Below are 72,089 nucleotides of genomic sequence, written 5' to 3'. Positions count from 1 at the left end.
ACAAAATTCATTCGATAAGAACTATAGAAAAAATAATTTTTAAGTGTGCAAATAAAATTAGATATAAATATTATCAGGAATAAATTGAGATTAGTACGAGTAAATTTTAATTTATTTTAAACTATTTTTTTTAAAAATTAATAATGTTAATGTTCACGCGAACAATGTGAGTAAAATCAATTAATTGCACTGATTTTTCAAAAAAAAATATATAAACTTTTGGCAATGTTTTTTTTTTTTTAAAAAAGTAACAGTGCGAGTGAAATTCACCGTCTGCACTGTTGTAACAGTGGAGCCATGCCCATGTGCTGCTTTTTTCCATATGAGAGAGCAGCATTTTGCTGCTTCTCCGAAACCAGCGGTTCAGCTGGGATTTTTGGTGGGTCCCACTATCAAAAATCAAATTTTTTTTTTTTGTTTACCAAACATTATTTGGGTGAACCTCACCCGCAGCTACACTCCCGAACAACCACTTCAGAACGATCCAGTTTGGTTTTGATTATTTTTTATTTGTTTCAAAAATGGCTAGTTGTAATGAAAAAAATATCAAGTCATGTATTTTTCTTACAAGAGCCCCTAAATTAAAGGTTTATTTTTGGGCAAAAAAGATCTACGGACAAAATAAAGAGATCTTGGGAGATTGCGAAGGAAAGAAATGGTGATTAGCATAAACAAGTAAATTACCTCCTCCTCCTTCTTTTAATTTATTTTTTCTTTTAGTGTAATGTGTCCAGTTTGATCGATTCTAAAAGTTGATAATTATTTTAATTTTTAATGAATTAAAATTATTTAATAATTAACAGTCGTCCTTTAAAACCTAAAATCAATAATAAAAAAGCAAGGTTTATAATTTCTAAGTTTTTTTATCATTAATATCACCTGGCCATATGGTTAAAGTCTTCTTAATTTAAGTGAAAAGAGTCAAGCATAATAATGTTTTTTAATTACTTTGTTGGGAGCGTGACTAGAAATTAAGAAATTTAGTAATTTTTTGGCAACGAAGAAGGGCCATGTAACAAAAAGGCCACTGAGTGCGTTTGCCACAGAGACCATTAACGCATGGGGAGAGAGACGTATACGTACGGGATCCTAAGGGCGGACGCAAAGCTGAGGGCTAGGGTTGGGTTCTAGCCTAGATAAAGGATTTTATTAATATATTTTTGACTAGTTTTAATATAAAAAAAATTTTATAATTCTTAATTGAATTATCAAAAAATTTCTGAAAATTTGCGTAGAGCCCTTGTAATATAATAATATTTTTAGCTTGGGTTAAAATTTCAGAATTTTTTTTGAAGAAATTCAAAAATTTGATGGAAAAATCACAATTTTACTGGTTTTTGTGTATTGAGGACATTAATTTTTTCAATCTGACTATTAGATTGAGCTGAAATTTTAAAGAAATCTTTAAATATATCAATTAAAAATCTTGTTTAAAATTTTAGAATGGAACCGGAGCTTGGTAGTGTTAACAAAAAAAAAATGTCAAAATAAAAAAGCAAAAACAACTCATTAAGGGGTAAAAATGATTATTTGTCATTTAAAAAATAAAAAAAATCAATTCTTCCTTCCTTTTATATGTTTTTGCTTATGGACTGAGCAGAAACAGAATAGAAAAAGAAAAAAAAAAAGGCAAGAGAGAAAAGTAAGGAAATAAAACATAAAAAAATCCAAGTAAAAAGAAAAGAAAAAATGAGAGCATAACCTTGTAAACTTACAAAGTCTAACTTATAAAAAACACTAATCTAAAGAAAAATAAAGTGAAATTGGTTTGAGAGAATGGAAAAATTATAATTAACTTTGTTTTCTAGTTGACATGAAAATTGTTATTTTTTATCCTAATTGAGGGGTTGTTTATAATAACGATTTAGATTCGATTGTAGAATGAATTATATTTCATAAAATATAAAGTATGTAACTTCAAATAGTGAGTTTCTTTTTTAAATTTTTTACTTCAATTTTATGTATTTTTAAATTTATTTTTTAATATTTTTTTGAGTAATATATTTGAATTAAAATTTTAATGTTAACTTCAAAAATTTATATTTTATAAATTAATAATTAATCTTTTATATATATATATTATATATATATATATATAATATATTATATATAATATAAATAATATATAAATAGCCCAGAGCAGAAAAAAAATTCCTGGCTCCGCCTTAATCTACCCACAACTCCATTCCATCAAGATTTATTATTCTTCAGCTGATCAGAAGGAATCTTTAAAGAAAGCTTGATCTCTCCCTTTCTTCCATCCCTCTATGAATAATTCTCACAGTAATATGGTCCCCGTCTAGCTTGCTCCAATCGGTTTGATAAGAAAGTGACAAGATTAATTTTGTTTTCTAACTCGTCTCTTCAATCACTCCATGCACCTGCGTCTCGATCTCTAGCGGAGACAGAAGAGGAGAGAAGAGCTGATACACGTATTTTTTATTCTACTTCTGAATTACTGCTATATTGAAGCTTAGCCAGGATTCAGATATATATATAAAACCAGCTGAGCTTTCTGGCAACATGTTAGATTTAGCTGCTGCTGCTGCAAGTAAGGCGCTTCCGCTCTCTCCTTTTCTTTTGTTTTCTTTCTCAAAAGATCTATCCTCCTCCTCTTTCTCTCTGTATACACACACGCCTGTGTAATTAAGCAACCAGCCGGACAGCCCAAGGTGCAACATGAGCTGCTGCATCTCCTGGGTTGTTTCAGCTGCTAGCTATGATTGTTTCTATGTGAGAAATAGGAATAATATTAATTAATGGTCTTATTTTGTTGCTGGCATATAGGTTTGGAAGTTTCAGTTTGGTTAGCCTGAGGGGCTGTGGCCTCCAATATTTTCTGACTGAGTGTTTGTTTCTTTACAAAGTCTTTTTTTATTTATTAGACTAAATCATTCCCATTAACTACATTATTTCTCCATCAGCTGCTTTTGCCTGGAAACAACTCTCTGTAATTAAAAGAAAATTTTATCTACCTTTAATATGAATACAATATTTCCGATTTCTCAGTCTGCATTTCTTGCCAATTATTTATTCTACCATTGACGACTTGGTTATTTCAGTTTCGTTCACGAAACATGCATTGGTTAGGAAACCGGCGAGCTTTAGTAGAACCAAAACTAAAGTCTCTACTGGACCGAGTTTTAGATGTGCCATCACAGTTCATACTCTTACTATTGCATTTATGATTATTATTGTTTTTGGATTCCAACCCAGACGAGAGCATAAAACAGTAAAATCCAACACCTCTAAGATACTGCCACAGTTGTAGGCTAATGGCGCGCTTTTCAACAAAACAAAACAAAAGCAGAGTACTCAATTGGTCGACAGGAATCGCGGAATACTGTTTGGAATTTGTAGAAAGTAGTCACTACAAGACATTACTAAGGACAATTACAAGTTTATGGCCAGCAAGGAAACAAATTTCTCCACGTTCCTGTCCTAATTTTGACCAGTAGTGTTGACAGACAGTCAGACCACGAATTTTGTCCTGACGCAGCCTCTAGCTTTAGGCCATAGAAAACCCATATGCTATACCGTAAGCATGAAAAATTAATCACACGGAATTAAGCAAATTATAGAATGATTGGAACATGTGTAACAGGGACAGAACAGCCCTGGGGCGTCAAGAATTAATCCATTACAAATGTAGGCAATTAGTTTAAGGAAGTATGTTTTAACCCTCTACAATACGTGCAGATCTTAAGCTATTAACTCGGATGGATTGGCCGCAGCTACAGTCACCCTGTTTGCGGGAGCACATAACCATAGGTGTACAGCTTGGGTTCCTCGGGATCTTGTTACTTCATCTTCTACGGAAATGCGTAGACCTAGCATTCAATGGTGGAGCAAAGACCACCGATCAAGGCAAAGAGAATTACCACATTGGGTTGAAGTTCAGCAACTCTTACAAAGCGAGCATGGTTTGTTCGACTTCTCTGCTGGGAGTCCATATCTCAATGCTACTGGTGCTGTTAAATGGTCAAGAGACCAGTTGCAACTCCATAGTACGAGTTCTTTTTCAGCTGAGGGTCTTGCAAATAATATCATGGGCAATTACACTGATTGCGGTCTTTCGGATTTTTCCGAGTAGAAGGTATGTCAAGTTCCCCTGGATTATAAGAGCATGGTGGCTTTGCAGCTTCATGCTGTCCATTGTCTGCACATCTTTAGATATCAACTTCAAAATTACAAACCATGGCCATCTTAGGCTACGAGATTATGCAGACCTCCTTGCTCTCCTCCCATCCACATTCCTGCTAGCTATTTCGGTTCGAGGGAAGACAGGCATAGTCTTTAATGCATTTAATGGCATCACCGACCCACTTCTCCATGAAGAGAGTGATAAAGATTCAGACACCAAGAGAGAATCACCATATGGAAAAGCTACACTCCTCCAGCTGATTACCTTCTCTTGGCTCACCCCGTTGTTTGCTGTTGGTTACAAGAAACCTCTTGAACAGGATGAAATCCCAGATGTTTATATCAAGGACTCTGCTGGATTCCTCTCCTCCTCCTTTGATGAGAATCTAAATCAAGTTAAGGAGAAAGATAGAACCGCAAACCCCTCTATATACAAGGCAATCTTTTTGTTCATCAGAAAGAAAGCAGCAATTAATGCATTATTCGCAGTTACCAGTGCAGCAGCATCATATGTTGGTCCCTACCTCATTGCTGACTTCGTGAATTTCCTAACCGAGAAGAGAACCAGGAGCTTACAGAGTGGCTACCTTCTTGCATTAGGGTTTCTAGGTGCAAAGACAGTGGAAACAATAGCGCAGAGACAGTGGATATTTGGAGCCCGACAGCTCGGCCTTCGTCTTAGAGCCTCCCTGATATCTCACATTTACAAGAAGGGCCTACTCTTGTCAAGCCAATCCCGCCAAAGCCACACCAGTGGAGAGATAATCAACTACATGAGTGTAGATATCCAACGAATTACAGATTTCATCTGGTACTTGAACTATATATGGATGTTGCCTATACAAATTACCTTAGCAATCTACATTCTACATACAACTCTAGGTTTGGGGTCAATGGCAGCATTAACTGCAACTTTAGCAGTGATGGCTTGCAACATACCCATAACAAGATTCCAGAAAAGATACCAGACTAAGATCATGGAAGCCAAGGACAAAAGAATGAAAGCCACTTCAGAAGTCCTTCGGAACATGAAGATACTAAAACTCCAAGCATGGGACACTCAATTCCTACACAGGATAGAAAGCTTGAGGAAAATAGAGTATAATTGTCTATGGAAGTCTCTCAGGCTTTCAGCAATTTCAGCTTTTGTCTTCTGGGGATCACCCACGTTTATCTCTGTGGTCACGTTTGGTGCATGTATGCTAATGGGAATCCAACTCACAGCAGGAAGAGTCCTATCAGCATTGGCCACCTTCCGAATGTTGCAGGACCCCATATTCAATCTACCTGACCTGCTCTCTGTGATTGCACAGGGAAAAGTTTCAGCTGACAGAGTTGCTTCCTTCCTTCAGGAAGGTGAAATTCAGCATGATGCCACTGAGCATGTTCCAAAAGATCAAGCAGAGTATGCAATTTGTATTGAAGATGGACGATTCTGCTGGGACACCGATTCAAGCAACCCAACCCTTGATGAAATACGGTTGAAAGTGAAGAGGGGTATGAAAGTCGCAATTTGTGGGACCGTGGGATCAGGCAAGTCCAGCCTGCTTTCTTGCATTCTTGGAGAAATACAGAAGTTGTCAGGGACAGTGAAGATCAGTGGCGCAAAAGCTTACGTTCCTCAATCTCCATGGATACTGACAGGAAATATCAGGGAGAACATACTATTTGGGAATCCATATGACAGTGTCAGGTATTACAGAACAGTTAAAGCATGTGCTTTGTTGAAGGATTTTGAACTGTTCTCCAGTGGTGACTTAACTGATATTGGAGAAAGAGGGATAAACATGAGCGGTGGACAGAAGCAGAGGATACAGATAGCTCGTGCAGTTTACCAGGATGCTGATATATATCTATTTGATGACCCTTTCAGTGCTGTAGATGCTCATACAGGAACCCAACTCTTTCAGGTTAGTACTTATTTCCTGACCTTCCAACAGTGTTATGAGAATGACCTTCAAGTAAGGTGCAAGTGTAAAGTAACTCAACCATTCTTCGACATGTTCTTCACCGGATTCCCAGAAGTTTGACATTGAAGTTGCATCATATATATTTTGCAGGAATGCCTATTGGGAATTCTCAAAGATAAGACTATAATTTATGTCACCCACCAAGTGGAGTTTCTTCCTGCTGCAGACATCATTCTGGTAAGAGAAATGCTACAAAGTTTACTGCCCCTTTTTTCAGCCTTTTTAGGAAGTATAACTTTGAGGAAGGTAGAGGACATATACTAAATTAAAGAAGCTTATAAAATAATTTTAAGATAAATTCGGTTCTGAATATTGTTCAATTAGTAAATGCATGCTTAGTGTGATAACTTTGCCCTACAAATTATTTGATTACAAGTGTTAAGGATAGTGGATTTTAGGAATATGCTGAGATTATACCTGACATGAATCTGAACAGGTGATGCAAAATGGAAGAATAGCACAGGCTGGAACATTCAGTGAACTTTTGAAAGAGAATGTAGGATTTGAAGCTTTAGTCGGTGCTCATAGCCAAGCTCTAGAATCAGTCCTTACAGTTGAGAATTCAAGGAGAACACCTCAAGATCCAGGACCTGACAGTGAATCTAATACAGAATCCACTTCAAACTCAAACAGTTCTCTCTCACATTACGAATCGGACCATGACCTCTCTGTAGAAATAACAGAAAAGGGAGGAAAATTCGTGCAAGATGAAGAGAGAGAGAAAGGAAGCATTGGAAAAGAAGTTTACTGGTCATACTTGACCACTGTGAAAGGTGGTGCCCTGGTCCCATGTATAATCTTAGCACAGTCATTATTCCAAATATTACAGATAGTTAGTAACTACTGGATGGCATGGTCTTCTCCTCCTACAAGTGACACTGCTCCAGTATTTGGGATGAATTTCATATTGCTTGTTTATACACTACTTTCTATTAGTAGTTCACTATGTGTCCTGGTCCGAGCCACACTAGTAGCAATAGCAGGACTTTCAACAGCACAAAAGCTCTTCACAAACATGCTGCATAGTCTACTCCGAGCTCCAATGGCATTTTTTGATTCAACCCCAACCGGAAGAATATTAAACCGAGTGAGTAATCTACAGAGTTGCAGAATTTTTTGTCAGAGCATGATTCAACATAACGTCAATTTTTAGCATATATTTGATGTGACAACATTCTACAATCTGTGCAAAAACCATGATTTCATTTGCAGCAGAAGATTGTAATGAAAGAACATGAAAACAAGGAATTCTGAACTAGTAGTACATTATAAGCAAACTACCATATAGGAAGTGCGATTGTTAATCAAATATGCCAGGAAACAAATAAATGGGCTATGAATTCCTAATTACTTGCATCACTTAAACCTACCACAACACTTTATAAACAAAGATCATCTGAAGAACTCGTTGTTCGGTGGAAAGACTAGGTGAGAAATTGAAAACATCTTCAAGTCAGATTACAGAATTCAATGCTGGGACTAGCATACTAAATCTTAAATGACAAGTACAGGAAGAAGTTATCATTTTCAACTCTCTAGAGTTTGAAGATCAAGCTTCTATCATTTCAAGTCAAGACAGTTATAGACACATAAATAAGATTTCAAAGATGTACCTTTTACAAATTTATCAAACGTCATCACTTTTGCAGGCATCGATGGATCAAGGCGTCATAGACATGGAAATAGCACAAAGACTCGGCTGGTGTGCTTTCTCAATAATACAGATTCTAGGGACCATTGCAGTGATGTCCCAGGTCGCATGGGAAGTGTTTGTGATCTTCATTCCAGTAACTGCAGTCTGCATATGGTACCAAGTAAGAATTTATTTCACCTTCGGTATATAACGTATCCAAACGTGCTTATTTACCGCACTAAAATCACAATAAACAAAGACCAATTTAGGTTATATGGCATTTTAATTGTCTCATTTCGTCACGTCAGGAAAATTCTCACAGAAAGAGGAAAAATGGATTAAAAATAAGCATGCTTGAAACGTCACTAAGATAATAAGAATAACAATAATGAACACAAAAAAAACATTAACTTCATTATTACCTTTGGAATTGCTGTTTTGCTATGGGAGTCAATCTATAATATTGTGTCTTGTCAGCAATATTATACGCCAACAGCAAGAGAACTGGCTCGCTTAGCAGGGATACAGCAAGCCCCGATCCTCCATCATTTTTCAGAATCACTAGCAGGAGCAGCAACAATTCGTGCTTTCGATCAACAAGAACGTTTTTATTGTTCAAACCTTGATCTGATAGACAACCACTCAAGGCCATGGTTTCATAATGTATCTGCAATGGAATGGCTTTCTTTCAGGCTGAATTTGCTATCCAATTTTGTGTTTGCCTTCTCATTGGTTTTGCTGGTGAGCCTTCCTGAAGGAGTAATCAGTCCAAGTGAGTATGACGTTCAATTTAAGAAAATAAAAATAATTGCTTGCAATGACCTTAAAAGTAGTCGCCATTAAATCATTTGCTTAGACTGGTGTGTTAAAAAATCTCAAAAGGAACAATCGAAAGTGGAAGTGAAACAGCATCTCCAACACACAAACAACAGATCATAAGAGTATTGAGTTGTAATTATGATTGGAACTTTTCCCTTCTTGTAGGCATTGCTGGGTTAGCTGTAACATATGGAATAAACTTGAATGTTTTGCAAGCTTCCGTCATATGGAACATATGCAATGCAGAAAATAAAATGATCTCAATAGAAAGAGTACTTCAGTACTCCAGCATAACGAGTGAAGCGCCCCTTGTGCTTGAGGAGAGCAGGCCTCCAAACAAGTGGCCAGAAGTAGGAGCGATCTGCTTCAAAGATTTGCAGGTAATCCCCTTTGGCGAGGCTTTCATTCACTATATGAAAAGGATAACAAGTGCAGAAACTTCGACTTCTACTTGTTATCAGACAAAAACATGCTCTGCATATGTTTTATAACATACATTTTGACTGTATTGCAGATTCGCTACGCAGAGCATCTGCCATCTGTTCTGAAAAACATTAACTGTACATTTCCGGGAAGAAAAAAGGTTGGAGTTGTAGGAAGGACAGGAAGTGGGAAATCAACCCTCATACAGGCAATTTTCAGAATTGTGGAACCCAGAGAGGGAAGCATTATCATCGATGATGTGGACATTTCAAAGATAGGTCTTCAAGACTTGAGATCAAGGCTTAGCATCATCCCCCAAGACCCAACAATGTTTGAGGGAACAGTGAGGGGAAACCTTGACCCACTGGGTCAGTACTCTGACTATGAAATATGGGAGGTAAGCATTTTTCCTTGCTAGATTGATTTAAAATTATTTGAGGTTCAAAACTTTGATAGTAGTGGTAATAGAAATAACTCCCACCATGTTTCAGGCTCTAGAAAAGTGTCAACTAGGAGATTTGGTGCGCGCAAAAGATGAAAAGTTGGACTCCCCAGGTATGGATACACAATTCATGTCTGTGTGTGTGCGTGCGCGTGTGTGGAAGTAGTAGTGGTAACTAGTGAGCTGCTATATTGATGACAGTGGTGGAAAATGGAGAAAATTGGAGTGTGGGTCAAAGGCAACTATTCTGTTTGGGAAGAGCATTGCTAAAGAAAAGCAGGATTCTTGTACTGGATGAAGCAACAGCATCAGTCGATTCAGCAACTGATGGGGTGATACAAAAGATCATCAGTCAAGAATTCAAAGATCGAACAGTGGTCACAATAGCTCACAGAATCCATACAGTCATAGACAGTGATCTTGTTTTGGTCCTTAGTGATGGTAAGTACCAGGTCAAAGACAAATGAATAATACGATTATTTAGATTGTTAATCAGAGAAGAGAATGCAAATGATTTCTTCTGTTTTTTTTTTGGTGTGATCAGGGAGAGTTGCAGAGTTTGATACGCCAGCAAGGCTACTAGAAAGGGAGGAATCTTTCTTTTCAAAGCTTATAAAAGAGTATTCCATGAGATCTCAGAGCTTCAACAGCTTAACAAACGTGCATGCATAATCAAGTAGTTGGAACATTTGGTAGAGCAATGGTAGAGATGATGATGATTGGTAAAAGTAGATTGAAAAGAACCAGGCCACAGAGCATCCATTAGCCAAATAATCATATATGAAAACGAATTCAATGATTTAGGAGCCCACCAACAGTGTGTATGCAAGTGCATACAGAATGAAGCGGCCTAGCCTTTGGAGGGGGGGTAATGGAATTGCTTAGTGTCATTCTAGTGAATAAAAAGTCAAATGTTTGCTTTAGTTGAAGTAATAACTGTACAATTGCAGAATACATATATTCAGAGGGTATTACTAACTGCTGTGTGTGCTATACCTTTCCAAACAGAGGATTTCATCCTCCCAGGTGAATATTTCAAGGCAGGAGGTCCCATGTCCCATGAGGACCAAGACTCAAACAAGTGCTGCTAATATAAGGTGACATATCATAAACACATAAAATGAAAAATCAAATCTACCAAGATGAATGCTAGTAGGTCATGATTTCTGTAAACCAATTTCATTTAAAAATCAACACGTAAAAGTCACAATCTAAAATAAAATTGTCTTTCTCGACACCCAACTTCATGTTGGGCCATAACATAACCACGCCTAGATCTAGGTTAAACCATGACGCATCCACACCCAAACTTATATGGGGCCAGGGATGCGTGCGTGCCCAACTCAATGTTGGGCCAAGACGTGTTCATGCCCAATCCTGGCTCAGGGACATGACCACGCCCAACTCCATATTGAGCTATGGCGCGTCCGTCTCTAACCATTCTTGAATGTAGTCACAAGCTGAATCCAACTTCTTCTGGGCTCAGTGTGTGAGTTGAACCCAACGCCCTCTAAAAGGTAACTCCACACTGAGCCTCCCATACCTTGGGTTTGGGTTACTAATTATGATACACATCATATCCTATTAAATACGAACAAGCAGTCCATACTTATATTAATTAGATATGATGGTACGAGTAGTAAAATAATATTATCTTACTCATACAAGATTACATTTCTACCCCTTGTACGTTGCATGAAACAAGTCAAGGCATGTAATATAAAAGAGGGCAGAAATATACAAATAGGGGTTCGAAACTTTTCTCTAAGATATAAACACATTCTTTGCTTCTTCTTCCTTAATTCTATATCTTCTTCCTCTTCCTCTTCTCTATCTTTATAAAAACTCATTAATGCTTTCATTAATGTCCTTTATCACATAAAAATATCTAGTACCACCTTGATCTTTGGAGGGACACCCATTAACACCTCTAAGGACTTTATGTAGGTATGTATTCTAGAAGAGATTAACACCTTCTAAGGACATGCATTAAAGAAGAAGCCAATGCAATCTTGAAGAGAAGGTCAAAGAACATATTGTAAATGATGTACAAGGATCTTTAGGAATAATTCATCCTAGAATATCCCTAGTGATTTCTGTAACCTCATCAAAGGCCATTTGAAAAATTGACTAGTTCCAACAAAAACATTGTAATGGTAGGAGAAAAGAATTGCTATCACCTGAGATGTATCTTTTTCCAGAATCTGAGACAACATCAACCACCCCAGGATGTTATCTCATTAACATGAACAATAAAGTCGTGGTTGATAACATGGTGGCATCCTCCTCCTTGGCTTGTACCTCCTTCAAGGGCATTTCCCACTGACATAGTAAATGCCAACTCCACCAGCCGCTGCATGAACAAGTATATAATACCCAGGTAAAGAACATTTAAAAAAAACCAGCTAAAGAACATTTTTTAAAAAAACAATTTCCCAGTAGTTATTCTCGTAACAATGTGTCAGTGAACAATGTATTCCCCTAACTTCTTCTTTAATCAGAATCCTTTCCTCTGACTTGTGCAAAAGATGAGTGTACAAGGCATTTGGGAAACTTGAAAGACAAAGTCATCAATGGCGTGTCATCATAAAATCCTTGACATGCCAAACCAATGCTATATCCCATTGTATAATTGGAATAGCAACAGCATTCCCAACCTGTATGTACTTGCAAATAGAAAGAAACCTATGCTAGGGAGCTCCAAAGTCTGGAGGTGCCAACAAAAAGACTCAAAATGCTTTCATAGCAGGCTTGTGCCATTTCAACCTTAACCTTTTTTTTATAAAAACAAAGAAGATGATTTTATTAAAAACGAATCTGCCCATATGAGAATTCTGCCCTCTCCTTGACATGGCCATAAAGTTGATAGCAATCTAGGAATCTGATACAATTGTTATTTCTAAGGATCCTACTGGGATGGAATCTAGTATTTGGCAATGGTTACGTATAGAAAAAGGAAGGTGTTATAGTGGAAACAATGTTGTAAATGGCAACTCCATTTATCATGCTTTCATTTTGTTTTTCAATATCAATCTGTTACAACTGCGCTGTATATATATACACAACGTCTACTATCTTTACTGGCCCTAACCGCTTCCTTTTATTTAGGAATGAGAGCACACACAAGCCATGTGCTTTGAATTAGTTATGGGAACAATATCACTTAATGAAACGGGGCGTTTAACCATGACTATAACGACTATAACGACTTTTTAACAAATTGAAATCTACCTGCCTTTCCTTAGCTTAACCTATGCATGTAATTAAGTGGTGCATGTAACAGGTATTCCCCCTTCAAAAATGACCTTGTCCTCAAGGGAGAATTCAGGAAACTGACACCTAATTTCATCAGCAAACTCCCAAGTAGCATCAGACGGGGCAAGACCCTTCAAATGGAGTAGAACTTGAGTAGTGGCCTGGTTACCCCTCTTTACCATCCTGCGATCCAAAACTACCTGTGGAACGATCATGGGAGCTGAAGAAGTAATCGGCAATGTGGACTGTACTATCTTGTTCCCTATGTGTTTCTTCAACTGTGATACATGAAAAACTGGGTGGATAGAAGCTGTGGGTGGTAACAGTAGTTTGTAGGCCATCGAACCAATATTTTTTAAAACTAAATAAGGTCCATAGAACTTTGAAGCAAGTTTTTGAGAGGTTCTGCGTTTTATGGATTTTTGACGGTAAGGCTGTAACTTGAGGTAGATTACGTCCTCAAGAAGAAATTGTCGGTCACTGCGTTTGCGATTGGCAAGTTGTACCATTCGATGTTGAGCCTTGAGTAAGTTGTCTCTGATTTGTGAAAGCATCTCTTCCCTCTGTGTGAGCAGTTGATCAACAGCCTCCACTGTGGAATCTTTAGGGAAGTAGGGAATATGTAGAGGAGGAGGAAAACCATATAAAATATCGTAAGGAGTAGACTTAGTGGATGTGTGATAATTGATGTTATACCACCATTCAGCCAGAGGCACCCATTTTGACCATTGATGAGGACTGCCACCAGACATGCAACATAAGTAATGTTCTAAGCACATGTTCACCACTTTAGTTTGGCCATCAGACTATGGATGGTAAGCTGTAGAGTGATGTAAATTTACTCCCTGATGTTGGAATAATTGCTGCCAAAAATGACTTAAGAAAACTGGACCCCTGTCATTGACAATTGTAGCTGGGAGCCCATGCAGCTTATAAACATTGTCCATAAAAACTCTGGCCACCGAAGAAGCTGAATAAGGATGAATAAGGGCCATAAAATGTGCGTATTTGCTGAATCGGTCCACCACCACAAAAATAACTTCTTTACCTTCTGATTTAGGAAGGCCCTCAATGAAATCCATGCTGATATCAGTAAATGGAGCAAGAGGAATAGGTAAAGGTTGTAGTAATCCTGGTGTTAGCACATTCTCATGCTTATTTTGCTGGTAGATACTGCATTCCCTCACGAATTGTCTAACATGTTTTTGTTGCTTCTTCCAGTAGAACAGGCTACCAACCTTTTGAGCTGTGACCACCACCCCTGAGTGGCCCCCTGAAGCTGTGTTATGATATAAGGCAATCAGCTTGTTATGAAGTGCAGGATTGTGGCCTAACACAATTTTTCCCTTCCGGTTCAAGTGATTGTTGACCCACGTATAGTGAGGATGGGAACTTGGTTTATGCAACAAATCCTATATAATGTGCTTGAGACTATCATCCGATGCCCAAGTCATTTTGATTTCTTCCATGATAGGAGTGGAAATGGAAGTCATGACCATGGTGCATAATTGACTGCTAGGAATCCTTGACAAAGCGTCTGCAGCTACATTTTCCTTCCCTTTGCGATACTCAATCTCATAATCAAACCCAAGTAATTTAGTGAGCCAGAGGTGTTGAGAAGGATATGTTACCTTTTGATCAAGCAAATGCTTAAGGCTAACGTGGTCAGTTCTTATGCGAAAATGTCTTCCCCAAAGGTAATGTTTCCATTTAGCTACGACCTGAAGAATTACAAACATCTCCCTTTCATAAGTTGATAGAACTTGTTGCCTAGGACCAAGAGCCTTACTGAGGAAAGCTATAGGATGTCCTTCCTGTATTAGCACAACCCTCACACCAGTGCCTGAAGCGTCAGTTTCAATAACAAACAGCTTGGTCAAGTCGGGTAAGGCCAAAACTGGAGGATTTGTCATAGTTTGTTTTAACCTATCAAAAGCCACCTTGGCCTCTTCATCCCACTTGTAAGAATCCTTCTTGAGGAGCTGAGTTAAAGGTTTATAGATGGCCCCATAACCCTTTACAAACTGCCTGTAATACCCTGTGAGTCCTAGGAATCCTTGCAACTGTTTGATGTTTTTAAGGAATGGCCAGTTGATAATGGCTTGGATTTTGAGTGGATTGGTAGCTACCCCAGACTTGGTGATTACGTGGCCCAAATACTCCACTTGAGAGCTGCCAAAAACACACTTACTCTTCTTAGCAAAGAGCTTCTGATTCCTGAGTATCTCAAACACGATCTGCAACTGTTCTACATGCTTCTCCAAGTAGGGCTGTACACCAAGATGTCATCAAAGAAAACTAGAATAAATTTTCGTAAATGCCTTCTAAAGATGTCATTCATCAAGCTCTAGAAGGTTGCTGGTGCATTAGTCAAGCCGAATGGCATGACCAAGAACTCATAGTGACCATTATGGGTTCTGAAAGCTGTCTTGCGTATATCCCCTGCCAACATTCTTATTTGATGATAACCAGCCCGTAGATCAACTTTAGAGAATACCGTAGCCCTGCCCAGTTCTTCCAACAGTTCTTCTACAATTGGAATTGGAAATTTATCTTTGATGGTCATTTTGTTAAGAGCCCTGTAATCCACACACAATCGCCAAGTGTCATCCTTCTTCTTCACCAAAACCATTGGGGAGGCAAAAGGACTGGTGCTGTGTTGTATAATGCCAGAATCCAGCATTTCGGTTACTATTTTTTCCACTATATCTTTTTGTAAGCCCACATGACGATAAGGCCAAAGGTTGATTGGTTGGGATCCCTCATTGAGAGGAATAACATGGTCATGTGCTCTCAGATGAGGAAGTTCAGTTGGTTTTTTGAAGATGTCCTGGTAGGTATGTAACAATTCATCTATAGTTGTATTGCTCCCAAGGCTAGGTTGAAGTGTTGTTGTCATTGAGCTGATGAAATGATCCTTGTCACCCACTACCCTGAGACTGCATAGATGGACCTCCACGAGTTGGTTTGGGCTGTTTATCAGACTATTGAATTGTTCAAAACCAATGGTTTGAAGCTTAGCTGGGATGTCCCCTTGTAGCACTATGTCTTGCCCTTGCCATACAAAAGACATCCATAATTCATTGTAGTTGGATAAAATATTGCCCAATGTAGCCAGCCATTGTACCCCCAGCACCATGTCATAATTGTTGAGCTCCACCACAAAAACATCTGTAGAGAACTGGACTCCTTGCAATCTCCACAGAAAATCCTTACACATATGAGTGCAAATCATCTAGCCACTATTTGCTGCTTCTACTGCTAATGGCCGAATTGAAGTGAGATTGCAGCTCAACCGCCTTGCCACCTAAGTGTTTATAAAATTATGTGTGCTTCCTGAATTGATCATGATGAAGAGGGAAGTCTTGTCAACCTTACCAGTCACTCTCAGGGTCTGAAAACCTGAAGTGCCTTCTAAGGCATTGATGGATATTTGTGGTGTGAATATGTTTGGATCAACCTCACTGCCTTCTTGGACCTCTTCCTCTGAAACATCCTCATTGTCCAAGATACATAAGGAATACACCCTTTTATTTTTGCATCGATGGCCCGGTATGAATTTCTCATCACACCAAAAACACAATCCCTTTGCCCTCATTTCATCTAGCTCTTTATTTCTCAAGGTCTTTGTAGGTCGGTAAGGTGTGTTTGGAGATTTCTGGTGGTAAGGAATCGGTTTGGCAGTGTTGTTTGTGTGGTAGAGATTGGTTTTTGTGTTATTTTGTGCAGTGAAAGGCTTTGGTGGATTAACACTAGTAGTGTTGTATGTGTTTTTTGAGTAAGAATGATATGGATGTCTGTGGCTGATGGTGTTCTCTTGTAGCCTAGCTAGATTGTAGGCTTGGTATAGGGTCTTAGGTTCAAACATTTTGACCATGTTTTTAATCTCAACTTCTAAACCTCCTAGAAAGAAAACCAATGCCTGTCTCTCTGCTCTATTCCACAGAATATCAAATTCCTGTATATAAGTTTCTAAATCAGCCTTTTGCCTAAGATCCTTTAGTTCCTCTAAAGGATCATTTTGGCCTCCAAAACAACAACATAATGCATCAATATATTCACTCCACAGAACTTCAGGTCGATGCCTAACAAAATTCTGATGCCAGTATAAGGCTCTATCATCCATGTAGTAGGATGCTTGTTTGTGTTTTTTAGAATCAATCATTTTTGTAATTTGAAGTACTGGTGACACTTGAATAGCCATTTATAGACATTGTCTCCATTAAAACTAGGGAAATCACATCGAGGTTTGTATACCTGTTGAGGATGTTGATCTGCTTCTCTGGTCCAATTGTTCCTGTTGACTCTATTTGAGCATCTTGGTTGTTCATGGTTAGCAATTGGTTCACCTCTTCCCGAGCTCAGCCTATGTAGGAAGGAGTTTTGCTGAAATGTTAAGCCACTGATTAAGTCCTTGATCTCCCCAAACTTAACCTCATGGCTCTCCATTTTCTAGCCATATACTTCTAATAACTTGGTTACTTGCTCATACTTGGCCGCATGCTCCTTGTTGGCAGACTCAATCGTCTCCTCTAAGCGCCTTAGATCCTGCGTTCTGGTGTTTGGAGGCATAGCTGGTGTCCAAGGTTCGCAAGCTTCTGATACCAAGTTAATACAATTGTTATTTCTAAGTAACCTAACTGGGATGGAATCCAGTATTTGGCAATGGTTACATATAGAAAAAGGAAGGTGTTATAGTGGAAACAATGGTGTAAATGGCAACTCCATTCATCATGCTTTCATTTTGTTTTTCAATATCAATCTATTACAACTGTGTTGTGTATATATACACAGCATCTACTATCTTTACTGGCCCTAACCGCTTCCTTTTATTTAGGAATGAGAGCACACACAAGCCGTGTGCTTTGAATTAGTTATGGGAACAATATCACTTAATGAAACGGGGTGTTTAACCATGACTATAATGACTATAACGACTTTTTAACAAATTAAAATCTACCCGCCTTTCCTTAGCTTAACATGTGCATGTAATTAAGTGGTGCATGTAACAGAATCCTTGTAATGTTGCTTTTTCACAGATCGTGAGTGCTCGGTCTTGTTCTTGGTGAAGGGTAAACTACAAAAATAGCTTATACTTGAATGAAGTTCAAAGATTTATTTCTATAATTGCAGTTTTCATTAGATACAACTTACTATAAAAACCTAATTATGAGATTCGGCCCTCGTCATAACAGCGCCAGCAGTGTCCACCAACCAAAGTAGATTTTTTTTTTGAATTTACCAAAAACAATAATAACATCAAAACAAATTAGATATGTGGATAGAAGAAAAAAAAATCCTACTTCATTGACACCCCCACGAACAAACTTCATTTCAAAATCAAGTAACTATGTTCAAACTGTTATTTAAGATAAGGCTATGCATGCAACTTTTTTTTTTTTTTTAAAAAAAACAACTGCTTATGGTGGTAAAATTATTATGCACCCAGACCAACACATTGTGGACAGGAATAGTATATTACTATTTTGCTCTTTCTAAAAAAACTCATTTGAATAGTTTTTGGGGTAGAAATGTAATTACATAAAGACAAATCGATCATTATCATATTAATTAGGGTTAAGGATGTCTTCTTCTTCTTCTTCTTTTTTAATTGCACAATGTAATGTCTAGAATGCTCTTGAAATCAAAATAAATCTACCTTTAATGCAAGGGTGAATTCGTCGTTTTGTTTAAAAATGCACAATGAATTTACATGATTAAGACTTCATTCAAAAAACGTTAAACTTGGGTCTAAGGGTCTATTCGTCTTTTTATTGTGATATTTTTGTAATTATAAAGTCAAGATAGGAGTAGATTCATCTTGGGGTTTAAAAATGCATAATGAATTTACTTGATTACCCCTTGGATCAAAAACTTCTAAACCTGGGTCTAAAGGCCTATTTGTCTTTTCATTGTGGTCTTTTTGTAATTATGGAGGTTAAGACATGAGTAATTTTGTATTTTAGAAAAAATAATTAATATTGAAAAAGGAAATATTATTGGCGCGGGCAGTGCACGAGCTAGAGTGTGAGGCCTTGCTACATGCTTTAAGCAGCATGTGCAACGGTGTTAAGAGGTGGCAATTGCCCATCCATAGCGGCATTAAAAAGATCATGATCCGTCTCCTTCCAAATAAGGGGGCACAAAGTGGTAGTTCATTTGGCGATTTGGCTTCTGTGACTTTTTTCTCTCTCTCTTAGCCTCGAAAAACACACTGCCTGTGGAAGAATTTGAAAGAGGAAAACTGAAAAATAAAATTTCAAGGAATCCCATGAGGACAAGTTAAGTGGTAAGTGTGATGTTTTGAAATAAAAGAGTAGGGAAAGACAATAAAGCCCTTGGAGGGTTAAAAATGGTATAAATGAATAAGGGGTATTGTGGTAATTGAATAAAGCTTGATAAATATAAATAGGAAGGAAAAAAAAAAAAGTTGTGCTCTTGAGTGCCGGCAGGAGAAAAGGGAGAAAGAAGAAGAAGAAGAAGAGAAAAGAGGGGAAGATAAGAGAAATAGAAGGGAGTTGGAGAAAATAAGTTTAAAGGTAAGATTATGTATAAATGTGTGTTCTTTAAGCTATAAATTTCTTTTTTGATAAATGTTAGGGTTTTGAAGATTGTGTTTTGGGTTTAATTGATGAATTGATTTGAATGTTATGGGTTGATTGTTGTAGGTAATGAGTTGTTTAGTTGATTTTGGAAGATTTTAGGTAAAGATGATGATTTTGAGTTATGATTTGTGTAAATGGTGAATTTTGAGTTGGAAATCAGGAGATAACAGTAGGTATTCTGTGGATATTCTGGGTTTAAGGTTGAAGATGATAAAATTTCAGTTTGGTCCCTCAATTTATGAAAATTACAGTTTAGTCCCCAACTTTGAAAAAATTACTGATTGGTCCCTGGAGCATATTCCGAGATTCTAGACAGAATAGAAGATGAATTATGGGCAGAATTCCAATATAGTTATGAATTTTTAACACTTTCAATTTGGTCCTCCCATTTGATAAAAATTACAATTTGACCCTAAAATTTTGGAAAAAAATTCAAGAATGGTCCCTGGAGCATAATTAGAGATTCTAGACAGAATTGAGGATGAATTATGGACATAATTCCACTATAGTCATGAATTTATGAAATTTTTAGTTTTGTCTTTCAATTTGACAAAGTTACAATTTGACCTTTAAAAATATGATAAATTCCAAATTGGTCCCTAGCTGTAATATCAGACTTTTCAGATTAGTTTGATGAATAATTGAGGGTTATTTAGTGAATTATTATCAAGTCTTATTATTTGTTTTATTATTAAAACAATTAATTTTTAGGTTTTTAGGAAAAAAATGACTAGTTTAGTTTAAAAACATATAGGGTTATGGAATAGACCCTTAGTTAAGTGTATTAAATAGGTTGTATGTTCTTTCAAGTTGTTTTTGAATATATCTCCTTTTTATTAAGATAATCCTGATATTTTACTAGTGGGACATTAGTAGGATTTCCTTCGGTATTTGCTTTTGGCTGCCGTTTGCTTTCGAGTCAGGTGAGTGGATAATTTTCCATATACATGAGAAATATTATAAATATTTGAGTTGTTAAAATGAATTGAATCATGCTTCTTGATAATATATATTTTGATTATTATACTTGTTACGATAAAGCATGATCAATTGTTGAATTTGAATTCTTGATATGAACCAATATATATTTGAATTGACTTATGAATTGATAGCTCCTTATTTGATTGATGTCATGAGTTGAGCCTTGAGATATGAATATGTCTATTTGATTATGATTATGAAACTATGGTATGCTAGTCAGAGTATCCATGCTAATTGGGTAGTGTTAGTCTTTGTGCACATCGAATCTGAACCCTAGTTGGTCGGGGGAGTTTCTAACCTGTGTGGATTGATCATCCCATAGTACGGAGCCTCATGCTCATTGCATTTTGATTTTCTGACGAGTTTTACCTTATAATATTCTTGTTATGGCCTGATTAATACTTAAAAGTGTATTTTTATAAAGGTTTTATATCATCATTTTGCACTTAAAGTATCAATAACTCCTTAACTAAAGCATGTTTTATAATAACATATCTAATAATATAAGATACCTTTAATTTATGGTAAATGTTCATTTAGGCCTATCACATAAATGAAAGGATTGATTAATGAGTTTAAGTATTGGAATTGAAAGGACGAAGAGATGGCCAAACTTAGAAAAGAGATGTTGTTTCAGTCCAAACTGGAACACTGTTTGATAATTGGGTCATATCCCTATACATATCAGATTTAGGTCTGCTTTATATGGATGGAAAAATAAGACATAGGCCTAAAACTTTCATGTGGAGTCCAAGATTTAAAAAAGGTCATTTTCAAGTCTAAATTATAGCAACAACGGAGAAGTCCGAATATGTCCTGCAACCTAGACATGTTCAGTATTCAACCCATATCTCGAGTTCTAGAAGTCTAAATGACCTTAATATTTTTTTCCTGGAAAGATGAGACAATTTTCTAGAACTTTTATGGTACAAGTGATTCAAAATCGGATGTTATCAATGATGTTTTGTTCAAACAAGAAGATAAGGATTGTCACGAAGTCAAGATATGGTCACCCATTCAACAATTAGTCATCAAATCAATAGTTCCAAATTTTGGCCTATAAAAGGAGGCATTTGCCATGTATTTAGGCATCTTGGTTGTTCAGATCAAGATCATGCTCTTTATTTCTCTCTTTATATTTTTATAATGCTTAAGTTTTGCTTTCATTAATATCTTGTTTATGCTTTTCATTTCCTTTTCTTTACTTAGTTAACTTGTATCTTATTTATATTCTTATCTTGTTTATTTATATTTCTCTTCTTCATTATGTTTAGCTAAGTTTATTATGTCAAGGTGAAAATGTTACACTAATGGTGTAAGAATAAGTATAATATAAACTCAATATGGACTTCAATGCTTATAACCCAAACAACTTGATATTAACATGTCTTATCATTTTTATCTTATTAATTCTTAATACCTTGCTTGTTAAATGGTTAATCTAGATTTATGTTGTGTAACACTTGGTACAATAAATGCTTGGCACTTTCATAGCCCAACCATATGGTATAACCTACACCTGTGTTATGAATGGAACTTGATTTGTTGTTAACATAAGTTAGCATAATGAATTCTTGACAATATTTAAAAGTTTGGTGTTACTTAAATAAGATAATTAATATGATCATGTTAACAATTTATAATGAGCTATTAATGACAAATCATCCGATTGGAACCTCCTTTGTGTGGGGTTTCTAGTTGAGTAATAAAAAAGAGTTTATACTATACTTATTTGAAATACCATTAGTGGATCCTTTAACCTTGACATTTGTTTTTATCATTGTTTAATTCTCATATTAATCAAACATCTCAAAGTCCTCTTTAACCTATTATTATTATTATTATTATTATTATTATTATTATTATTATTATATAGTTAATCTCCCTGTGGTTCGACCCCGGTTTTGCTGAGTTATTTATTACTTTGACACTCTTGCACTTTGGAGAAGACATCAATCTTTTGGTCATGTCATGGCCTATTTGAGAAACCTTCCTATAAGAACCTAAAGCCATAATTGTGTATATATTCATCATTGTTATATTACCTCGTGTGTGTATATTGAACGTTATCTACTCACTGAGTTGTTAAACTCACCCTTTCATTACTTATCTTTTTAGGCTTTTAGCTTGTTAACGGGTCATTTTGTTGGACTTTTAGAACCTGCTCTTTTTGTTGTAATTTGTACTTTTCCTTTATGTCTAATTAGTGCTCCACAACTATAAAATTATATTAACTCTTGTATTAAGACAATTAAATTATATTAAGAAGTTAATTTTGTTATTAGTGCTGCATTGAACTCTGATTGAGTTATTTGAAGTATAAGTTCGTATGCAAGTTTAAGTTCGTATAGGTATGGAACCTTGAAGGGGAACCTTGCTTATGTGCCGATCATAGATCCAGGATTCAAGTCATGACAAACTTGGTATCAGAGCTTTAGGTTAAAGAAACAATAATATAATTAATTTCATAATAAGTGGAGCATTAGGATCCATATCATCTTGTTTGTTGTATTTGAAATTCTAAATTCTCGTCAAGCATGTCTTCTTTCTTGTAATATATATGCTTTCTTATAATTTTTATGATAATTATCATGCTATTGTTCTAGCATGACTTGAGTGTTTTCACTTTTTATAGGAAATGCCGAGGAATAGACGAATAACTGGTACTATTAGAGTAGGTGATGATCATGATGATATTCCTATTATGCGGTTGAGGAATTCTAGGCAAAGAAGGAGACACAACATGTTAAGGAGGTACCTTCATAGTGGAGGGAGAGCCTCAGGAGATAGAAGAGGAAAATATGGTTGATGAAACAGGTGTGGGGGTAGTTGACCCTAAGCCTGTTACAAAGTTTCAGCAAATTAGCTAGGTTGTGCGGACCTGGATAGAGTTTACTATAAAGAGAGATAGAAGAAGGGATAGAGATATACCCTCGACATCCTACACTATTTAGGGAGTTAATGTGCCATTGAATGAATTCATGAAGTTGGCACCTCCTATTTTTACTGGGATGGACAATTTAGAGGATACTTAGAGGTTCCTAGATGATATTTGGCAATGGTGTGAAGCTTTGGGATGTACAGACCACCGGTTGTGAGTTTGACATCATTCAGGTTGGAAGGAGGTGTGGCAATCTCTTGGTATGAGTCTAGGAAAAGAGCAAGGCTAGTAGAGGCTTAGTGGACATGGAAGGAGTTTAGCACCATGTTCTTAGACAGGTTTCTCGCTCAGAGTGTTGGGGATGCTTGACTTTATGAGTTTGAGAGGCTAACTCAAGGGAGTATGATAATGGATGAGTATAATATGAAGTTCACTCAGCTGTCCAGGTATGCGGAACATCTTCTACCCACTAAGGAGTGGAGGGTGAAGAGTTTCATTAGAGGACTCAACTCCTCTATGTATATATTGATGGTGTCACATGTGTTTTCATCCTACTCCTCAGCTATTGATAGCATCAGGTTGGTAGAGGTGCGAGAATTAGAGGACATGATTGTAAGCCAGTCTAAGAGGCCTAGAGAAAAGGATTAGTCTTTTAGGCAACAAGGATTAAGTGCAGGTCTGTCTAAGGGATGAAGTGGCCGTCAGGGCTCATGGGTTCAGAGAAGGTTTAGATAGAGACCGTTAGTTAATGGCTCAGGCGGTCAGAGTGGCAGTAGTGGTACTTAGAGTTTAGTTCAGACCGCACCTCATAGTTCATTTGTTTAACTTGGGGATAGTTCTTTATGTCAGCACTGTGGAGGAGGTCATACTAGTACAGAGTGCTACAGAAAGACTGGGGCTTATTTTAGTTGTGGCTAGATAGGTCATAAAATCAAAGAGTGCCCGAGGATACAATTGTCAACTCCAGGGTTATTTGCTTCAGTCTAGCATCCTATTCAGGCACCATAGATGAGCTAGTCTATAGCTCATAGAGGTAGAGGTTTTGGTGGTTGTTAGTAGAAAGGCTAGGGTGCAGGTGATAGAGGTCAGATACAGCAGGGTCAGGGGCATGCCAGAGTTTTTGCCTTGATTCAGTAGGATGCCCAAGCATCCAACATAGTTGTTTCAGGTATTCTTCATGTTTGCTCTTTTGAAGCAAAATTTTTATTTGATATGGGTGCAACCCATTCATTTGTGTCTTGATTAGCACTTAAAAGTGCATTCTTATCAAGGTTTTATATCATCATTTTGCACTTGAAGTATCAATAACCCTTTAACTAAAGCATGTTTTTATAATAACATATATAATAATATAAGATACCTTTAATTTATGGTAAATATTCATCTTAAATGTAGGCCTATCATATAAATGAAAGGATTGATTGATGAGTTTAAGTACTGAAATTAAAAGGATAAAGAGAGGGCCAAACTTAGAAAAGAGATGCTGGTTCAGTCCAAACTGGAACACTATTTAGTTATTGGTTCATTTCTGGAGCTTTAGATATCGGATTTAGGTCTTCTTTAAATGGATGGAAAGATAAGACATAGGCCTAAAACTTTCATGTAGAGTCCAAGATTTAAAAAAGCCATTTTTAAGTCCAAATTATAGCAACAATGGAGAAGTTCGAATCTGTTCTACAACCTAGACACTATTCAATGTTCAGCCCATATCTCGAGTTCTAGAAGTTCAAATGACCTCAATTTTTTTTTTCTGGAATACTTAGACAATTTTCTAGAACTTTTATAAGTAAAGTTGTTTTAAATTTAGACGTTATCAATGACGTTTTATTTAGAGAAGAAGATAAAGATTGACACCGAGTCAAGATGTGAGCACCCATTCAACAATTAGTCATCAAATTAATAATTTCAAATTTTTGCCTATAAAAGGAGGAATTTGCCATGCACTTAGGCATCTTGGTTGTTCAGATCAAGATCATGTTCTTTATTTCTTTCTTTATATTTGTGTAATGTTTAAGTTTTATTTCATGTTATATTTTCCTTAATCTCTTGTTTATGCTTTTCATTTCCTTTACTATACTTATGTTCTTATGTTGTTTATTTATGATTATCTTCTTCATTATGTTTAGCTAAGTTTATTATGTTAAGGTGAAAAAGTTTCACTAATGGTGTTATAATATGTATAATATAAACTCAAGATGGACTTCAATGTTTATATCCAAGAGAGTTTGTTATTAACATGTCTTATCTTTTTATCTTACTAATTCTTAATACCTTGCTTGTTAAATGGTTAATCTAGATTTGTGTTGTATGACACTTGGTACAACAAATGGTTGGCACTTTCATAGCCAACCGTATGGTATAATCTACACTTGTGCTACGAAAGGAACTTGATTTGTTGGTAACATAAGTTAACATCATGAATTCCTGACAATATTTAAAAGTATGGTGTTACTAAAATAAGATAATTAATATGATCATGTTAAAAATTTATAATGAACTATTAAGGATAAATCATCTGATTTGAACCTTCTTTGTATGTGGTTTCCAGTTGATTAATAAAAAGAGTTTATATTATACTTATTTCTAATACTATTAGTGGATCCTTTAACCTTGACAATTGCTTTTATCTTTGATTAATCCTCACATTAATCTTACATCTCAAAGTCCTCTTTAACTTATTATTATTATTATTATTATTATTATTATTATTATTATTTGTAATTTATATAGTTAACCTCCCTGTGGCTTGACCCTGGTCTTGCCGAGTTATTTATTACTTCAACACTCCTGCACTTGGGAGAAGATATCATTCTTTTGGTCGTGTCATGTCCCCATATTTTTCCATGAGGTTAGATAAACAACCAACTTTGTTAATATCCCCCATTTTAGTTTCTACTCCCCTTAATGAATTAGTGTTGGTGAAGTATGTGTATCCAGATTATGGAATAAAGATTGGAGATATGAACTTTATGGGAGATTTAAATGTCTTAGATATGGTTGATTTTGATGTGATTTTGGGAATGGATTGGTTAGCAAAGCATAGGGCTTCGATAAATTGTTAGGGTAAAAAAGTTGTGTTTGATCTAGATGAAGAAGTTGTGTTGGTACTTCATGGAGATAAGATTTCATCTCCATCAATTATGTTGTCGGCTATTTCGAGGAAAATGACCCAAAAAAGGGTACAATGTTACCTAGCATATATAATGGATGTAGAGAAAGAAGTTCCCCAGTTAGACCAAGTCCCTATAGTTAGAGAGTTTATTAGATAAGCGAATAAAAGGTAGCTAGAAACCATGCTAAAAAAGAGCGAGGAGAATTAGGAACATATTAGATGCAAACTAGTACTGAGTTAGAGGCTTTGAAAACCAATTTTAATGATTGCCAAGAAAACGTTCATATGTATTCAAGGACCCAAGCTGAGTTAGAGAGCTAGATTCAGTAGTACAAAAGGTTATACAAGAAACATGTGATGCAGAAAAGTGAGTTGGCTAAGGCAAAAGCCAAAAGAAAAGCTATCGGGTTTTTCAAAACTGATTTGGATAATAAGAAAAATGAGATCAACTTGCAAAAGAAGAAGCTCGACCAGGAAAAGGCCAAGGCAAAACATTTGGAAGGAAAGAATAGACTGCTCGAGTGCCACAACTAGATGATTGACACCAATAACAATAAACTAAATAGGAACAACATGTTACTCTTTGAGAATATGAGAAATATGGATGATCAGATTGACTGGGCCTCTATCTATGCCCGAACAATTCACCATAATGCTTAGTAAGTTAGAAGAGATGTTTATTGATATCAACAAAGCATGACTGAGGTTGATACTTTTTCTAAGGACATAGAAAACAAAGGCTTTGCTTTTCTCCTTATAAACGATGATGATGAGTAGAGACTAGCTTTCAATTGTAGAAGTTTTCATCAAGTATTAATGAAAAGGACTTAGACCCAATATTTTAAGCAATATCTCTTTATGATGAGTGCATTTTTATTAAGCATTGACTTAGATTAAATTATCTCGATAGCTACAAAAGGATCAAAACCCTACTTGTTTATACAAGAACGATGGCTATATATTAGGCTGAGGTATAATTCATCCATATCCAACATACATCACTATGCATAATCATACATCCATATGAGGTATAATTCATCCATATTGAACATACATCACTATACATAATCACACATCCATATGCATTTAGGTTTATGAATTATGGAATGTGCATAGAAGATACTCGAAATATAGGTCCCCCTATCAGAGTCTACAATACTAGGCTTCACAAAAGGATGGAGAACAAATAGAGGACTCATCTTGAGGCCCATTACCAAAAAAAGTTGGAAGATGTTAAAAATAATATGGCTCAGATGGCTAGCTTACTCAAGCAACTCCTATAAATGTAGTTTGGGGAATGGACATCTAATTAGCAGCTAACCATGTTGCAGCCACCAACAACTCTGGTTACCCTTGACTCATAAAACTTAGGGGTAAATCCCGCTACTAGACCATAAGAAACAACGACCATTCTGATGACTCACCCAATCATGCTTGTTTAGGTGTTAGCTATAATAGATTTAACAATAGAGGGATCCTACGAGGTTAAATTCTCTAATCATCCAGAAAAGATAAGTGGGCTACCTAAGAGGAAAGATTGAGGGTTGTTGAAGGATTTGACATCTCTGATTAGAGCAGTTGAGATATGCTTCGTGCCAAATGTAGTGGTGCCTAAGAAGTTTAGGGTGCCATAATTTATCAAGTATACAGGACTGAAATGCCCTAATACGCACTTGAGGTCATACTACAATAAAATGATAGAAGTCATATGCGATGAGAAGTTGCTCATCCATTTATTCTAAGATAGCTTGATCAGTTTTGCATAAAGTTGGTACATGACCTTAGATAACACAAGGGTTAAGAAATAAAATGATATTGCTGATGCTTTCTCAAAACAATACAAGTTCAATATTGACATCATTCTGGACTAGACGAGCTTGATGGTGATGGAGAAGAGCAAGAAAGAAACTATTAGGGAGTACGCTCATAGGTGAAAAAACAAGATGATACATGTACAACCACCTTTTTTGGAGAAAAAGATGGTGACTCTATTTGCCAATACTTTAAAGTCCCCATATTATGAGCATTTGATAGGTAGTTTTGCCTAATATTTTTATGATATTGTTGTTATTATTAAAAGAATAGAAGAGATAAGAGCTAATAGAATATTAGAACCTACCAAAAAGAAAAGGTTGACTAGAAAGAAAAAGGATGTTGAGGTGAGCACTATGGAAAAAAGGTATAAGAGTAAAAAGAATTATCAAACCCAAAGCTAGTAGATCTCATCTTCCAAAATATTTAGTATTAACTTTGTTAAGCCTCTTCTAGTAAACCAACCCACCAACTCGCCAAAAAACCAAGCCGAAAACAATTTAAGAAGAGCTTACCAAAGAACCCCAAAAACAACTCCCACCTCTATTTGTGCCCTTAGAAGAAATATATGCAAATTTGTAAGCATAGGTCATGTGGCCCTCCATTTCCACCATTAAAGCCTCCATTTCCAAATTAGTATAAACTAGATCTAACCTATAAGTACTGTTGTTACTCATTTTTGGGCCCCATGTGTTGGAGATGGTGTTTACCTCTCTTAAACCAAATATAGGAGTTTAGTTCATGGTTGTTGAGGAATTGACAAGAGTAGAGAAGAAATGTTTTTCAAACCATGTTTCAGCTGTTTTCTGCTCTCTTTATACTTCCCCTTTCTTGTCAAAATTGTTAGGTTTCTTAGGCTAATTAGAATTCTTCATAAGGCTAAATTTGTTCCTTTTTTTTTTTTTTTTATCTAGTCTTTAAGGTTGGATAAGTCTCTTAGAATTTGCACTAAAAAAAACTGATTCTGCTGCTGTCAAAATTCTGTTGTAATACCATCTTTGTTCTAACTTAGGCTTTGATTTTGACTCGATTTTGTGTAATATCCGACCATCCTAACTATATTCTATCATTCATGACATGTTAAAGAATTGATCTGCACCTTTATTAGGTTCTAGGACCCATTGTTCTTATGCCAGATTCTCAATCAGATTGAGTCTAATTCGAGGGATCCGATTTAATGTTTCAATAATTTATCAAGTTAATTAAAGAACAATTTTAAACTTTGAAAAGTTAATTGGTTTCATTGAAGGAATTGGAAAAAAATAGGGTTTGGATTAGAAAACATCCTAATAATTTTTGTTACTGGGTTGTCATGCTAGATCATGTTTTGCTTATTTTCACAAAGAAAAAACACCACTGTTTGGGACTTGGCAGCATGAAACAACCCATAGGAATTAATTAGCACGGTATTGTTCCTTGTGTTTTGAACACTACCTCTCCCCGTGTGCAAATTCTTTCCTTTTCTCAGCAACTTTATGCTAGTTTCCATGATTCTCTTGCTTGATTTTAGAGCTGCAAATCATGTATTTTTTCAGCTTCAATCCAAAGGAGACAACAACTTTTGTGCCTCCTATGTGCTAGCAACAAAATGACATGAAAAGGGGGACCTCACCATCATCTAATGTCTGGGATGGTGTGCTAATGAGGAAAGTGATTACGGGAATCATCAGAATATAAATCAGAATATTTTGGTTTTCTAATTGGTTTTATTTGATTGTAAATCAGCCAAGATTTACATCCTAGATTAGTGTAATGTTTTTTTCCTAAATAGAGCTGCATATAGACTATATATATGTCTCTTCTACTGACCTAAGAGGGGGCAAAGAAAAAAAATAAGAGAGAGGTAGGCAATACGAAATGGAAAAATGAAAAAAGAAGAGAAAAAAGAGAGGAGAGAAAAACACAGAGAATAAAGGAGAACAAGGGAAGTTTTCTTTCATCTTTTTTATAGTGAAAATCTTCACCGTAATGAAGATACAGAGAAAAGATAGGGAGCCAAACGCAGAGAGAAAGAGAGAAAGATTCAAACGTAGTCACTCCCAGACCTTCATCATCAGCAAGCACTAGCACAAGGGGAACCCGAAGGCAGGGAGAAGGCGAGGACACAAGAAGAAGGTCAGATGAATACAGACAACGAAGAACTAAAAACCAGACCGCTAGTAGACTAGGTAAGCCGTTTCTCTCCTTTCTCAGTTTTGCATTTGTATTTAAAAGATTTTGCACTGTGCGAAAGAAATTAATTACCTTTGCACTATGCAGTGCGTGTGTGAGTAATTCATGCATGCAACCTGTAATAGTGCCCAATCGAGTCACTGGTTTGAACCAATGACTCTGCTAGGCTTGATGGGTTCAGCCTAGCCACATGGGCCGAGCTGGACCCAGTAAAAAAAAAACAAGTGAGATTGTTGGTTCTCATGCATATATATTGTGAGTTGTATTTTTCTATTATAGAAATACAAATATAGTATTAAAATACCCAGTTTTCTACAAAATGTTGCATATATATAAAGTTTTCTTATGTTGCATACAACCAATACCCTAACATATTTTGAACATTTCTCTTTTTAAAAAAATATATTTGAAGTTTAAAAGAAAATGTGTTTTAGCATGGATTTCTTAAACACAAAAATTATTTTCTTGCATTTTGAATTTTACATGTTTGTAAATTTCAAAGGATGTTGTCCAATATTCCAAAAATATAAAAATCTTATTTTTGGGAATTCATCTAGTATTCATTGTTAATATTTGGATAAATAAACCCTAAGTGGTTAATATCCAAAATATTTTTCTAGGAATACTGACACGACCAAAAGATTTATGTCTTCTCCCAAGTGCAGGAGTGTCGAAGTAATAAATAACCCGACAAGACCGGGGTTGAACCATAGAGAAGTTAATTGTATAAATTATAAATAACAAGACAACAACAACAACAACAACAACAATAACAATAACAATATAGTAGTAGTAGTAGTAATAATAATAATAATAATAATAATAATAATAATAATAATAATAATAATAATACTTAGTACGTGGCGTTGTTATACCTGAGAATGATTTAAAAGATCGGGTCACAAGTTTCCAGCCTATTAACTGAGTTTATGAAAACATCAAATAGATAAATTATATAATATAAACATAATAATAATAATAATAATAGTAGTAGTAGTAGTAGTAGTAGTAGTAGTAATAATAAAAAGAAGAGGAGAAAGAAATTAATGAGAACTTTGAGATGGAAGATTAATGTAAGGATTAAACAATGATAAAAACAAATGTCAACGTTAGAGGATCCACCAATGGTATTTCAAACAAGTATAGTATAAACTCTTATTACTCAATTTGGAAACCACACACGGAGGAGGTTCCAATCGGATGATTTGTCATTAATAGCTCATTATAAATTATTAACATGGTCATATTAATTATCTTATTTAGATAACACCAAACTATTAAATATTGTCAGGAATTCATGATGTTAACTGATGTTAACAACAGATCAAGTTCCTTTCATAGCCTAGGTGTAGGTAATACCATACGGTTGGGCTATGAGAGTGCTAAACATTTGTTGTACCAAGTGTTATACAACACAAATCTAGATTAACCATTTAACAAGCAAGGTATTAAGAATTAATAAGATAAAAAGATAAGACATGTTAATATTAAACATTAAGGTCCATGTTGAGTTTACAACATACTTATTCTTACACCATTAGTGCCACCTTTTCACCTTGACATAATAAACTTAGCTAAACATAATGAAGAAGAGAAACATAAATAAACAAAACAAGAACATAAATAAGATACAAGTTAACTAAGGAAAGGAAAGGAAATGAAAAACATAAACAAGATATTAATGAAAGCAAAACTTAAGAATTACAAAAAAAATATAAAGAGAGAAATAAAGAGCATGAACTTGATCTGAACAACCAAGCTCCCAAATGCATGGCAACTGCCTCCTTTTATAGGCCAAAATTCAGAATTATTGATTTGATAAATAATTGTTGAGTGGGTGGCCAACTTTTGACTTGATGAAAATCTTTATCTTCTTGTCTGAATAAAAAAAAAAATACTACCATCCGAAATGGGTCCACTAGAAAACATGAAAGTTGTAGGAAATTGACTCAGCTTTCCAGGAAAAAAAATGGAGGTCATTTGGACTTCTAGAACTCCAGATATGGGCCAAACACTGAATAGTGTTCGGGCTGCAGGACAAATTCGGACTTTTCCGTTGTTGCTATAATTTGGACTTGAAAACGGCCTTCTTAGATCCTGATGAAAACATGAAAGTTGTAGGCCTATGTCTTAATGAATATGTTTAAAAATTTGAGGTCATTTGGACATCTAGAACTTGAGATATGACCCAATTACCGAACAGTGTTACAGTTTGAACGACACCAACATCTCTTTTTTAAGATTCACCCTCTCTTTATCTTCACAAATTTCAGTAGTTGAATTCATCAATCAATTCTTTGATTTATGTGATATGCCTGCATTTAAGATGAATATTTACCATATATTAGAGTATTTTATAGTATTAGACTTGTTATTATAAAACATGCTTTAGTTAAGGAGTTATTGATACTTTAAGTGCAAAATGATGATATAAAACCTTGATAAATATGCACTTTTAAGTACTAATCACACCCCCCAACCAGCTTATTACTAGTCCCTAGTAATCAAAATGTTAAAATAGAAAAACAATTTGCAAATTCCATAAAGCAAGGCATTCATCATTCAACTTACTTTATTTATTTTCTTTAATTTATCCAAATAAGCAAACTCTCATTAAATTCATATATCTGCTCAATACCTCTTAAACAAGATATTACTAAACCTTTCTTTTGTGCTCAAAATATTAACGTATAGTTATGGGGCTTTACTTGGAAGAAAAACAAATTTTTGTTCTAATGTTTAAGGCTAACTTCCTTAGGTTGGGATTATTATTTTTTTTTCTTTTTATTTATTTATTTATTTATATACACATTCAACTTGAAACACAATGCATACTTAACCCATGTAATGAGTTTTAGGCTAATGACTCCCAGACCAGTTGGTCTTAGGGCATTAGGTGTTGAGACACCCCTACGAGCTTAGCAACTTGGGTTGCAGATACTGATACGTAGATAATGCAATGTTTGATTCCCTTAAGCTTTTCTCCTCAACCCATGTAACAAGTGTTGGGCCAATAACTCCCAAGTCAGTTGACTTTAGGGTATTAAGTGTAAAAACACCCCTTCGGGCTTAATTGTTTAGGTTATGGAGGCTACGAAACCAAACTTATCTACCTTTTTATTATCATTGTTTTTTTTTTTTTTTTTTGCAAATTATGTATTATCCATTTCCCTTAGTTGTTACCTTTAACAAAAGAACATAAATAATGTAATAATTCAATGTGCAACCCACAATCATATGTTAAAGTGTGTGTGTGAAAATGAAGATTTAAAAATACTTGTTAAATGAGCATATGAGCAGAATCAAGTGTTACCAATACGAGAGTTTGTAAACCTGAATATTTCAAAAAGTATTCTAATAGACCCTGTTAAGAATGTTTACTAAGATGCGTCTCAAGAGTCACTTTAACAAAAGAACTCCTTTTACTCTGCCATCCTAGTAACAATAGTTTTGCAAATAGTTTATGAAATAGAAAACATAGGTTTTTTTTTTTTTTTTAATATCAACCACTACCCTTTCCCCCCAACCAAAATGAGACATTGTCCTCAATGTCTTAAGGTACAAAGATAGAGTATAGAAGACATCACCTGAAATAACAAAAACTGATAAACCTGAAACACACTTAAACAAATATAAGAAACAACAAAACACAATAATAAAACCAAATGATGCAAATATTTATAGATGAGAAATTGAAAATGCAATCACACCACCAATATGTAGGCCAGTCGTAGTCTCACACTCTCTCTCTCTTTATTTATTTATTTTAAAAAATCATGTTTATGTATAGGTAGTTGTGATTGTGGCTCACATCTTTCCTTGGTTTTACGTCCAAGAACGGCTTAAACGCCCTCTATGGGTCGGGGATAGGCTTCCCATCCAGTTTTCTTAAAAACTGGTAAACAGGGTCTTTTTTAGTCAGATTCCCAAGACTAAGTCGAGCATGTTCTTTATGGAATTGTGGCCATAAATCATAAATTGCACGATGCACATCTCCACTAGGGTGCATCTCAAGAGTCAATAGAAGATTATCTAAAGACCCCTTACTCAGGCCATCCTTAATGAATTGTATTTTATCTTCACGGTTTATAGATACCATTCCTAAAAAATGACATGTCGCATTACAAGTCCATCTGGCACATCTGTGATAGACTTTCAATCATTTTGCACGATGTTTCTTTGCAAAAGTGCTTTTACCTGTTCTAGGCATGTGTGAAATGAAAGAATTGGAGGACTCACCTGATAATCGAATCTTTGCTTCAATCAGCCAACGAATATCTTCAGGAATTCCATGATTCATTAACAACCTCAATCTTTCACACCTAGCACAATAAATTTTTGTAATCGCATTCTGAGGCAGAGAGGGAAAATACTTTTTCAATTTTTCAAGAGTGGTGTCCATTTTCAAATGAGAATTGGGGGAGAGATTCAAAGAAATGAGAAAGAGCAAAGAATTACACAAATATATACAAAGATATCAGTTATCATGGGAAACTGAAAGAACCGACTTAAGAGTCACGGAGTACCGTTATCCGCCATTTGACCAGGCTGAGAGAAACTAGCAAAACAAAAGTCACACCAAAAAGGAACACAAAAAAAAATGTGAGAAAAACAAAATAATCAACCTTTATCTAAAAGATCATTCAAACCAATGGATTCATTTTCACTAGGAAACTCATCAAAGTAAGCTTTCAAACGATGTCCATTTACCTTCAAAACATTGTCATTCTTTGAATTCTTAATATCAAAGGCCCCATAAGGATACACATGTTTCAAAATAAATGGACCGCTCCATCTTGATCTTATTTTTTCAGGAAATAAATGGAGTTGAGAATTATAAAGCCAAACTTTTGACCAGTATCAACTTTTTGACAATTTTCACAAGTTTTGCAGAATGCATGCGTGTCCTTGAACATGGTGGGCCAATAAAATCCTTTTTGTAAGATTTTTGCAGTAATCTTTTTTGATGAGAATTGACTCCCACATGCTTCAGAATGACAAAGTTTAATGACACTACTTACCTCATTGTCAGGAATGCATCTTTGAAATTTTTGATCAGGATAATATTTGAATAAGTTAGGGTCATCCTAATAAAAGATCTTCAGTTCGTTCAAAAACTTTCCTTTGTCTTCAGTACTCTAGTGAGCTGGCAAATCTCCTAAAGCAAGAAAGTTGATATTTTTAGCAAACCAAGGCATTGAACTAAGAGAAAGTAAGGATTTGTTAGGAGAGTAATTATCAATTGGTGGGATATCAGATGTCAAATCTGTTGTCACTCTTGACAAAAGATCATCATCAACATTTTTGGTTTCTTTTTCATCCATGATTTCTTCCTGAGAATAAATCATTTGCAAATTTCCAGATTCATCCAACTTAATTTTACTCAAAGTAGATTCAAGTTGATCGTGAACTAATTTTTCAATATGATCTACTTCTTGTAAATCATTATCATCTCCAGGCTGCTTGCAAATGTTGAAACTATTCATCTCCAATGTCATGTTTCCAAAAGATAACTTCATGAGTCCATTCCTATAATTAATCAATGCATTAGAAGTTGCAAGAAACGAACGTCCTAAAATAATAGAAAATGAATTACATGCTTCAACAGGTTGCGTGTCCAAGACAATAAAATCCACAGGATAAATGAATTTATCGACTTGTACTAATACATCTTCAATTATTCCTCTAGGCACTTTTACAGATCTATCAACAAGTAAAAGAGTTACAGAAGTTGTTTAACTCACTTAAATTGAGACTTTGAAAAACTAAATATGGAAGTAAATTCACACTAGCTCCAAGGTCAAGTAAGGCTCTTTCAATTTTATGTTCTCCAATAAAGCAAGAAATTGTAGGATAACCAGGGTCTTTATATTTCAAAGCATTATTGTTCTGACGAATAACACTTACTTGTTCGGTTAAAAAGGCTTTCTTTTTCACATTTAGTTTTCTTTTCACAGTGCATAGATCTTTCAAAAATTTAGCATAGGAAGGTACCTATTTAATAGCATCCAACAAAGGTATATTGATCCTTACCTGTTTGAAAATTTCAAGGATTTCAGAATTGTGATTGACTTTCCTTTGTTTGGTCATGGCATGAGGAAATGGAAGTGTTAGCAGAGAATCGGTCTTATCTTCACAATGTTCAGATTCAACCCCTTCCTTACCCTTAGAGATTGACTCATCATCTTTCTCACAAGGTTCAAGAGCGGGTTTTTCAATAACCTTACCACTACGAAGAGTGATGACTGATTTGACTTGATCCATGTGTTGGCTTCTGGAACTACTTGCATTTGTATTGTATTGCCCATTTGGATTTTGCTATGGTTAAGATGGAAACTTACCTTTCTCTTGGAAACTGAGAGTAGATGTTAATTTTGCAAGAGCATCTTTAAAATTTGTCATGCTTTGAGCAAATTGAGTGTTGATTGTCTCTTGCTTTTCAATGAATGTATGCAATGTTTCCTCAAGATTTCTTCTAGGAGGTGAAGCATAAGGAGGTGCATATCCATGAGAATTTTGAAAATCATGGTGTGCTTGAAATGGTGGTTGTGAAGTTTGTGCATTATTGTTATCACTCTTCCAATTGAAATTGGGGTGATTTCTCCAACCAGAGTTTTATGTTTGCGAGTATGGGTTATGATTGGGCCTTTGAAAATTGTTTAAAGCATGGACTTGTTCATGGAGGCATTCCCTTAAAGAAGGCAAAGTTGGACAATCATTGGTTGCATGTTCATTTGTTTCATAGATTTGGCACACAATGTCTTGAACATATTTTAATTGACCACTCTTTTTCAATTCTAGTGCCTCGACTTTTCTAGCTAAAGATACAAACTTGGATTGGAGGTCATGATCTTCCCTAAGGTTATACATACCTCCACTAGATGTATGAGGTTGAGTTTTACTTGGTGCCTCATAAGTTCCCTTAGTGTCCCAATTTTGCGCATTTTCAGCCAGCAAGTCTAGGTACTCCATTGCTTCATTAGGGTCTTTATCTTCAAAAGTTCCATTGCATATCAATTCAACTATTTGGCTATCTTTAGGTGTTAACCCTTCATAAAATTGTGAAACCAATCTCAATGTTTCAAAACCATGATGAGGGCAAGTATTAAGCAAGTCTCGATACCTATCCCAACATTGGTAAAATGTTTCACTTGGTTTTTGAGTGAAAGTGGTGATTTGTCTTTTGAAAGAGTTGGTTATGTGAGATGGAAAAAACTTCTTTAAAAATTGTTGTTGCATTTCATTCCAAACATGAATGGATCCTGACCTAAGATTTTGTAGCCATGTTTTAGCTTTATCTTTTAGTGAAAAAGGAAAAAGCTTTAATCTAATGGTATTCATGCTACAATTTAAGTTATTATAGGTGTTACAAATTCTTCAAATTCTCTCAAATGCAAGTATGGATTTTCTAGATCTAAGTCATGAAAAGAAGGTAAAAGTTGAATAATGCCTGGCTTAAAATTAAAATGGGATGCATCAGGAGGGAAAACTATGCATGAAGGTGCACTTGTTCTTGTGGGATTCATGTGGTCTCCAAGTGTCCTAACATGGTTATTCTCATTATTCTCATTATGAAGTGACTGGTTATCTTCTTCGGCCATATTTTTTTGAAAATGATGAGGATACCCTACAAAGTCTACCACTTAATGTACGTGACCAAACACTCATGCACGTGTAGAAAGAGAATAAAAGGAAGAAGAAAACAAAAGAAAAATAAACAAAACATAATAAACAAAGTTAGATACAAGAAAAGTGAAAAGAGAAAATAAAATAAATACTATAATTTGTACAAGAATTTACCTCCCTGGCAACGGCGCCAAAAACTTGACACGACCAAAAGATTGATGTCTTCGCCTAAGTGCATGAGTGTTGAAGTAATAAATAACCCGGCAAGACCGGGATCGAACCACAGAGAGGTTAATTGTATAAATTATAAATAACATGACAACAACAACAACAATAATAACAACAACAATAGTAATAGTAGTGTAGTAGTAGTAGTAGTAATATTAACAATAAAAATAACAATAATAATAATAATAATAATAATAATAATAATAATAATAATAAAACTTAGTACGTGGTGTTGTTATACCTGAGAATGATCTAAAAGATCGGGTTCACAAGTTTCCAGCCTATATACTGAGTTTATGAAAAGATTAAAGAGATCAATTATATAATAATAATAATAATAATAATAATAATAATAATAGTAGTAGTAGTAGTAGTAGTAGTAGTAAAAAGAAGAGGAGGAAGAAATTAATGAGAACTTTGAGATCAAAGATTAATGTAAGGATTAAACAATAATAAAAACAAATGTCAAGGTTAGAGGCATCTACCAATGGTATTTCAAACAAGTATAGTATAAACTCTTATTACTCAATTTGGAAACCATACACGGAGGAGGTTCCAATCGGATGATTTGTCATTAATAGCTCATTATAAATTATTAACATGATCATATTAATTATCTTATTTACATAACACCAAAATTTTAAATATTGTCAGGAATTCATGATGTTAACTGATGTTAACAACAAATCAAGTTCCTTTCATAGCCTAGGTGTAGGTAATACCATATGGTTGGGCTATGAGAGTGCCAAACATTTGTTGTACCAAGTGTTATACAACACAAATCTAGATTAACCATTTAACAAGCAAGGTATTAAGAATTAGTAAGATAAAAAGATAAGACATGTTAATATTAAACATTAAGGTCCATGTTGAGTTTACACCATACTTATTCTTACACCATTAGTGTCACCTTTTCACCTTGACATAATAAACTTAGCTAAACATAATGAAGAAGAGAAACATAAATAAACAAAACAAGAACATAAATAAGATACAAGTTAACTAAGGAAAGGAAAGGAAATGAAAAACATAAACAAGATATTAATGAAAGCAAAACTTAAGAATTACAAAAAAAATATAAAGAGAGAAATAAAGAGCATGAACTTGATCTGAACAACCAAGCTCCCAAATGCATGGCAACTGCCTCCTTTTATAGGCCAAAATTCGGAATTATTGATTTGATAAATAATTGTTGAGTGGGTGGCCAACTTTTAACTTGGTAAAAATCTTTATCTTCTTGTCTGAATAAAACAAAAATGCTACAATCCGAACTGGGTCCACTAGAAAACATGAAAGTTGTAGGAAATTGACTCAGCTTTCCAGGAAAAAAAATGGAGGTCATTTGGACTTCTAGAACTCCATATATGGGCCAAACACTGAATAGTGTTCGGGCTGCAGGACAGATTCGGACTTCTCCGTTGTTGCTATAATTTGGACTTGAAAACGGCCTTCTTAGATCTTGATGAAAACATGAAAGTTGTAGGCCTATGTCTTAATGAATATGTGTAAAAACTTTAGGTTATTTGGACATCTAGAACTCGAGATATGACCCAATTACCGAACAGTGTTCCAGTTTAGACTGCACCAACATCTCTTTTCTAAGTTTCACCCTCTTTATCTTCACAAATTTCAGTAGTTGAATTCATCAATCAATCCTTTGATTTATGTGATAGGCCTGCATTTAAGATGAACATTTACCATATATTAGAGCATTTTATAGTATTAGACTTGTTATTATAAAACATGCTTTAGTTAAGGAGTTATTGATACTTTAAGTGCAAAATAATTATATAAAACCTTGATAAATATGCACTTTTAAGTAATAATCAAATAATAAGTCATTATCCTTTAATAATATAAGGACAAAGAAACCTATGCAAGGTAAATGTCCAAAATATTGTTGAGGGTAATACAACTTGTTCAATTTTAACATGAGGGTAGATTTATACTCAAAATGCTATTTAGAACAATTTAATTACACATCCTTGAAAGAAGCCTCAATTATAATTAGGGACATTTTAATTTTTGTTCCTCTATTTATGAGTCATGAAAGTATGAAATACTAAGGCAAAAATAGACTTTTAAAGCACCTTGAATTTCCTTAGATTTCTAACTTAGTTTTTTTTTTTATCTCTTCCTTACGATTTATGAGTTGCGAACACTTGAAATACTAAGAGAAAAATAAACTTTTAAGCCCAATTGAATCTCCTGGGATTTCTATCTTAGCTATCTCCTAATCCACAAGTTGTAAATTTAGTCTGAATTAAACACAGATTTCAAGAGATCTACATTGGTTCTCCTTAGTACTTTGTAGACATACACCAAAGGTATGATACACACTTTCTTTCTTTTTAGACTGTGAGCCCAAGTTTGTTCATTGTAGTAAATTTATCCTAGGAAAACTGATGGGATTAGAGAACATCAACACCATAGCAATTATAAGGCAAACCAAACACCAAGTAGCTTACTTTAGGTAGGGCATAATAGGGGTGGTAAAACCTTTCCTTTACACAACCAGTCTCTTGCCTTAGAATATCTAAAAGACCAGTTAAGTTTTCTAGTAACCATAATACTAGGTGGTGACTCCCTTATTCACAAAACAAAGACCCCGACATGATTCCTCGCTTCGGGAAGGGTCGCCGCAACATCAAGCTCTCGAGAGGGTGTGACAAGTACCATGTTGGAAACCCTAGCCACAAGATTGATACTTGCTCAGCATTTAAGTGGAAGTTTTTGCAATTATTCAAAGTAGGATCAATAACCTCTTAAGATACCCTCAACATCAATTCTAACCCCCTGTCTAATCATGCTTCCAGTAGTGAGAGAGTAAATGATGTGGAATTTTGAAGAAAGAAATAGAAGGTTTTAAGGGTAACTATGGATAAGTTTTATGACATTAGTGTATGTCGGGTGTTTACCAACAAAAAATGAATCAGGTTCTAGAAAGAGTGATAATTTTTGTAGGTTCCACAAAGCAATGAGACATAACATCAATGAATGTGAAGAGTTTCACCAAAAGGTGATACAAATGATGACTTATAGTTTTTTAAAAATAGAGAGTGAGGAAATGGTGATGTTATAAACATCATAAGTTTCTAATAGAAGAAAAAAGAGATATATAGGCTTCAATATATCAAAAGTGGTCCACCAAAACTCAACCTGACAAGGCCTGTCATTTCCTATAGTAGGAACTATAAGGCATTACCTTATAATTACAAAAATCCACTGAATATTGAGGGTCATGCTTCTATCTTTCATACCGAGATTGATGGATTAATTGAAGTGGTAGGTGTTTTACACTTGAAGAACTAGAAAGGTAACAAAATGTCAAAGGCTAAAAAGTTATAAATGATATCAAATATATGGAAATAAACTAACTCGTAAGTGAGGAAAAAGCCAGTGAATTCTTAAAGCTGATGAAGAATAGTGACTAGATTCTTTTGACGCTCAGGATAAGAGACATTAGGGATATCCTAGCGGGATAAGAATTGCTAAAAGAATCCACTTAGAAGAATCTAGTTAGAAGAATCCATGCGAAAAATTACCTATACTTCACTAAAGACGAGCTCGATGCTAAAAGAATAGGTCATAATAAACCTCTACACATCACTATAAGGTGCAAGGATTGCACCATTGATAAAGTATTAGTGGACAATGGTTCAACTTTAAATATACACCTAAACCATATGCTAGATGAAATGTCAGTTGATTCAATGCATATATTGCCAAGCACCATGACAGCTAGGGCTTATGATGGTTCCTCAAGGCAAATGGTGGGGACCATTACAATAGAGTTGTTCATTGGCCTGCAAGTGTTTTTAGTAAACTTGCAAGTGATGTATATTCATTTGTCATACAACATGTTATTAGGAAAGCCTTGAATACACCTTGTTGATGTTGTGGCATCATATTTGGATTAGTGTTTGAAGTATATTTTGAATGGAACGTCGGTGACAGTTAAGGCTGAAGAGACCTTGGCAATGGTATATAATGTGGCAATTCCCTACATAGAAGTCGAAAGAAGAAAAAATGAAAATCTTCATGCTTTTGAAATTGTTAATGCAGAATGGGTGCTAAAAAACATGGTATTAAGAAAACTGGTAATTTTTTAAGCCACAAGAATGGCGACCAAATATTATTTAAGGTAGACTTCATTTCCTATATAATCCTATCTCTAAAAATCCTAAAAGGATAAGTTCGATAAGGATGAAGACTACAAATCAGAGATTTAGGCCCAGCTTTAAGCTTGGAAAGAAAATAAAAGAGATGTTGATATCGAACAAGAAAAAAGGTTGGTCAGGAAAGAAATCGAAAGAAAGGAATTGGAAGAGGAAGATATTTCCATCCCCTCTATCCAATTATCATTCTTTAAGACTGCTTATGTAATGCTCCCTAAAGATATGATGGATGTCCTTACCCAAGCTTGATTGTTATGGGCATCAACACAATGGAACAAGATGATAGTAAGGTCAAGAATTGCAGTGAGAAAGGAAAGGTTGTGGATAAGAATTGCTACTGCAACTAACTATCTATATCATCAACACAAGTGGCGAAAGGTTCTAAAATTGGGTGACCCAAGAGGATCCTATAGTCTTCCAAAAGTAAATGACAATGTTGTTCTAGTGTGTTTTTTGTGCTTTCTATGTTTGTCTATTTATTTGTCTTTGCTTTCATACCAAGATGACAATCTTAGCTAAAAATGTCAACACATGGTTTTCGTTGTAGTTAAGCCTTTTATTTTTATCAATGAGATCATGTATTTTCATAAATTTCTTCGTCTCTTTATCTTCGCAATATACACATTTACACTGAAACTCCTTTCGATTTTAGGAAATCTAAAAACGGATCGTCCATGAAATCACAAGTACATTAAACTAAGAATGAATGGCCAAATTTTGATGAATACACAATTGCAATGGAAGAAAATGAATGTAAAGATGATGATGTAAAAAATCTGCTAGGCTAGTAGAACAATCAAAGTGAGCTTGGAAACTAACAAAAAAAGAGTTAGAGACAATTAATGTCAGTATAGGGCAGGATGAAAGAGAATTGAAGATAGGGACTCTAATTACTACTAGTGAAAGGTAAAACTTGATCTCACTATTACACAAGTATATCGATGTGTTTGTTTGGTCCTACATGGATATGTTTGGTTTAGATACTAATATTGTAGTATATAAGGTGCCATTAAATAAAGAAAGTATACCTATTAAGTAAAAACTACGAAGAACACATTCAGATATGGTGCTCAAGGTGAAAGCTAAGATAGAAAGACAATAGGATGATGTTTTATTTGAGGTGGTTGGATACCCATAATAGGTATCTAATAGTAGTTTCCAATAAAGGCAATAAAATCAGAGTATATATAGACTACATGGATTTAATTAAAGTAAGCTTGAAAGACACCTTCCTTTTGCCACCCATCGATGTCCTGATTGATAATGTAGTGTGAAGTTCAACAAACTCCATGGATGGTTTCTCTGGGTACAACCATATCAAAATTGCCAACAAAGATAAAGAGAAGATAACCTTTGTTACTTCATGGAGAAAGGTTTGCTACGAAGTGATGCCATTCAGACTGAAAAATATTAAGGCCACTTATCAAAAGGCAATGGTAACTCTATTCAACAACATGATGCATAAAAAAATTTAAGTGTATGTTGATGACATGATTTCTAAATCCAAAGAGGGAGAAGACCATTGTTAAATTCTAAGAAAGCTATTTGAAAGGTTAAGAAGGTATTAGTTGAAGCTAAACCCTATATAATGCTCATTCGGGGTGAAATTCGGAAAGCTGCTAGGATTTGTGGTAAGTATTGAAGTCAACCCTGAAAAAGTAAAAGCAATTTTAAGTCATGCTAGCTTCTAAAACATAAAAAGAAATGAGAGGGTTCTTGGGTCATTTGAATCACATTGCTCGGTTTATTACTTAAATGATAGCAACTTGTGAGCCAATCTTTCGACTCCTTTAAAAGAAAAATCCTCGAGTATGGAATGAGGAATGCCAATAAATGTTTGATAATATCAAGTAGTATTCATAAAATCCACATTTACCAGTACCTCATGTGCCTAGAAGACCGTTGATCCTATATATGACAATAACTAAAAAAGCAATGGGATATGTACTTGAACAACATGTAAAGTCTAGTAGACATAAGAGAGCAATCTATTATCCGAGTCTGAAGTTCATAGATTGTGAGTCATATATATAATGGTAGAGAAGGTTACTTTAAAGTCTTGAGATTTCTTATTGTTTCATGATTGACTTCGGTGATATTTTTTTTGCAAACCATTATGTTCTTGATGCTTCTCACAATAACATTCTGACGATTAGTAAATAGGTTTCATTCATTAGCATGGCACAATACTCATATAATTGTGTAAATTCAACATCTTCATATAAAAAGTACTCAAAACGCATACCACACAACATCATATTTACACATATTACATTACATCATATTAACATATGCATAAGTTCACATCCCTATTCTAATATTGTTATTGTTACGAGTTTACAAAAAAATGTTGAACGAAAACTATACAACCAATACAGTTCTTACAAATTACATAACACCTAAAACATGTGAATACATAATTCTTTTCAAAATATGTGGATCTGTAGAATGAGACTTTTTACGCACCTTGTTGGTGTGATGTTCCTGTTACAATATAAAGGTAAATGCAAGAATTGTAAACAATTTAAAACATAGCAATAGATAACTAAAGGAATATTAATGTTACTTGTTGTTCATAACCTAAAAGAATATGATCCTTTCATTGCTCTTTATATATGTAATGCAACCCATATTAATTCATCAACTACCACAGCTAATTATAATATTCAATCCAGGTCATTCATCTCGAATTTCATTAACCAAAACTAATCATCGAACTCAACCCAACCATCACTCTAGGATGCTATTAATCGATGCTAATCATAATGCTCATCCCGGTCATTCTTTTAGGACGCCATTAGTTGACCACCTACATGTTCCTCTTGTGGAGTGCCCTCATCCAGTCGAAGGTTTGATCCCAGTCGTACCACTTATCGCATCAAGCAACCACATAACCATTATTATATATATATATCCTAAGAATACACATGTTCACATTCAAATGTTCCACACCTTATACAATCATACAATGAACATCATCATATCACGACACTTCTCTTTGTTTTAAACGAGGTTACTCACGGATGTCATAATGTTTAATTCTTAAGTTCCATAGTGAAATAGATCAAACCGATGATGAAATCATCACAAACATTAAATCATTCATGATATGGAACTCGCCAACAAACTAAATTGTTGCTATTGTAGAAAGTTGTCGGTGAAAATTGGGTTGTTGGTTAACCAAAAATTGTCAGCAAAAACTGGGTAGCTGGTGACACAAAAATTGTCAGTGAAAACTGGGTTATTATTGACGCATGGAATTGTCAATGTATATGATTCATTGTTAACTTAGAAATCATTAACAAAAATTGTATCACTACAGACCTAGAAATCATAAACATAATCTAGTTTTACTGATGACACATGAAATCATCGACGCACATAATTTATTGTTCACTAAAAAATCATTGATGAAAACTAAGTCGCTCCTGACCTATAAATCATCAATGCAATCATGTCTAGCATTGGCGTATGAAATCATTATCGCACAAAATTTACTGTTGACTAAAAAATAATTGATGAAAATTGTGTCATTGTCAACCCATAAATCATCAATGCATTCTTGTTCTATCCTTGGCTCATGAAATCGTCAGTGTACATAATTTATTGTTGACTCAAAAAGTGCATCGCTATCAACCTAGTAATCATCAACACAATCCATGTCATTATCAATTCAGAAATCATCAGCGACGATTCAAAAACCTTACATGATTGGTTTTACCCTTTCCCTTGGCTAAGCATAAGGTCAATGTTAGGCTTTCCCCTTTTACAACACACCCCAACCAAGTTTGAACATATACCATAACCAATCACATCCAAATTTGATCACAAGGCTATCAAACAATGCACAAACAAAATCCAACATGTATATTCTTGCACGGTTCTCCTAATTACCATTCCAAGGTCATGACCTAACCTTTATCAACTATCATTCATTTCAAGTTCTCAATTGTATTATCCAAACTCATCAATAACAAATTTTGAGTAAATGGTTGAATGTCCTCTTCATGAGGATTGTTTCTATTTAAATAGAAGTTGTTGTACAATCTATTTTGGTAAGAAAATATAAACAGCTAATACACTAACTGCTAATATTCTAAACTAGGTAAGAATATATATACAGTTTAATGCACTAATTATGGTAAAATAAATCTCATAATTGCAGCCATAATTTCTGTAATTTGGATCTATAATTTCTACCACTGATATCCGCCCTCAAATTGATGCTATGTGATCAAGAAGCATCAATTTGTCAACAAGAAAGTGGTGTCGTGCTTGGAGAGAGCTTTAGTGAACACATTGGCAATCTAGAGAGTAGTGGAGATATACGGAAGAGAGATAGCACGAGCATCATATGCTTCACGAATAGAATGACAATCCACTTTAATGTGCTTAGTACGCTTATTAAATATCGGGTTAGCAGCAATCTGAATGGCACTAGTATTATCTGCATGAAGTGGAGTAGGTTCAAATTGAGGAAATCCCAGCTCACTTAAGAGTCCCTGAAGCCATATAATTTCAAAACAGGCAGAGGATATAGCACAATATTCAGACTTAGTGGAGGAATTAGACACCTGATCTTGCAAGGGAGTATCAACTGAACAACCTTCTTGAAGACCAGCCAAAGCAATTAACTCTTAGATGTATTTATGCTGATGTAGAAAAATACCAGTAGTAGTAGAATGCACCTCAAGGCCTAAAAAATACAATAAAGGACCTAAGTCCTTCATATGAAAAGAAGACTGGAGACGTTCTTAAAGCTGAAAAATCAATGCAGTGTCAATTCCTGTAATAACGATATCATCAACATATACCAAGAGCAAGACGATTCCTTTAGTAGTCTTGCAAAGGAACAAAGAGGAATCATACTGACTTTGGATAAAAGAGAAGCCAAGAAGCGTGGAGCGGGACTTATCAAACTAAGCACGCGAGGCTTGTTTCAGACCATATAGAGATTGTTTTTAGCTTGCAAACATCAACAGATGTTGTAGAAAAAGAACCCTAGGTGGAGTCATATATATATATATATATATATATAATATATATATATATATATATATATATATATATATATATATATATATCTTCCTGAAAATCTCCATGCAAAAAAGCATTCTTAACATCCATTTGTCACAATGACCAGCCCTTAGAAGCAACAATGGCTATAATAAGTCGCATAGTTGTCATTTTTGCCACAGGTGCAAAGGTTTCTTCATAGTTTATGCCATACTCCTGACAATTACCAAGTGCCACCAACCTTGCTTTATATCGGTCAAGTGAGCCATCAGACCACAACTTAATGGAATATACCCATTTACAACCAATGGGCTTGAGTAGGACATGGAACAATATCCCAACTATGATTTTCCTCAAGAGCCTGAAGTTCTTCTTGCATAGCTTTGTTCCAACATGCATGTTTAGTTGCCTAAGAATAAGAGGTAGGAACTGCAGTATCATTTAAAATGGTAGAGAAACTATATCAATAAAGAGGACAACAAATACGAGAAGATCATCAAAGAGCAACTAGGGTAGGAACTGGATCAGGAAGGATTTGAGATGTCGAGGGTTGTCTTCGCGAAAAAACAAAATCAGGTTGATACCGCAGAACTGGTGGTGAGATATCATCAAAGGTAGGAAGTAGAACACCATTGGAACAAGGTATGTGTTGCTGAAAATAATACTCATGTTCAAAGAAAGTCACATTTCTAGATATGCGTAGACGATTAGTAACAACATCATAACATAAAAAACTTTTTGACTAGTGCTATAACCCATAAAAGCACACCTTGTTGACTGTATTGTAAGCTTGTGACACTCATGAGAAGGCAAGTGAACAAAGCAAACACAACCAAATGTATGTAAATTATGGTAGTTAGGATGCATGCCAAAAAGACAATAGTAAGGAGAATCAAAATTCAATTGTTGAGTGTATATAGTTAATTGCTGGTTTTCTTGTTGCATACTTTCTCTATTCCTGCTTATCAAGACTGTGGGGATTTCCTTATCTCTTGTGCAGCTTTATCCCAGTTATGGCAATTACTAGTGGTCTCCCTGCTTGGTTTGAAGATTTTGCGCTAGGCTAGTTGCTGGCTGGTTTGGATGAAGTTATGGTTACTTGCTCTGCTGTTTGCTAAGGGAGTTTGTACTGTTTAGGTGGTTCGACTGGTGTACTGGATTGGTGGTTTGTTCAAGGGAGCATGTTCCCTTGTTTGCTTTTAGTGTGCCTATCTGGGGAGGTTGTTCCCCTGCACATGCTTTTTGTGTTGTATTCATGTTCTGTAAGATGCCTTGCTTTGGTTTCTCTAGGGATTGTGTTCCCTCTTTGTATGGTTAGATTGCTTGTTCTGGGGTGGCTATTCCCTAACACAAGCCTTTTGGGTTATTGTCTCTTCTGTTAAGCAAGAGCTGCTGATGTCTGTAATTATGTACTACTGGCTTCCAACTTGTTTTTTATCTATACAATTCTTACATTTGATCAAAAAATAATTCAATTGTTGAGAGGGAAGACGATTAATTAAATAAACTGTAGTGGATAAAGCTTCCACCCAAAATTTAGGTGGAACTGAAGACTCTAAAAGCAATGTACAAACCATATCCAACAAGTGATGATTTTTACGTTTAACCATCCCATTCTGTTGAAGGGTATAAGGACATGATTGTTGCGAAATGATACCTTTTTGTTGCAGGAGAGCCTGAAATTTATGTGAAATATATTCACCACCATTATCAGACCGGAACACCTTAATGCAGGTTGAGAATTGTGTCTTAATAATAGCTAGAAAGGTTTGGAAAGCAGTGAAAACCTCAGCTTTGGTGCGGAGAAAATAGATCCAAGTAAAACGACTGTAATCATCAATGAAGGTTACAAAATATTTATATTGTGCATGTGAAATAACAAGAGCAATGCCTTAAACATCAGAGTGTATAATCTCAAAATATGTATTAGCACGACTACCAAAAACAAGGAAAGATAAAGTTTTACTTTTCCCTAGTTTGCAAGTAAAGCAATCAAAAGACAAGCAATGAGTAGAACCCTTATCTTTATGACTAAGAAAACCACGCTTCATTAAATTAGATAAAATAACATTATTTGGATGGCCCAATCGTTTATGCCAATTTGTTGCCTTATTGTCAACAATAACAGAAGCCAAAGACAAAGCTCTAGGAATAGTAAATTGCAACAAAAATAATCTTCCCACTTTAGGCCCCCTCGTGATCACCTTTCTGGATACTTGATCCTACACAAGACAACCATTACGAGAGAGATGTACATCCCAATTATTACCCACCATTTTTCCAACAGAAATTAAATTAGCATATTGCCCGGGAGAAACAAATACATGAGGAAAAGAAGGTCCAATATCACCAATAACTGTAATCAGGAGATTACTACCATTAGCAATCTGAATTTTTTGTGTGCCACTATACTCCCGAAGATTACATAACAAATCAAATGAGCCAGTCATATGATTGGATGCTCTAGAATCAACAATCTAAGAAGAAAAGATAGTATTACCTTGACCTTGAAGTCCAAGCGTAAAGAATACAGTGATAATCATGTGTTGCACCATTTCTAGAGTGACAATGGCTATGGAAGTAGAACCAGGAATATAATGGTTTATAATAGCAGCTTGAAAAGCTTGTGCTCTCCAATTTTCCGGACTTGTAGAACATTCTTTAATAATGTGTCCATTCCGCTTACAGTAACTGCATAATTTCTTACCACAATTACGGGCAATATGCCCATACTCCTTGCAGTTGTAGTATTGTATGGTTCCTTTGTCTTGATTCTTCCCTTGAGCAGCATAAGCAACATTGACAACCTCGGATGTCTCGTTGGATTCACTTATTACAGATTGTGTAGCCATTCTTTGTTCTTCACGCAATAATTCACCTAGACAGACATCCAAAGAAGGAACTGGATCTTTATTCAACAACCGAACCTGGGCAATCTCAAATTATTGCTTTAGTTTCATCAAAAATTAATCTCGCATACTAACTTCATAAACCGCTTGAAGACTAGGTAAGGCCTCTTTAGACACCTTAGAATAGATAATACCAGAATATTCGCTCCATAGATTAACAAAACCAAAATAATATTGCTCAATCGAGAGATTACCTTAACTGAAGTTACTGATCTCGAGTTAAAGTTGAAAGTGTCTTGTAGTATTATCTTAATGATATATACGCTTTAGATAATCCCACATCTCTCTAGCTGTACCAAAAGAGCGTAAATTGTTCACCACATAACCTTCAATAGATGCTAAAATCCAAGAAATAATTCGAGCATCCTTTGTCTTCCATTGACTAAATTCAGCATCATTTGCAGAAGCAGGAGAAGTCCCGTCAATATGCCTCCAAAGCTCCTTCCCTTTCAAAAACATCCTGAACTGAAATTTCCATGCCGCGTAGTTCTTACCTGTAAATTTGATACTCAAAGTTTCTGTAGACATTTCTCAAAAAAACAAAAAAAACAATCAAAAATAGAAATCTTAAAGCAAGATTGTCACCCAAACAAAAAACAAAGTTGTTGATTAAAAAGTTAATCAACCTAAAACAAAAGACATATCAAAAGGTTATAGAATCAGCTCTAATACCGTAACAAATTTTTAGTAAATGGCTGAATGTCCTCTTTATGAGGATCGTTTCTATTTAAATAGAAGTTGTTGTACAATCTATTTTGGTAAGCAAATATAAACAACTAATACACTAACTGCTAATATTCTAAACTAGGTAAGAATATATATATAGTTTAATGCACTAATTATGGTAAAATAAATCTCATAATTGCAGCCATAATTTCTGTAATTCGGATCTATAATTTTTGCCATTGATAATCAATATAATTTATAGCAATTCAACAACACATAAAAAGTTATACTTTCATACTTTTTCATGTCATTCTAAAGATGTTCATCATGTAAGGTTTCTTTATGATTCTTCCTCTTGGCCGAAGCATTGCTGCCTATTTCTCCCTAATTTGTACATCCAATTCATCAAATTTTATCATAAGTATTTTCACAAGTTTTGCAGAATGCATATGAGTCCTTGAACATGGTGGGCCAGTAAAATTCCTTTTGGATTTTGTTGTGGTTGAGATGGAAACTTACTATTCTCTTGAAAACTAAGAGCAGATGTGAATTTTGCAAGAGCATCTTTAAAATCTGTCATGCTTTGAGCAAGTTGAGTGTTGATTGTCTCTTGCTTTTCAATGAATGCATGCAATGTTTCCTCAAGATTTCTTCTAGGAGGTGGAGCATAAGGAGGTGCATATCTATGAGAATTTTAGAAATTATGGTTTGCTTGAAACGGTGGCTGTGAAGTTTGTGCATTATTGTTATCACTTTTCCAACTGAAATTTGAGTGATTTCTCCAACCATAGTTGTATGTTTGTGAGTATGAGTTATGATTGGACCTTTAAAAACTGTTTAAAGTATGAGCATGTTCATAGAGGCATTCCTTGAAAGAAGGCAAAGTTGAATAGTCATTGGTTGCTTGTTCATTTATTTCACAGATTTGACACATAATATCTTGAATAAATTTTAATTGTCACTCTTTTTACATTCAAGTGCCTCGACTTTTCTAGCTAAAGATGCAAATTTGGCTTGGAGGTCATTATCTTCTCAAAGGTTGTACATACCTCCACTAGATGTATAAGGTTGAGTTTTACCCGGTGCCTCATAAGTGCACGTAGTATTCCAATTTTGAGCATTTTCAGCTAGCAAGTCTAGGTACTCCATTGCTTCATCAAGGTCTTTATCTTTAAAAGTTCCATTGTATATCAATTCCACCATTTGCCTATCTTTAGGTGTTAATGCTTTATAAAAATGTAAAATCAATCTCCATGTTTCAAAACCATGATGAGGGTAAGTATTAAGCAAGTCTCGATACCTATCCCAACATTGTCTTTTGAAAGAGTTTGTTCTGTGAGAGGAAAAAACTTCTTTAAAAATTGTTGTTGCATTTTATCCCAAGCACAAATGGATCTTGATCTTAAATTTTATAGCCATGTTTTTGCTTGATCTTTTAAAGAAAAAGTAAAAAGCTTTAATTTGATGGTGTTCATGCTATAATTTGAGTCATTATAAGTGTTACAAACTTCTTCAAATTCTCTCAAATGCAAGTATGGATTTTCTATATCTAAGTCATGAAAAAAAGGTAAAAGTTGAATAATGCTTGGCTTAAAATTAAAATGAGATGCATTAGAAGGAAAAAAATATACATGATTGCGCAATTGTTCTTTTTGGATTCATGTAGTCTTTAAGTGTTCTAACCCGATTATTCTCATTATAAAGCGATTGATTATCCTCTTCAACCATGTTTGCTAAAGAAGATGAGGATACCCTACAAATTCTATCATTTAATGTACGTGACCAAACTCTTATGCACGTGTAAGAAGAGAATAAAAAAAAGAAAAGAAAAAGAAAACAAGACAAAACACAAGAAACAAAAGTTAAATAAAAGAAAAGTGAAAGGAGAAAAATATAACATTTATAATTTGTACAAAAATTTACCTCCTCAGCAACGTCACTAAAAAACTTGACACGACCAAAAAAAAAGTACATGAATTTTTTTTTGTTTTACTTCCATGCACAAATAAAAAAATTAAAAATTTAATTAAATCAAGAAAATAACAAAAAAAAAACAGATTAAAATTTTAAAAAAATTTACCAGTTTAGTTCGGTTTTAAAAGCTTTAAACTAAAAAAACCGTATAAAACGAACCCAAATTCGAAAAAAAATCAAGCAAAACTAGTTTTTATACTAAAAAAATGAACCGAAACCTGTTGGTTTGAATAAGTTTTAGTTTTTTTTAAAAAAATTCAATTTAGTTATGTTTTTATAAAAATCAAACCAAACAAAAGATATAATGGTTCCTTCCCTGCTTACTCTGTCCTGAAACTCCCTCGGCATGATTGTGTCCATCAATCTCTTCTGTAGCCCGTTTACTTCTCGTTTTGGCTTTCGTCAAGTGGAATCAGTTCTGAAGATACTGGGTTTTCTTAAGGGATGGGGGAGGGATTTTGTAAGTTATAAGGGTTTGAGAGGTAATTTTGTATTTAGGGCTTTCTTTTCCTTTCTATACCATTTGTTATATATATAGATCCCAAAAAGAAAAGGATTTTTTTTCAAGGAAGGTAAATTAATACAGAATCAATTATGATAAATTAAAAAAATTATCAATATGTCTGTCTGTCGATGTGCCACAGTGGCAGTTGGTGTAAGTAGATGAAACAATAATGGCAGTGAGCACGGCGGCGGCGACTCTGCTGACGGCTGTCTGTTTGGATCAACTAGAATTGGACAGCGCAAAGAATAGTAAGAAGGCAGCGGTTGTTGCAGGAAAAGAAGAAAGTTTTGGTACAGGTAGAAGAAACCCACTCTACCTTTCCCTCACAAAGCCATCTTGGATTGTCAGAACAGAGGTATGTAACTATCAATTTCATTTCCGTTCTTCCCCTTTTCTTCCCATTATAACTCCCTACACTGCTAATACTTGTATACTTTGGACAGTCAAATGTACGGAAAGAAATAAGGAAGAGGCCAGACCCACCTTGTGAGGTCTGCCATGGAACTGGTAGGGTTGATTGCCCCCATTGTTCTGGACAAGGTGTCAACCAACCTCCCAGTATCTCTCTTTCTTTTTATTCTGATATAATAATGATGTTTACTGCGATTTACTTGCATTTTATTTAAAATTGGTTGTAACTCTATGTAAATTCTGTAGGCAGGACTAACTGCGTGCATTTAGCAATGCTTCCTGAAGGTGAATGGCCTAAATGGTGAGCTATCAGCAGATTGATTTCTTAAGTGGGTTGATGGAATCAGTACTGCTACTGCTGTTAATATATCAAAGTTAACAACTCCATTGTAAAAGCAATTACACTTGTTTTGTTGCAGGTGCAGGACTTGTGGTGGTAGTGGCCTCAGCCACTGCTCCCGTTGCCTTGGGACTGGAGAGTATAGGTACATCATGGGCTTCCACTTCATGATGGCTTCTGATGACACCAAAAACCACCCGCAGCAGCATCAGACACCCGCTCAGAGAACAGCTTCCGGGGGGCCTCCCAACGGAGAAGATTTGGTTTCAAACCATGACATCTGAAGATTCAGCAGATAATTTTGGCCAAGCAGCTTCCAAATTTGCATTCTGTGTTCAGGTTGTGTAAATTTTAGATATGAAGAAAGCTGCTGTCACTGTATCATTTTGTTTCAAATTGCATTGCCTGAAGCATGTTTGGCATTAAAAAAAAGGTAAACAAAAAAATCATTAAAAATTATTTTAATTCATTTAAAAAAAAAAAAAAAACACCACACGCAGTAGCTTTTTCTAGCATAGCATCGGACGTCCATGAATATATACTAATCCTTGGGACACATTGTGTGCTAGGCTTAAGAAGAATCAAACTTTTTAGCCATCTGGAATAAACTAATGAGAATAGCTAACCCGCTGAAACTTCTGTTGTATGATTTTCTCCAGCTGTAGCTTCATCTTTTAAACCAGATTATGACCTTGTGCAACGCCGCAGCAAAGCATCATCCAAACAACGCACAGGCAACCACATTTGCAAAATAAATAAAATAAAAAAGCTATTGATAGGTTATTACACATCAGTTCGGGACAAGGATCGAAAAAGAGCCTCCATACACGGGAGATCTATTTGGAGGCTACCCAAAAAAAGAGGCGACTTAAAAACCAAAAAGATCCTACAAGCACCCGTTGTGTGATTGATAATATACTATTAAAGCCTGGTAAATACACTAGGAATCTTTTGTCGATTCGTCTGCTGGTATATCATCTTCATCATGGTAGATATTCTCTGCCATCTGCCATATTTGAAGGATGTTATCTTCAGCTACACTAGCAACAACCCAATCTTCACATGGGTTCCATGAAAAATCTGATATTTTACTGGTGTGACCACCATGAATGAAAAGCAATTCTGGTGGGCCATCTTCAGCATCCTCTGGTGTCTGCTCATCATCAATCCTGCAAAGGAGTAGCCCCACATTAAACAAAGCAAATGTAGCTCAAAACAATCCTCATGTGGTGTTGGCTTATCTAAATAAAAGCTCAAAGCAATCCTCAAATCCAGCAACCAGTAAACCTAAGTAATATCAATTAACAGCTCACTGGGTTTTTTCAAAGACAAACCTGCTAAGATCCCAGACCATGAGCCTTCTACCGAGGCAACAAGAAGCTAAAATAGTCTCATTCTTTGGATTCCACCCGACTTGGAAAACCTCCTCCCTGTGTACATCACGGAAAAATAAAGTACATAAAATATTAAATAGCATGTTTTTAGGTGATCTGTGCATGCATCCATGCTGCATGTGAGTGCCACTCGTAAACAATACACACCACAGATATATGCCTGGAAGAATAATACAGAATTCCCCAGATATGCTTACTTGTGACAGTTAAATGTATGAAGTGCAGTATTGATCTTCCGTATGTCAAATAACTTGACAGTCTTATCAGTAGACCCCGTTGCCACAACCCATTCATTAAAAGGATTAAAAGCCAAGCAGTTAACCTAAGACAAGAAAATAAAAAGAAATCACATCAAATAAAATAAAAAAGAGATATAAGCCTCATTGGCAAACAGCATGGCTTTTAGAATAAGAATAAAAAAACTCATCCACTTTCAAAGCAACAAAAACTCGCATGTGTATGAGGAATCCTTTTGACAAATACGAGTTCACCAACAATATGTCATGCATAACCTTCTGATTGCAAGGCACAAGTTTTTGAGCAATTAATAGCACAATTACACATCATTTCACATGGAACATGTCAAGTCACAGGTTTCAGATAGTAGTTGCATATGAAGGTAAAAAAACCATGTCTTGGCCACAGAACAATTAGTTTATTAATACACGAAGGAATCACAAAAATGCTATGGCATACCTCACTCTGGTGAGCAACTACGGAATGGACAGGCTTAGTAACAGATGGAGTTCGGAGATCCCATATAAGCAGGTATTGATCATCCCCAACAGAACCAAACAAATGTTCATGTCTCAGATGCCACGCTACATCTTCTACAACACCTTCATGAACCTATAAGACAGTACTTTAAATCATCACACGCATTGGCGTATCTTAAAAAAACACAAATTTATTCTTTATGTCTCAATAACTACTCAAAAAGAAACATCATAGTGAACATACGGGCATGAAAACCAACCTTAAAGATTTGCATTGCATCAAGAGACTTATTCTTAGGAGTGGTGTTAATGTCCCACAAGCAAATTTGAGCATCATCAGAACCACTAAGCAAATACCCTTCTTTAAACTTACTCCAAGACAAACCATAGCCTTCAGTGCTGTGACCCCTCAATCTCAAATCAGGAGTGCAAGCACCATCAAGAGGCGGCTTAGATGGGTGCTTGCTGTAGTCAAAGACATAAACTTCAGCACTAACAGTCTTGGTAGCTATCATGAACGGGTTTTGCGGCATATACCGCGCCCTATTCACCTCCCCATCATGATTTATTTGCTGAATTATTTGCACCTACAAAATTAAAATCGATCACATCAAATCTGAGAAACAAAATGAAACCAAAATCTTGAAAAGCCACAAAAAACAAAAGCAAAACCTTGCCATTGGCGGCGCCAAATCCGCCAAAATCGGAGCGATCGTCATCGTAGTGACGGGCATCGTTTTCGGCGTCGTCAAGAGGAAGCTGGACCTGGGCAAGCATGAGATAGTTAGGCTCATTCTCGGAGGTGTGAGTGCCAAGAATCATCTTTTGAACGGAGTAGTCCTTGCCAGGAGGCTCCTCGCGATCGGGAAGCCATTCGACTGTTAGAGAAGGCCATTCGAGGGCATGAGTGATGACAAGGTCGTAGAGGAAAGGTGTGTTCTTTTTCCATATCTTGTACTCTTCGTTTATCAATCGTTCTTCTATCTCTCCCCTCATTTCGTCTTCGTCTTTCCCCATCACCCTCTCCTCTTTATTTCTTCAACTTGGATATGATTTGCTACTCTTCTTTTGCTTTCTAGGGTTTCTTTTTGTATTTTAATTTGGGGATTTTTTTGTTTTTTAGAAAGAGGGTATAGTTAATTCCCGCCAAGAAAAAAAAAGGGATAGACAGATTAAATCAGATTTGCAAAAAGAAATCAAACCCTAGCACCAGCCAGCCCCAGGAGGTTTCCCGTATCAGTGACAGTGAGGGAGTGAGTGACTGAGCCAGTTGCGGTTAGGCACTGTGGTAGAGTATTTTTATCAAAATAATTAATAATATATTTTTTTATTTTTTTAATTATTTTTTTAAAATAATTAAATTATTTTTTTAAGAAAATAAACCCTAGGCACTGTGAGCCTGTCATTTTGACTGCGGTAAGGATAAGTTTACAATTTTTAACTTGTCCTAAAATGATATTTTTGACTTTTTGACCGTCTTGAGTTAGGGAAAAAAGGAAAGAAAGAAAAGGAATGCTCAGCTGCTTCCATCATGCAAGAAAGGAGGGGGTTTGCTTTCAGTAAATAGACTCTTCATCAAGCAGCCATGCATTCCGACATCGGAACCGTTTGTCATCGAGCGCAGATTGTAATTCACAGGCCGTTACTTCACTGAAGCACCGAATCGGCGAGCATTGCCAGGTGCAGAAAACACTAACTAACCCAACCGACACTTGATTTCATCCTGGCGAGTCATTCTCAATTCTCACGAGTATTATTTTTCCTCGAGCAGGAAACCACCAATCCATGTTAAATATAGATAGCAATGGTGGAGTTGGAGCTTCCATTGATACGAAATCAACCCGACATTGATACGAAATCAACCCGACATTGATATACCTTTATGCATACATCATTTATAAAGCAGAAAACTCTTCCAAAAGTTTCTCATCAAAACATTCAGGAGTCAAAACATTCAGGAGTATAAGAAACATTGAAAAAACCTAAACAAGGAATCTAATTCAAGCTACCAAAAATCTGCCAATCAACCCCATCTCCTCCATACAAAACTAAAGATATGACTTCTCTAAACATAAAGTTGTTTTGAGTTTTCTACAATCCAGTAACACTTCCCGTGGACGAATCTAAATTTGGCAGTAGTTCAAGCTGGGAGACACACCATGTAAATTGATCAATCAATGCCCAAGCTGGAATAGGGTTCAATGCCACCCTGACAATGAGAAAAAAAAACCGAGAATGAATCTAATCTATTGGTACCATTGAGTTATAAATCTATGATCTGAACTCCCCAATCTACAATGACTTGGATAGAACCCTAAAGGAAGAACGACACATGGCAAAATGTGGAGCAATGGCAATAGTTGAGAATCTATCAAAAGAATGGTAAGGATTTTCATTTTAGTTTTTAAATTTAAAAGGAATGGCTTTTTTTCTTAAATCCTTGGTTTTTTTTTTTTATTTCAAACTTCTTAACTACAATTTGGGCTGCACTATGTAAGCACCATTCATTCTTCCAGATGCATGCATCGCCAAGAAAAGAATAAAACAAAATCTGCAACACATTGACACCTCATGCAGGAAGAAAAAATGAATGAATTTCATTGGGGTGGAGTGTTAATTTCACTTGTAATTGATCATATAGATCCAATTTTACTGAAAGATGCTACTCACAGAGCAGTCATCATGAACACGCCATATGGTCTCGCCCAAGAGGTTTGCTACTGACAAGACTGTGAGCTGGGGAAAATAGTTCTGCTCTGACACTGGAATCGTGTTTGTTATGATAACCTCTTGAAAAAGACCACTCGATAACCTCTCAATCGCAGGAGGGCTGCAAACAGAAAAAGGTAGTGAAAATCTGAGCAACAACAATCAGATGCATGGTTAACATGCACAGTTGCAGGTTTGCTGAACATTCAATCATATGCTCTAATAATTGATAAGAGGAAAGTATCTATGATCTACAGAAATCAATTTGACCTATAGAAGTTCTATCTATTGGTTGATAAATACATGGCTGCTGTCAAATCTGGTATATAACTTTGACTTCATTTGTAGTGATCAGAGACCACATGGAGATAGCATGCTAGTGTTACCTGCATATTATCTACATCCAATGCATCATTAGAAATCCAAGCTATCAATGCTTTTCTAATTTCTTAATCCAACACCAATGCTGTCCAAAATGTGCACCAACTCTGAGGAGAAAATAATTTTCCTAGGAATAATGCTAGAAATTTAGCTTAATTCTTTTTTACAAAAAAATTTACTAACTGATGTGTCAATCTATTAAAGATATTAGATAATCTTATACTAGCACGCATTACGTAGATTAGTGAACTGGATAATATCCAGATACCTGAAAACAGCATGTGTAGTGCATGCATAGACCTCCCTTGCCCCCTCTTGATGTAATAGAGCTGCACCTTTGGTAATAGTTCCTGCAACAAATAGTGCATAGGAAACATTTAACAATGAATAAACAAGAATTTGAAATGTTAGGCAACTAACATCGGGTAAGATCACCAGGAAAACAAAGAGGCAAGAACAATGGCTATCAGCATCTGATCAAATCAAAGACTAGACTGGTTCAACTGTGAATCAGACTCTTTGCTTATTTGTCGGGACCATGTGAGAAATTGAAGAGGGAAAAAGGTGAAACACCGTAAATTTTCATAACATTTACACATAAATTACACATTGGCTATTGAACGACCAAATGCACTTTACATTTACTGTTATAATTATTACCCTCTAGTAACACTTTTGAAATTTATATTTACTTCTGCAACTTGGAGCCTGATTTTGGCACACTATACAGACAAAACTGACTTCAGTAAGTTTGACCCTGTTTTTGACACACTATAGCAGACAAAACTGAATTATGGAACAAATACTTAACCAGATAAGATAACAAAATCCACCGTTTCAAAATACTAGGCACAAAGATACTGTTTTAAGACTAATTTTTAAAGATTTCCTGGATAAGTTAATTTAAATGTTAGATTTATCACCAACAGATCAAAGGTACAATTAGTTTACCTACAGCTGGACCAGTGAAAACCATGACCTCAGCCTTCTGTGAGTCATCTTCATGTGTGGTACTGATAACTTTGACTACAGTATCCTAGTGATGCCGGAAGAAAAGGCAAACTACTATTGTTTATTTTTTTTTCCTCTTCCCAAACTACGTCACCTAGGATATAAAGGCATAGCTTCTGCAGCATGAATTTTCCAATACAAGATAAGGACAGCAAATAAGATTTGAGCAAAACTCACCAGCTGTGTCGATCATGTCATCTACCATAACTGCAACTTTCCCCTTCACATCACCAATCAAATTCATCACCTGAAAGATGACATTCAGCAGACAATCTAGTGAATTCAATGCATATGAAGAAATCAGGTTGCATCCGTTTAAACCCCATAAAAAAGGAGGAAATAAAAAGAAGGGAACATGATATGGATATTTCAATTCTCAACGCATGAAACAAAGGGAAAAGCAGATGGTGGTAGGAATTAGGGGAGCACTCGATCTTCAACTTCAAAGAGCGTGGCTGAACCTAAAAGCATATAAACAGTGCTTCTATCTTTATCTCAATTCTCAATACAACCAGACCATCTTGAAGCATAAGAAAAGAGCAGCATATTTGGCATATTTTACCTCTGCAACATTGTGTCCATGACGTCTTTTATCAACAATAGCTAGAGGTGCGTCTGATAATTTCTTGGCAAAAGCACGAGCTCTTGCTACACCTCCAACGTCAGGGGAGACCACCACCAAGTCATCAGAACATATAGTCTTGCTAGCAAGGTAATCGAGTATCACAGGCTGGTGATGCACAAAAGAAAAAACAAATAATTACCATTGAACAGACAATTACAGCAATTAAGGTTTTCATGGCTTTCTCACTGGTCCATACCAACAGCATAACAAGAATTGTTAAAATAATTTCAAAACTCTATATCATACTCCAATAGCTATATCTTGGAATAATGCAATGAAATAGCAGTCGAAGGTAGAGTGGGTTCTTTACCTGACCATACACATGATCCACAGGAATGTCAAAATACCCCATGGACTGCCCGGAATGAAGATCACAGGCAAGAACACGATTTGCACCTGCTTCAGTAATCAAATTTGCAACAAGCTTGGCAGCAATGGATTCTCGCCCTTGAGTCTGAAAAGCCAGAAAGTTGAAACAATGAATAAAAAATTAACTAAAAAACAAGAGTATCTATCGATTCAGCTCCCGGAAGCATTACCTTTCTATCGGCCCTGGCGTAGCCGAAATAAGGAATAACAGCAGTAATATTCTTAGCAGACGCCCTGCGACAAGCATCAATCATAATCAGCAGCTCCATGAGGTTCTCATTGGCAGGAGGACAGGTGGGTTGGACAAGAAAAACATCACAGCCTCTGACACTTTCTTGCAATTGGACATAAATCTCCCCGTCCGCAAAACGCTTAATTTTAATCTTGCCAAGCTCCAGGCCCATGTAGCAAGCAATTTCCTATAAGAAAAATTATTGGATAAAGATTAACAGTAATAATCATTCCAAGAAGTAAAAGAAAAAAAAACAAGAAGAAGTAAGAACCTGAGAGAGAGCAGGATTAGCAGTGCCAGAGAAAATGCGAAGCCTGGTGTCATGTTTGTTGAAAGGAGGAAGAGCGTTATCTAAATGGGAAGTGGCAGTGGAGGATAAATGATGAGCCGAGGTGTTGAGGAGCGGGATGTAAGGCTTGCCGTTGTCAAACTTGATGGGCTCCACCAGATTACACCTCTGATAAAGAAAATCAGCGCATCAAAAGAGTATTATTCCAAAAGAAAAGAAAGCAATTATTCCAATAATTCTTTAAGGGATTAATAGTATGGTAGATCAATCAAGAACTAAGAAGGGGGGAAAGAAAGAAAGAGGAAGAGGAACTTACAACGGCGTGACGGAGAGGGAAGTGAAAGCGGAGGAAGGGGGAGCGGGGGTTGTTGGAGGAGAAAGAAGAAGGAAATGGTGAAGTAGGACACTGAAGCAGTGATGCCATGACTTGCGGAAGCCTTCCTTTTTTTCCTTTCTCTTTCTTTCCAGGTGCATATGCGTGTAGAGAGAGAGAGGAAGAGGTTTTATAGTTTCATTAGGTTCTCAGCGTTCATTCTGTTGGCTCTCCGCCACCGGTGACTAAATTTTGTTGATCCTCCTCTTTTCTTTTCTTTTTTCTTTTTTCATTTCCTTTTCCAGTTCTTTTAAAATTAAAATTTCATTATTGTATTATAAAAATCACTAAAAAGCATGACCTTTTCAACGTAGAATAACAATGTTTAGACAATTAATTACTTTTAAAAATATTTTTTTATTTAAAAAAACATTGAAATAATATATTTTTATTTTTTAAAATTAATTTTCATATCAACATATTAAAAAATATAAAAACAAAACAAAAAAAAACTAATTTTAAACAAAAAAAATAAAAAAATCATTTTTTTTAAAAATGCTTTTAAAACACAAAAACAAATAGGCTCAAATGAATATTGTTTTTTTTTGTTCAATTTGGTCATCAAGCTTTTATTTTAGACAATTTGATTGAATGCTAATTACTTTTGATTTCTTAAGCAATAGTTAAATTAATAGAAGAGGGATTGAGATTTAAAAGGCACCAAATATAGGTGCATGTCCAGAGTTTTTGCAAAAAAAATACATTTCGGTTCACCATCTTTAAAAACAATATAATTTATACAATTTAGGTTCCTTTAATTTTAAAAAATCAATTTTAATACAAAAATTAATTTTTATTATTTTTATCTCTCAGTTGGTGAGAGGAAAGAGAGAGATTGTTAGATTCTAGTAATAAGAGAGAAAGTCATCGTCCACGCTTTTTTTTACAACCAAAATGGTTTCATGGGTTTTATACGATGAGTGGGGCTTGATAATGATCATTTAGAGCATAATATCGCCTAAAAAAATAGATTTAAGTAGAGAAAGTCGAATATAACCTCGTTTGATTTTGGATTTTTGAACTCTTTTTAGGTGTTTTGAGTTTATGGATTGGTTCATAGGTATTTTAAGGATATTTAATCAAGTGTTTTTGGGTTGAAATAGCTTAAAATTTTGTTTTTTTTTTATATATATAAAAACAATAATGCCTTTATTTTTTGGCCATCACAATTGTGATTGGAATCTAAGCTCACGGACGGCACACCATCCGACAGGTCTAGGCTCTTCCTTATATGGCCCGAGTGTGCTGGGTCATAAAACTACACACCAAAGGGCTCTTTTTTGAGCTTGTGTTAATATTTTAATTTTTTATACAGGTTAAAAAATAAATAAAAAGATTACTGATCATGGTTGATTCCATGACCTACATCTCAAGTTTAATGGGTTAAGCAATAACATCTCGGCTATTTTTTTTATTGATACTTTTTTTTAATATTTCTCTTTTTAAAATATTTTTTTTTTTTTTTCAATTAATATACAACCTCTATGATTTTTTTTTGTAGGTTTTTTAGCATTTTTTAAATAGGAGTGTTTTTTTTAAAAAAATATTTTATATGTATTTAATTTTTGAAGAATAATTTCAATTCATCTATATTTCTTTTTTAATCTTTTAAATAGATGAAATTTATTTTTAAAAATAAAATATATTTAGTTTTTGATAATATTTTTATTTAGTTTAGCCTTTCATAATATTTTTTTATTCAATCAATTTCATGTGTAAGTTTATTTCTATTATTGTTTAATTAAATAAGAAATTAAATTTAATAAGCAAATTCAGTAAACATGACTAGGTAAATTTCATATGTTGCAAGATCATATATATATATATATATATATATATATATATATATATATATATATATAAAATTAGGGATTTTTTTATGTAAAAAAAGGCATTGAAAAGCTTACATGTCTACTTTTTTGTTGAAAAAATATTGAACCCGCGACGAAGCACAAATAAAATCACAAGTAATGCATCTAAGAGAGTTAGGGGGGCAAGCGCATCCTTCACTGTGAAAGAGATATGTTTTTTCAATTTACTTTCAATGAGGTTATTATAATCTTAAATAAACTCCAAATATTGGTCTTATACTTGATTTTACGAGTGATTGTTTTTTTTATTGTTTAATTATGTGAGAAATATTTTTTTTTAAAAAAAATTATTAAACCCAGTAGAGTTCATTATTGAGATCTTGAAGTTGACAAGTTAACTTTCAAGGCCCGAGGCGATCTAATATGTTAATATCCCAATATTAAAAAAAAACACCATATTGAATTCTTTTTTTCTAATCCAAATCATGCTTTTTACCGGTCATTTGAACAATCTTTGGACCTGTCAGGTCAATAAGGTTACGTTAGAATAGCTTCCATATGGTTTAATTTTAAATTCAAGTTAGGCAAGAAGTCAGGTCGAAATATTTCAATGTTCACCTGTTGGGTTAGGTTTAATAATAATATTAAATAATTCTTATGATCTAAATACTTTTTTTACATTTTAAAAAATAATAATTTGAACTACAACATAGCGCGGCGTGTAATCTAGTATTATCTAATTTGAGAAAAAAATTTTGAATATTACTTTGTATTTGTAAGCTAGGTTGTTAAAATCATATTTTGACTCGCAAAATTGTATGCTTTTACGAGTCAAAACATGATTTGTGTGCTGAATGGTTTGAAAAAATAAAAAATGGGTGAAATCGCGCCAAATCACGATTTCAGGACCAATTTCACGATTGTAACAAAACACATGCACTAAAGCAAAATGTTCCCCCCATGCTCCAGCTGTCCGATGCCTATTGGCTGTGCAAATGCACACTCACGCGGTCTTCACTCTAGTCACAAAAGCGCAGAACAAATCATGCGATCTTTAATCTTCTCTCCTTCTTTTCACCGAACAAATCCCTAATCCTCTTCTTTAATTAACCAACTAGGCATCGACAACCACAAAAACAGCGACGATCATGGTCATGATCCAGTCTTCACTCCTTCTGTTTCCTCACTCTAGTCTTCACTCCATAGTCCAGTCATTAGTGCTTACGGTCGCGGCTTCCTTTTCATCAACAGTGGCAACGATCTCCTCAACAGCTCACAGCTTCCTTTTCAATCTTCATCCACAGCGGCACACCAGCAATGATCTCCTTTCTTTCCCATCATCAACAGCTCACAGCTTCCTCTTCATCAACAACAGTAGGCGACATCACTCCTCTTCACCTATAGCCGTTTAGCCTTCATCATTAATGGCTCCTTTTCACCGTAAGTTGATTTTACCTTTAAAATGTAAAACTACAATATTTGATTTTGCCTTGTAATTGTAAATTCCCCTGTAATTACATATTTTGATTTTGCACTGTTACCCTCTAATTGTATGTTGATTTTGCGGGTCCTGTAATTTGTATATTTATAATGTTGAATGAATTTAATGGAGTTGATGGAATGAATTAAATGGAATTGATGGAATGCTTTTGAATGCTTTTCTATCCATTTATACAGTGGAGTGTGGATTGTGGACTGTTGAATTGAATTAATTAGTTGCTGAAATGTCTTTTAGGATGCCATTTCAGTATTATAGGACTAAATTAATTGGACCGAATTGAATTGAATTAATTTGGTGAAATCGTTAAATCATGATTTTTTGGTTTGTGGAGTGTGGGCTGTCCATTTCAGCCTGTTGCTTTGTGATTTTGTTTGTGTGGTGTGGATTATGGAATGATGGAATGACTTTAGGATGTCATTTCAATATTATAGTTTTGTGAATTATTATGTATAACAAAAAGTTAATTACAATCATAAAATATTTGGATTGATTACAGGGTTGATTTGAGTTTATTCTTGAATTTTTGAACACTTGAACTTATGGAATGTAGAAAGAATTCTTCTGGTAATAGACTTGATATGGGATGGCAACATGGTATAGATATTGATAAGAATTCTAGAAAAGTTCAGTGCAAGTATTGTCAAAAATTTATTAGTAGAGGTATTTTTCATTTCAAACAACATTTGGCTTGCACTCATAAGGATGTTGAGCCATGTCAGCAAGTTCCAGAAAATGTTAAGCAAATGATTTTGGGTGTTTTGGTGAAAAATCTAGAAGCAAATGAAAAGAAAAGAAAGGCCTATTAATATAGTGCAAATGATGATGATGAAATAAAAGAAATTAGCTCCAAGAACAAAGGAAAAAAGTAGTTAGCGGGAGTGGAAGTACACAAACAACCCTAAATCAATTGTTAAAAAGGGATATTAGAGAAGAAACATATTGACAAATTGCAAGGTTTTTCTACACTAATGCAATTCCATTTAATCATGTAAAAAACCCTAAGTTTGTAAAGGCATTTGAATTGGTGGCAAAGCATGGGCCAGGTTTCAAGCCTCCATACTACCATGATATTAGAGAGAAGTATTTGAAGCAGGAAGTTGATTGGTACTTGAAAGTTTATTTTTATCAAGGTTTTATATTATTATTTTGCACTTAAAGTATCAATAACTCCTTAACTAAAGCATGTTTTATAATAACATATCTAATAATATAAGATGCCTTTAGTTTATGGTAAATGTTCATCTTAAATGCAGGCCTATCACATAAATAAAAGGATTGATTGATGAGCTTAAGTACTGAAATTAAAAGGACAAAGAGAATGCCAAACTTAGAAAAGAGATGCTAGTTCAGTCTAAACTGAAACACTATTCGGTAATTGGGTCATATCTGGAGCTGTAGATCTCGGATTTAGGTCTGCTTTATATAGATGAAAATTTAAGACATAGGCTAAAACTTTCATATGGAGTCCAAGATTTAAAAAGATCATTTTGAAGTCTAAATTATAGCAACAACGGACAAGTCCGAATCTATCCTGCAGCCTAGACACTGTAATGTTCAGCCCATATCTCGAGTTCTAGAAGTCCAAATGACCTAAAGTTTTTTTTTCTTCTTCTATAAAGCTAGATAATTTCCTAGAACTTTCATGAGTAAAGTTGGTTCATATTCAGACGTTATCAATGATGTTTTGTTCAGATAAGAAGATAAGGATTGTCACCAAGTCAAGATGTGGCCACCCACTTAACAATTAGCCATCAAATCAATAGTTCCAAATTTTGGCCTATAAAATGAGGCATTTGCCATGCATTTAGGCATCTTGGTTGTTCAGATCAAAATCATGCTCCTTATTTCTTTCTTTATATTTTTGTAATTTTAAGTTTTATTTCATGTTATATTTTCCTTAATATCTTGTTTATGCTTTTCATTTCCTTTAATATACTTATGTTCTTATGTTGTTTATTTATGTTTCTCTTTTTTATTATGTTTAGCTAAGTTTATTATGTCAAGGTGAAAATGTTTTAGTAATGGCGTTAGAATATGTATAATATTAACTCAACATAGACTTTAATGTTTATATCTAAGAAAGTTTGTTATTAACATGTCTTATCTTTTTATCTTACTAATTCTTAATACTTTGCTTATTAAATGGTTAATCTTGATTTTTGTTGTATAATACTTGGTACAACAAATGCTTGGGACTTTCATAGCCAATTGTATAGTATAACCTACACATGTGTTATGAAAGGAACTTGATTTGTTATTAACATTAGTTAGCATCATGAATTACTGACAATATTTAAAAGTATGGTGTTACTTAAATAGATAATTAATATGATCATGTTAAAATTTATATTGAATTATTAAGGATAACACATGTCTCCAAGGGGCGTCGTGGCGTGGCGTGGCGGCAAAGGGCTTGAGATTTGCACAGCAGGTTTCGAGTTTGAGTTAGGGCGTGCACCTCTTGTAAGAGCCTGGGACAACCAGGTTTTACTCACTTACCTGGGCCCATAAAGTGCACTTTCTGGGGGTGGGGTTTCCTCGAATTAAAAAAAAAAAAAACGATAACTCATCCAATTGAAACCTCCTTTGTGTGTGGTTTCAGTTGATTAATAAAAAGAGTTTATACTATACTTATTTCTAATACTATTAGTGGATCCTCTAACCTTGACATTTGTTTTTATCATTGTTGAATCCTCACATTAATCTTACATCTCAAAGTCCTTTTTAACTTATTATTGTTATTGTTATTGTTATTATATAGTTAACCTCCCTATGGTTCAACCCCGGTTTTGCTGGGTTATTTATTACTTCGACACTCCTAAACTTGGTAGAAGACATCAATATTTTGGTCATGTTAGAAGTGGATCAAATAATGACATTGCTTGAGGAGTACAAGCTAGAATGGAAAAAAATAGGTTTTTCAATAATGTCAGATGGATGGACTTATAAAAAAAGACGTTGTATTTGTAACTTTTTGGTTAATAGGCCTAAAGGGACAGTTTTTTTTATCATCAGTGGATACTACTGATAAGGTATTTGAAATGTTAGATGCCATTATGGAGAGGAATGGGGAGGGAAATATTGTCCAAGTAGTCATTGATAATGCCGCAAATTATAAAGCAATGAGACAATTATTAATGGAAAAAAGAAAGAGTTTGTTTTGGACACCATGTGCTACCCATTGCATTGACTTGCTATTAGAAGATTTTTAGAAGAAGTTAGAGGTTCATCAAGTAACTATTACCAAGGGGAGGAAAATCACCTCATATATTTATTCAAGAACTATTCTTATTTCCATGTTAAGGCACTTTACAAAATGAAGGGATTTGATTAGGCATAGTGCCACTTGGTTTGCTACTGCATATTTGACTATAGGATATTTGAATGATCATAAAATCCAGCTGATGACTATGTTTACTTCTAAACAATGGAGTTCATGTAAGTTTGTAAGAATAGAAGAAGGGAAACGAATTCAAAATTGTGTTTTAGACAATAGGCTTTGGCATGATGTCATTATATGTATTAAGGCAGCGTATCTTCTAATTAAAGTTCTTCGATTATTTGATTTAGATGAGAAACTAGCTATGGGTTTTTTATATAAAGCAATGGATGAAGCAAAAGAGAAGATACAAGTGAATTTTGGTTATGTGAAAAAAAAAGCATATATCTTACTAATTTTTATTTCAAATGTTGTCATTTATTAATATGAATGTCTTTAGAGATACTTTCAATTGAGATATTCTTAAATTATAATGATATTTTTATTGTTTTTTTATATAGTTATATAATTATACCTATATGGAATATTGTTGTTGCAAGATGGGAACTTCAACTCCACATGCTCTTACATGCAACAACTTATTATTTTAATCCTCATTATCATTATAATTTCAATTTTAAGGTTAATGCCAACATTAAAATTGGATTATATTAATGCTTATAAAGGATGGTGCCTAATGCAAGTGAAATGTGCAAAATTGACTTGCAACTTGAATCATTCAACGATGCAAAAGGGTTGTTTGGCATTGAGGTTGCCAAAGATAAAAAAACCAGCTCAATGGTGGGATTCTTATGGGGATGAATGTCTAGAATTACAAAGGTTTGCAATCCGAGTTCTAAACTTGACTTGTACTTTATCTAGACGTGAGCATAACTAGAGTGCATTTGAAATGGTGCGTTTTTTATATTTTATTATTTTAAATGTTGAAATATTTGATAAAAATCTTATAAATTTGAATTGTTTATTTAGGTTCATACAAAATAAAGAAATCATTTGCACTAGAGAAAAATAAATGACTTGGTATTTTTAATGTGCAATCTGAAATTGAATAATAATCAAGTCAAAAAGCAAGCTGATGATTTTGGTGTAGAAGATGATCTTTCATCTGATAATGATTGGATAACCGAGGGAGAAAAACATTCGAACATTGATTTGCTTGGTGTTATTGACAGTGCAACACAAAGAAAAAATGGTAATGAAGATGAAAATGATGAAGAAATTCCTAATGATGCTGAAATGGAGAGTCATGGTATTGAACATGATTTGGAGATTCAAATTGATGATATTGGTGTTGGTACTAGTTGTAGCACTAATGTTCATAATATTGGTGTTGGTACTAGTAGTGACACTAATAATCCTCTTAATGCTAATGATATTAATGAATGTATGAGGAATAATGAGGAAGATGAAGGCACTGAAGCTGGTTTTAGTTTACATGACACACCAACAGATTGCTTGTTTTAAGTTTGTTAATTATTAGCTAATGAAAAGTTATTTAAATTATGTATGAATTTTTATTTGAACCATATATTTTAATATGCTTGAACTATATCAAGAAAGAGCTCTTAGTCTTAGTCAAAGAGCTCTCAGTCAGTCGAAACTAGGGAGAGAATCTAGAGAGAGATGCTCTCCTCCTCTATGGAGTTGATTCACTTATGTCCGTTAATGACTATTGCAGTTTGATCTTTCCCTTGGTTTTCCCTATTCTGTAATCCTTCTCTTCTCTATCTCTTTGTTTCCCTCTTCTCTGATTTTCACCACATCCTGGTTTCCCCCTCTCTTCTCATTTCTTGCCTGTTCCTTTTTTCAAATGGCAAAGAACAAAAGAAAGGCTACATCTATAGTAACTCGTAGACAAGATGTTTTGCATGCTCCTATTGTTGGTCCCAAGGAACATGATCATGATGGTGATGGTTAAGTGGCCCTTGCCCTTAGGTTGTCCCTATTACCAAACCTGATATAGTTCCCTGTGTACCCCGACCAAATCCTTCCCCTTCGCCTCCATCTCAACCTCGTGATGTGGGTTATAGTACTCTTCACCCTGCTTCAAAGTTGGTGGTTGCTTCTGGTTCTAAGTCTTTGGATGTGGTTCTGGTGGAAGACTGCTCTATTGCTTCTGATGAAGAGATCCTAGATGAGCATCAGCTGGATTTTAACTTTTCAGATGAAGAGTGTGATGACCCCCCTCAAGCCCCTACTATACTCCCTACTAAGAAAGTGCCTTCCCCTCCTCCTCTACCCCCGACTGAGAAGATACCTTCCTCCCCAATAGGGAAGAATGCGATGCCTTCTTCTCCACCTTCTGGCTGTTGAGAGTCTCCACCCTTCATTGGAACATGTAATCCTCTCTCCGCTCCTAGTAGTAGTAAATGGTGGGACCTTTTCTTTTCCAATAGATCTACTGTTTCAAACTTCAAAACTTTTCACTTAATCATCTATCCAAAACTTGTGACATCTCCCCTGAGGACATTCAACCTGAATTTGATGTTTGGAAATTTTATGTTGTGGGCTATGTCTATGGAAAAAGCCCTGGTTATGGAGCCTTAAATAGTATTATCTCCAATGTTTGGAAATGTGAGGCCAACCTTACCATTCATGACTCTGGGTGGCTGGTCTACAGATTTAAAACAGAGGAGGCCAAGCTTATAGTTCTTCGTGGAGGACCCTACTTAGTGTATGAATTGCCCCTTATTCTGCGGCCTATGATGAAATTTTTTGACTTTCTAGTGAAGAAATGTCGAGGGTCCCTGTTTGGGTAAAATTTCTCAACCTTCCTCTATGCTGTTGGTCACTTATTTGTTTATCAAAGGTAGCCAGTGTTCTTGGGAAGCCTATTCAGTGTGACCAACCTACCTCAAATCTTTCCTGTATGTCTTATGCTTGGGTATTGGTTGAAATTGATCTTCTTGAGGAACTCTGACACTCAGTTGAGATCTCTTTGCCTGAAGGTCCTGCTTTGCACCAAAAGGTTGTCTATGAAACTCTACCTAAGTATTGTAATTTCTGCCATGTTCTTGGACATACTCGTCTCCCACTACTAGAAATTCGCTTAATAGCAACGGAATTACCGACAAAATATTTCTGTCGGTAATTTGAGGTCGAAATTACCGACGAAACTTTTTTCGTCCGTAATGTAGTCGGTAAATACCGATGGAAAGTTTCTGTTGGTAGTTACCGACTAAATTACGGACGGAAAGTTCATAATTAAAAAAAAAAAAAAGACAGGTCGCTAATGTGGAGGTTTTGGCACGGTGATTTTTACCTACAAAATCACCGACGGATTCAAAACCACAGCCC

The 72,089-nt window shown here is 35.0% G+C and overlaps 4 protein-coding genes across 5 annotated transcripts; 2 read left to right on the top strand and 2 right to left on the bottom strand.

Annotated features, from left to right (window-relative positions):
• The first annotated feature begins 2,176 nt into the window (after window positions 1-2,176).
• LOC118045223 (putative ABC transporter C family member 15) lies at window positions 2,177-10,408 on the top strand. Its single transcript, XM_035053808.2, has 11 exons — window positions 2,177-2,551; window positions 3,700-6,053; window positions 6,204-6,290; window positions 6,550-7,200; window positions 7,763-7,927; window positions 8,224-8,518; window positions 8,731-8,945; window positions 9,080-9,385; window positions 9,480-9,543; window positions 9,632-9,871; window positions 9,975-10,408. The coding sequence occupies exons 1-11, from the start codon at window positions 2,524-2,526 to the stop codon at window positions 10,100-10,102; spliced, it is 4,533 nt and encodes a 1,510-aa protein (XP_034909699.1). The 5' UTR covers window positions 2,177-2,523; the 3' UTR covers window positions 10,103-10,408.
• Window positions 10,409-53,168: 42,760 nt separating this feature from the next.
• LOC118045240 (uncharacterized) lies at window positions 53,169-54,497 on the top strand. Of its 2 annotated transcripts, XM_035053825.2 has the most exons (5): window positions 53,169-53,327; window positions 53,490-53,705; window positions 53,794-53,908; window positions 54,008-54,062; window positions 54,181-54,497. In XM_035053825.2, the coding sequence occupies exons 2-5, from the start codon at window positions 53,520-53,522 to the stop codon at window positions 54,383-54,385; spliced, it is 561 nt and encodes a 186-aa protein (XP_034909716.1). In that variant the 5' UTR covers window positions 53,169-53,327; window positions 53,490-53,519; the 3' UTR covers window positions 54,386-54,497. The 2 variants fall into 2 exon arrangements, with proteins under 2 accessions (XP_034909716.1, XP_034909717.1); XM_035053826.2 differs by lacking the exon at window positions 53,169-53,327 and having other exon boundaries at window positions 53,372-53,705; window positions 53,794-53,890.
• A 347-nt stretch (window positions 54,498-54,844) lies between these two features.
• On the bottom strand, window positions 54,845-57,505 carry LOC118045238 (histone-binding protein MSI1). The gene is made up of 6 exons (XM_035053823.2): window positions 56,884-57,505; window positions 56,472-56,798; window positions 56,192-56,344; window positions 55,693-55,817; window positions 55,436-55,531; window positions 54,845-55,270 (listed from the first exon to the last, which is right to left on the bottom strand). The coding sequence occupies exons 1-6, from the start codon at window positions 57,226-57,228 to the stop codon at window positions 55,042-55,044; spliced, it is 1,275 nt and encodes a 424-aa protein (XP_034909714.1). The 5' UTR covers window positions 57,229-57,505; the 3' UTR covers window positions 54,845-55,041.
• Window positions 57,506-58,105: 600 nt separating this feature from the next.
• Window positions 58,106-62,418, bottom strand: LOC118045239 (ribose-phosphate pyrophosphokinase 1). Its single transcript, XM_035053824.2, has 9 exons — window positions 62,144-62,418; window positions 61,810-61,995; window positions 61,477-61,725; window positions 61,248-61,391; window positions 60,875-61,042; window positions 60,490-60,559; window positions 59,570-59,651; window positions 58,882-59,041; window positions 58,106-58,420 (listed from the first exon to the last, which is right to left on the bottom strand). Exons 1-9 carry the CDS (start codon window positions 62,249-62,251, stop codon window positions 58,382-58,384), a joined length of 1,206 nt encoding a protein of 401 aa, XP_034909715.1. The 5' UTR covers window positions 62,252-62,418; the 3' UTR covers window positions 58,106-58,381.
• Window positions 62,419-72,089: the final 9,671 nt, after the last annotated feature.

Source organism: Populus alba, chromosome 14 (assembly GCF_005239225.2).
Source record: "Populus alba chromosome 14, ASM523922v2, whole genome shotgun sequence".
Classification (NCBI taxonomy): domain Eukaryota; kingdom Viridiplantae; phylum Streptophyta; class Magnoliopsida; order Malpighiales; family Salicaceae; genus Populus; species Populus alba.
The sequence above is the reverse complement of the archived record's forward strand: the minus strand, read 5'-3'. Positions and strand labels throughout refer to the sequence as shown.

What these genes read in the sequence shown, in the direction of transcription:
- LOC118045223 (XM_035053808.2), top strand. Translation starts at nt 2,524, where the DNA reads ATGTTAGATTTAGCTGCTGCTGCTGCAA. An exon ending in CAGGAACCCAACTCTTTCAG is followed by an intron (nt 6,054 to 6,203) that starts GTTAGTACTTAT and finishes TATATTTTGCAG; the next exon opens with GAATGCCTATTGGGAATTCT. An exon ending in TCTGCTTCAAAGATTTGCAG is followed by an intron (nt 8,946 to 9,079) that starts GTAATCCCCTTT and finishes ACTGTATTGCAG; the next exon opens with ATTCGCTACGCAGAGCATCT.
- LOC118045240 (XM_035053825.2), top strand. Translation starts at nt 53,520, where the DNA reads ATGGCAGTGAGCACGGCGGCGGCGACTCTGCTGACGGCTGTCTGTTTG. An exon ending in CTTGGATTGTCAGAACAGAG is followed by an intron (nt 53,706 to 53,793) that starts GTATGTAACTAT and finishes TACTTTGGACAG; the next exon opens with TCAAATGTACGGAAAGAAAT. An exon ending in AGGTGTCAACCAACCTCCCA is followed by an intron (nt 53,909 to 54,007) that starts GTATCTCTCTTT and finishes TAAATTCTGTAG; the next exon opens with GCAGGACTAACTGCGTGCAT.
- LOC118045238 (XM_035053823.2), bottom strand. Translation starts at nt 57,228, where the DNA reads ATGGGGAAAGACGAAGACGAAATGAGGGGAGAGATAGAAGAACGATTG. An exon ending in ATGCAATGCAAATCTTTAAG is followed by an intron (nt 56,345 to 56,471) that starts GTTGGTTTTCAT and finishes ACTGTCTTATAG; the next exon opens with GTTCATGAAGGTGTTGTAGA. An exon ending in ATGGTCTGGGATCTTAGCAG is followed by an intron (nt 55,271 to 55,435) that starts GTTTGTCTTTGA and finishes ACTCCTTTGCAG; the next exon opens with GATTGATGATGAGCAGACAC.
- LOC118045239 (XM_035053824.2), bottom strand. Translation starts at nt 62,251, where the DNA reads ATGGCATCACTGCTTCAGTGTCCTACTTCACCATTTCCTTCTTCTTTC. An exon ending in TGACATGATCGACACAGCTG is followed by an intron (nt 59,652 to 60,489) that starts GTGAGTTTTGCT and finishes TATTTGTTGCAG; the next exon opens with GAACTATTACCAAAGGTGCA. An exon ending in ACTACACATGCTGTTTTCAG is followed by an intron (nt 59,042 to 59,569) that starts GTATCTGGATAT and finishes TTCTGTTTGCAG; the next exon opens with CCCTCCTGCGATTGAGAGGT.